The sequence below is a fragment of the Eschrichtius robustus genome, chromosome 6 (genome assembly GCF_028021215.1).
Source record: "Eschrichtius robustus isolate mEscRob2 chromosome 6, mEscRob2.pri, whole genome shotgun sequence".
Classification (NCBI taxonomy): domain Eukaryota; kingdom Metazoa; phylum Chordata; class Mammalia; order Artiodactyla; family Eschrichtiidae; genus Eschrichtius; species Eschrichtius robustus.
The window spans coordinates 132,391,501-132,463,589 of NC_090829.1; the positions used below are offsets into that span (position 1 = coordinate 132,391,501).

Below are 72,089 nucleotides of genomic sequence, written 5' to 3' on the forward strand. Positions count from 1 at the left end.
AAAGACCACACATATTTTGGAAATGTCCAGTTTTATAATTAAGTTTTTTTCTTAAAAAAAAAAAAAAAGCTACCCTTGGAAGCCTACACTGTACAGAATAATCAATACAAGACTGGAGCTGGGTTGACCAGGTTCTGAGTTCCTGGGAAGTCTCCTTCAACTGATAACCCTCATCATTCACTTTAATACAAATGTAGAATTAAAGATGAAGATAAACTAGTAAAGAATGAGGCCGTGAGCCTCTTTGATTGGTGCAGAGGTTATGAACTAAGATTCTATACCCTTGGAAAACAAATGGATTAACTTTCCACTTTGTCTAAGAGTAGTTCTGCTTCCTGCTCATCCTGTAGTTACTCTTAAGTTTGCCAACAGGGTTATTTTGAGGAAGTGTTCAGAAAAGAGGGAGAATGAAGAAGGCTAAGATATTTACCTCACTTACTGGAAAAAATGAAGAAAAAATTAATTCTGCTTTGGAATAAAGAAAAATAAATATTTTTCCAAATAATTATGTAAATTTTGTGAAGCTATTGGTCACTTCTTTTCTTATATGTTGTTTCTTTTAAAAATTAAAAGAATTGATTTTCTCAAAATCTAAATTTTGACCTTGTTTTTTTTCTGTTTTATATTTGACTTCTCTTTCATTGATTTCTGTTCTTACCTTTCTTATTTCTATCTTAAATTTACTTTTGGTTTAAATTGCTATTTTTTTCTAAGTTCCTCATATATAAGTACTAAAAAAATTGATTTCAAGCTTTCTTGAATTGTTATATATACTTTAAAATCTAAAATTTTCCTTCTAAACAGCTGTACGTCTCAAATTTTACTGGGTTATATCATCATTATGCATTTTAAAATATTTCCAAATTTTCATTCATTATTTTTCTTTGATGTTTGAATTTTTATGAATGGTGTTAATTAATTTACAGCCATATGAGGTTTTTTTAATTTAAAATTTGTAGTTTATTTTTATCTTATATCTACTGATTTCTCACCTTTTAAAAATGTATTGCCAGCAGTAAACTGAACAATAAACCAAATTTAAAGTCTAATGTCACCATTTGTGATAGAATTTATTTCAATAGATTTTCTCCTCAAAATGAAATTCACATGAATTAAATGTAATAAACCCCTTAATCCAAAAACAATGTGGTGGTTTGTTATCTGTTTATTTTCTAATTTTGTTCTCTTGTCCATTTGTGGGATTAAAACAAAAGATCAATATTCCCCTGTGAATGGGCTTTGAAATCCTAACCCTGTGCAAGGTCTTAACTAATGTCTTCAGAATTTTAAGTGTCTTAATATGGTAATTTCCTGGAATTTCACTGAAGGCACAACTTTCTCTGACTATAAATCTCCGAAGCAGAGGAGAGCTGAATTCACTCATGAACAATTGACTATGTGTTTGTATCTGCAGAAGAACAGAATTAGGAAAGCAAGGAAATAATTTAGTTCATATGTTCTGGTTCATATGAAAAAAAAGTAAATGAAGGACTAGTATACATTTGTAAACTTGAGAAAAAAATGCCTATGATCTTTCCTTAACTATAATTGAATTAGCCTCATTTTGGTTGGCAAAAGTATCTGAATTTTGTATTTCAACAACCAGTTTCTAGTCTGATTCATTTCTCTTAAGTGTATGTAAAGAGGTTATCTCTAAACCTAGGTGAGATAAAACCAAAACAGATATATGGGCTGCTCTAGAAGCTCTAGAAGGGTCAGGTTCAGAAGACATCTGTTTCATCTCAATGCCTTCCCAAGGCTCAAACTCAAAGCAGCTGAAAATGAGCTTCTAGAACTGCCCATATGTCGGTTTTGGTTGCATCTCACCATGAAATTGGATACTATTTGATTTTTTATGGTTATTTTCTAAGTTTTTATAAATACACATATAATTTCAGGAAATAATAAGTTGCTAAAAATATAACTTGCTGTAAATGAGCCAAACATAAAAATAAAATACTATCTTTGTGTTGAGCCAAGGAATCTATAGAAATTTCCTATGTGTTATTTCACTATACCCTCAAGCAGACCTGTGAGGAATTTGCTCGTTATATTTTAAGGTCCTTTTAGCATTTAAGAAAAGAGAGGCTCAAAGAGAACCAGACTTGCCAAAGATGGCATTTCTTTAAGGAAATGAAAATGTCCCACTCTCTTCTTAAGTACATTAAATATGAGTGACACAAGTAACTGTATAGATCCCCAAGTTGAACTTACTTATTGTATAGATGTAGAACTAGAGAACTAGAAGCATTCGTTTCTCGGTCTCTTGGGAAGTTAATGGTAAGGCTAACAACAGTACTCCCTAATTCCTATTTAATTTTAATGTAATTTCAGTTGTGCCACACGATCTCATCTTCTCTCCCCTTCAGTCATTTCTCTCTCTTCTTCTCCCCATTATCATCACCATCATCATCACTATTAGAATGCTTGGGAAATATTCATGGTTTTTAGACTGTTACTGGGAAATCTAAAAGGATCAAAATAATGAGAGAAAATATAGAAATTTTATTTGGCATCCCTGACAGAAATTGAAATAGTAATGTTGGGTTGCTCCCCTATGAACATAATCTTATTTTGTTTATAACTTCCATAAGTTTTGAAAATGTGATAATCTAAGTTATTGCCATATGCAAATGCCCACTTTGGTTAAGTCGGAGCAGCCTCTGATGATTAAAAATTACCTGCATATTTCAGACCTGAAAGTGGTTCTCTGGCCTCTGGAAGTACTCTAGTTAAAAAGCAAACTTCCTTTTAAAGAAGAATCAGGGATAGTTTCAATAATATTTATACAGCCATAAAGTGAAGTACTCACACACAACTAGTAATTATAATGTTGGAAAGAATAAATTTGTAATATCACAACTGGTGCTGAAGTTAGATATAATAAAGTCTCATTTAAAGATATAAGTATCAAAGTATAAAAACTTTTATCATTATTTCTCAAGAAACTGTCCCAATCCCATACAACAGCTGCTCTAGAAACAGCCCAACCCCTACCTCTGAAACTGAGCAGGACCCTGTGGAGTTCCTGGACACAAAAGCCTTTCTGTGTCCCCTTCCCTGAGTTCCAAAGGGCAGGTTCAAACCGTTGCTAATCAGGGAAGGGAGGGGTTGCAGAGATAAGGGAAGAGCAGTCAAGAAACACCGGGTGCAGCCTTGGGGCAGGGTCCTGGTTCCCCCTCAAGGGAAACACATAATATCTTTGAGCTCTTCTGCAGAACTAAAACCACCACCAAATGAAGATGTTAACTACTTGATGAAGCATTCTTCATTCCAGAGAAGGTCACAGTTCAACCCTCATCACCTGATGCCAGATGATCTCCGGATTGAGGGAATGTGGGCCCTGCATGCACCACGATCCCTATCACTAACCCTGCCCCTTGATTATAAAACTCCTTACAACCACTCCCCTCCCTCCCAGTTCTTGGGACACACAGTTTTGAGAGCACTAGCCTGCTGTGTCCCCCTTTGCCTGGCAAAGCAATAAAGCTATTCTTTTCTACTTCACCCAAAACTCTGTCTCTGAGATTTAATTTGGTGTCGGGATACAGAGGCCGGATTCAAATCTTTTTTTTTTTTTTTTTTTAACATTTTTATTGGAGTATAATTGCTTTATCATTGTGTGTTAGTTTCTGCTTTATAACAAAGTGAACCAGCTATACATATACATATATCCCCATATCCCTTCCCTCTTGCATCTCCCTCCCACCCTCCCTATCCCACCCATCTAGGTGGTCACAAAGCACCCAGCTGATCTCCCTGTGTTATGAGGCTGCTTCCCACTAGCTATCGATTTTACGTTTGGTAGTGTATCTATGTCCATGCCACTCTGAATTTATCAGGATCAAGATAAAGTTCTCCCTATATTCCAGCAACAGTGATTCTGGGTCTTCAGTTCTCTACAAAAGCAGCCCTGCTCTCTACCAGATTCCCATTATCTCTTTCACAGATCCTGCCCCGACTAGACTTCTGATTTCCTCCTGCTGCCTTCCTTGTCCATCTGTTACACTCAATGTCTCTATGAAATTCGAACTCAGGCGTTCAGCTCCCAACCTCCTGCTGCCAAAGCAACTTTATTTCCAGGAATTGCCAGTCATGTTTTTACCAGCCAGCATGTGGTTCTTACTTCTGGGGATTAATGTATTTAGTTTCCCAGGAAACTTATCATGAGTCATTTCCATGCAATTGATTTCACCAATTTCTATTTATTTATTCTTGTCACATTAGTGATTATAGGTAACAGCTTTGTTCTCCCCCCGCCTTAACTCCCATATTTTTTATTAGTCATGCCTCAGTAGTACCTTGTCAAACATCTTGTCAGCACCAGTCCTCAAAATAATATTCATTTAGCTCTGTTCTTAGGGAATGCATGATGAACAAATGTTCTATTACATTTTTTTTCAGGGAGAATGCAATCATTCATATACTTCTCTATATTAAGAAAAATTTTAAACTGGTTTTTAAGTGGGATTCCCATTTCTCTGAACTTACCAACTAGCAAGGTTAACCAAATAATGATTTAATTACAACAATAAGTAAAGCTGTAAAAGGGCAGTTCTTCAACATATAAGTACATTTAACAATGAGACCTTAATAACAATCTGAGATGTTAACAAAGCTTCCCAGAGGAACTATTTTATAAGCTAAGTCTGGAGAATGAGTAAAAATGGCTTGATCCAGGTAGAAACTGGAGCAAATATACCCAATTAGATGATTGTACCAATTTGAACAAAAATAATAAAACCTATAATTAATGAAGTCAGCATATCCACATGTACCCATCCTATATTGCTATCTCTGTCTCTCATTTCTACATAAATTTCTCCTTTTAGTATAAACCAACTGAACTTCAATTCTTCCCTGAATACGTGTGTATTTTCCCCCTCTGCTTCAGTCATTTCACTTCATCTTCATATATTTCCCCTTATCTATTCTCATAGCTTTTGTGTTTTTGATATTTAAGAGAGTCTCAACTTTTAGATTCATTTTTAAATGCCATTTCCTTTATAATTCTTACATCATCGAATAAAAGTTTTCTTTCAATCTTCTGAAATTGGAACTGAACTGAGTTACAGTGAGATTTAAAGAGTGAGGTAATAGGGATAATATGGTAGAGTGAGTATGGCAATCTTGAATTAGACATTTAATTAGTCAATTACTATGTGTAAAGACCCCATTTCCTGACCTCAGGAGAGTTTGAAAATGGAATTCCCAGGCTCATGGGGATAACAGAGCAGGGATTTTGTTGCAAATGCCTTCTAAATGTACGAGATTAATAACATCAAGTCATTTTTCACTCACTCCCTTGGTCAGATATACTTAGATACTATAAACAACAGGCTCGTAAAACTAAAAAGATACATATTTATCAATTGTGAATAGAGAAGGTAGCACACTGCCTACTCATATAAACACACACAAAATCAGCCACATTACCATATTCCCACAACATTTCCAGTCATCATTGTACTATAGGTCTTAGCCAGAGCAGTAAACAAGAAAAACAAACAAAAGGCAGAAATATCAGCAAGGGAATAAGAAAGTTGTCTTTATTCACAGGTATAATGATTGTCTACATAAAAAATCCTAAGGAATGTACAAAATTACTACAGAAAACTCTATTTTATTTCTATATACAAACCAAAGATACATGAAAAAATTAAGTCTAAAATATGTTGTAATGACAACAAAGCATATAATCTAAAAATACATTTCAAGAGTCTAGATGCCCATATTAATACTTATAAAATAGTGCAGAAAGAAATTAAATAAGACTCAAATAGAGACATATCACAGATTGAAAGCTGTTCAATATCCCTAATTTACAGATTCAATACCTTCTTTTTTAAAATTAATTAATTATTTTTTTATATCTTTATTGAGGTATAATTGCTTTACAATGTTGTGTTAATTTCTGCTGTATAACAAAGTGAATCAGTTATAAGTGTACATATATCCCCATATCCCCTCCCTCTTGAGCCTCCCTCCCATCCTCCCTATCCCACCCCTCTAGGTGGTCACAAAGCATCGAGCTGATCTCCCTGTGCTAGGGAGCAACTTCCCACTAGCCATCCATTTCACATTTTGATTCAATATATTCTGAACAAAAAAGCCAGCAGGCATTTTAATAGAAATTGAAAAACTGATTCTAAAATTTATATGAGAGCAGGGATAGGCAAAATAATCTTTAAAAAGAGAATTAAATGTGGAAGTCTTTTATTATCTCATTTCAGGACTTAATATAAAGATATATTGAGATATTATGGTACTGCAAAATGTATAGGTGATTATTCGGGGGGACAGAATACAATTCTGAAAGAGATTCACAAGTATACTGTCGATTTCTGTTTACCAAGATGCCAAATCCATTCAAATGCAGAAAAATGTATTTTCCACAAATGGTATTAAAATCACTGGATACATTTAAAGGACTAAAAAAAAAAAAAAAAGGAAAAATGCGTTGTGCAACAATCTTATACCTCTGCTTAAAACCATTCAACAGCTCTTGTTGCTTTTAGAAGAAAGTGCAATGCTGAATTAGTACTAAAGATCTGGGGAAAATGGTCCCAAAATCTTTCTGGTCTAATTTCAAGTCATTCTTTCCTTTCCCCTCAATGACCAGACAAAATGGCTTTCAGTTTTATAATGCACATCTCAAGACTTTGGTCCTAAAAACACTTCTGCAAGCCCCACCTACCTATGCCCTACTTATTCCTTAGACCTGTTTCAAATGCAGTTCCTCTGGGAATCTTTTCTTGACTTCTAAGACTAGATGAGGTTCCCTTGATGTATGTTATTGTAGCATCAAGGACTCATTCACAGCTCATTATTTTATATTTGCTTTCTCTGTTAGACTTTCAGTCCTGTTAGAACAAAGAGCACACACTTTTTTTTACTCTATTTTTCATTATGGAGTAATACACAAAACAATTTTATTTTTTTTTTTTTTTACTTTTTTATTTTTTATTTTTTTTTTTACATTTTAAAGTAACAACTAGGATTATTACTTATAACATTATACCAGAACATATAAGATTTTTAGAAATTTCATGTAATGTCTGAAACATTTATATTAACATATTTCCATACGTATTTCCATACAAATACAAATATAAGATTTTTAGAAATTTCATGTAATGTCTGAAACATTTATATTAACATATTTCCATACAAATAACCCAATGAAAGTTTAGTATTAGTTGTTTCGTTTGTTTTTTTATACTGCAGGTTCTTATTAGGCATCAATTTTATACACATCAGTGTATACGTGTCAATCCCAATTGCCCAATTCAGCACACCACCATCCCCACCCCACCGCAGTTTTCCCCCCTTGGTGTCCATGTGTCCATTCTCTACATCTGTGTCTCAACTTCTGCCCTGCAAACTGGCTCATCTGTACCATTTTTCTAGGTTCCACATACATGCATTAATATACAATATTTGTTTTTCTCTTTCTGACTTACTTCACTCTGTATGACAGTCTCTAGATCCATCCACGTCTCAACAAATGACTCAATTTCGTTCCTTTTTATGGCTGAGTAATATTCCATTGTATATATGTGCCACCACTTCTTTATCCATTCGTCTGCTGATGGGCATTTAGGTTGCTTCCATGACCTGGCTATTGTAAATAGTGCTGCAATGAACATTTGGGTGCATGTGTCTTTTTGAATTACGGTTTTCTCTGGGTATATGCCCAGTAGTGGGATTGCTGGGTCATATGGTAATTCTATTTTTAGGTTTTTAAGGAACCTCCATATTGTTCTCCATAGTGGCTGTATCAATTTACATTCCCACCAACAGTGCAAGAGGTTTCCCTTTTCTCCACACCCTCTCCAGCATTTGTTGTTTGTAGATTTTCTGATGATGCCCATTCTAACAGGAGTGAGGTGATACCTCATTGTAGTTTTGATTTGCATTTCTCTAATAATTAGTGATGTTGAGCATCTTTTCATGTGCTTCGTGGCCGTCTGGATGTCTTCTTTGGAGAAATGTCTATTTAGGTCTTCTGCCCATTTTTGGATTGGGGTGTTTATTTCTTTAATATTGAGCTGAATGAGCTGTTTATATATTTTGGAGATTAATCCTTTGTCCGTTGATTCATTTGCAAATATTTTCTCCCATTCTGAGGGTTGTCTTTTCGTCTTGTTTATGGTTTCCTTTGCTGTGCAAAAGCTTTGAAGTTTCATTAGGTCCCACTTGTTTATTTTTGTTTTTATTTCCATTACTCTAGGAGGTGGACCAAAAAAGATCTTGCTGTGATTTATGTCAAAGAGTGTTCTTCCTATGTTTTCCTCTAAGAGTTTTATAGTGTCCAGTCTTATATTTAGGTCTCTAATCCACTTTGAGTTTATTTTTGTGTATGGTGTTAGGGAATATTCTAATTTCATTCTTTTACATGTAGCTGTCCAGTTTTCCCAGCACCACTTATTGAAGAGACTGTCTTTTCTCCATTGTATATCTTTGCCTCCTTTGTCATAGATTAGTTGACCATAGGGGCGTGGGTTAATCTCTGGGCTTTCTATCTTGCTCCATTGATCTATGTTTCTGTTTTTGTGCCAGTACCATATTGTCTTGATTACTGTAGCTTTGTAGAAAACTATGCAGAAAACTATAAGACACTGATGAAAGAAATTAAAGATGATACCAACAGATGGAGAGATATACCATGTTCTTGGATTGGAAGAATCAGCATTGTGAAAATGAGTATACTACCCAAAGCAATCTACAGTTTCAATGCAATCCCTATCAAATTACCAATGGCATTTTTTACGGAGCTAGAACAAATCATCTTAAAATTTGTATGGAGACACAAAGACCCCGAATAGCCAAAGCAGTCTTGAGGGAAAAAAATGGAGCTGGAGGAATCAGGCTCCCTGACTTCAGACTCTACTACAGAACAATTTTATTTTAAAAGTTATATTCAACAATATATTTCCATAGCAGAGATTTTGGCTCATGGTAGAGGTTTAATGAAAATATTGTGAAAATAGTAATACTGGCAAAATGTTTGACAATGTGTTCTGAGGTGTGACTAATTAAAAAACAAACAAACAAACAAACATGGGTACAGGGAGTTGGGAAGGATAAAGCTGTTCTCTGTAATTACTAATGAGATAAACATTGATAAATAGAAATTGTTATATCAAGTGCCTAGAAATGATTCATGAGAGAATTTCCTGGGAAACTGAGTATATTTATTCTGGGAAATCAGAACTGGAAGCAAGTTGATAGACAGATAATCAGCAGCTTCTGGAAAGTTAGTTGTGTGGGCATCAGCTTGGGACTCAAACCCCTGGGTTCACAGTCTATGATGTTATGCATCTGTGGAAGCATGCAGCAGGAGGAATTCGGAAGCTAGAAGCCAGATAAGTGCCTGCTGGTGTCCTCTTCGTTGTGCAGAGTGGGATTAAGTTAATGAAATCTGGATGACCACTATATTATTCACTATACTATAATTAATTGATGAAATAGAGAAAGAATAAAATCTTTACTCTGGGTAATTTATAATGTGCCAGAGACTTGGGACAGAGGAAGATGCAGTTTTCTGAGTGGTAGAGGCAAGACATCAGTTCAGGAGTTGTGTTTCTTGTTGTAAAAATAATACAGTTTTCTTATTTTGACTATCTACCTGAAATGGGATATTATATTTAATTTCAGACATAATTGTAGTATTATAAATTCATTGTCTCCACCATTGAATTTTAGTGTTTGTTTGTGATCACTTCATTATACTGCTAGTTACACTTAATAAATCTTTGAGTTGTTTTTATAAATTTGCTTGTTTACTAGTTTTGGTAGGGAGGATAATGGCCTCTTAAAGTTATTTATATACCTTTTGAATATGTTACGTTATGTGGCAAAGGTAATGAAAGTAGCAGATGTAATTAAAGTTGCTAACCAGTTGATGTTAAAATAGAGATTGCCCGGTGGACCCAACATGATTATAAGCATCCTTAAAAATGGAAGAGAGAGGCAGAAGAGTAGGTCAGAGTCATACATTGTAAGAAGGATTTGACCCACCATTGATGGCTTTGAAGATGGAGGAAGTGGGACATTGGCTAAGGAATTCGGATGGCCTCTAGAAAACAAAAAAAAAAGTAAGTAAATAGGTTTTCCCCAAAATCCTCTGGAAAGAAATGTAGTCCTTCCAGCACCATGATATTAGTACAGCGAGACTGCCTGAATTTTGTCCTACAGAATTAGAATAAATTGTTGTTTAAGGTATTATGTGTATATGTATATGTATATATATATATATGTATGGCTTATTTGATATAATTTGTTATAGCAATAATTTAAAAACTAAGATATTAGTATATTCCTAAAGTCAGAAAAATTTCCACTCCTGCATCTCAAATTGAGAGACATTAATAGATGAGGCATCAGCTTGGCCAAAAACTTCAGTTGTTCCGCATGAGTGTTCTGCAGTTGCTTATGTTTTGAAGTTTAAAATTTGATTATTTCTTTGGTTGGAGATTATGCACATGAGATGAACTTGAATCATTAAGATTCATAAGCAGGACAGTTTACAGAGGAGTTTACTGTTTATCATTTAAATTTTTATAATGCAGTGGCTGATGAATTTTTTCCCAATTTTTTTCATTATTCCTTTATTTTTTTCCTTCTAACTATACAGTCACCATAACTATGTCCTAAACATGGGGGAGGAGAAGGAAGAGGGATAAGAAGATGAGGAAGAGAAAGAGCATATGAGGGAAGAGAAAAGAGAGGATGGTACAGTTTGATGGAATAAAGCCATTCTACTTCGTCACTCTACTATAACTTGCTGTGTAATCTTGTAAAATTCTATTTAACTCCCTTATGTTTTATATTTTATCACGTTGGTAGTAAAGGAAAAAATAAAGAGAACGTGATGAGAAGACTGAGAAATACTTATAAGACTAGGTTTTTAGAGCTTCCCTGGTGGCGCAGTGGTTGAGAGTCTGCCTGCCAGTGCTGGGGACACGGGTTCGAGCTCCTGGTCTGGGAGAATCCCACATGCCTCGGAGCAAGTGGGCCCGTGAGCCACAACTGCTGAGCCTGAGCGTCTGGAGTCTCTGCTCCGCAACAAGAGAGGCCGCGATAGTGAGAGGCCCGCGCACCGCGATGAAGAGTGGCCCCCGCTCTCCGCAACTGGGGAAAGCCCTCGCACAGAGGCGAAGACCCAACACAGCCAAAAATAATAAATAAATAATAAATAAAAAATTAAAAAAAAAAAAAAAAAAAAAAAAGACTAGGTTTTTGCTAAGCCTCTCATACCCTGCGACCCATTTTCTAATTTCAGGGATGTTTGAGAATCTTATAAAATAAAGATAGGAAAAATATTGGAACATTACTTGTTTTATATGGATATTAAGTTTCCAGTTTTTATTATATTATGTCAGTATGTTACTTTGTGTAACACTTGGCTGTCAGAAGAATGGCGTAAAATAAAGAATATCCAACTTTATTTCAATATACAATTGAAACATTCATTTTTGATAATATTAAAACTTTCTTCTTTGCAGTTAGATTCAGTTTCTATGTTGGCTAGGAACCCAGGTGCAACCTCACACCTGCTGAGCCTAGTTCCTTCCCATCTAAGTTTGTTGCCTGCCTTCTTATACAAATGGTGATAATTAGAGCAGACTGAAAATAGTAATTGGGATACAGGGATTTAGTCAATTAAAAAAATGAGAAAATTTCCACCACTGTGATAATCTAAATCTCAGAGGTGATCCTAGTCTAAAAATGTACACCCACACACTAGTCTTCCATTTTAATACCCTTTATGCACATGCCTCATCATAGAAGTCTAAATTTTATTCCTACACTCTTAAAACCACTCTCATACATAATATCTTTAGAGATGCATGGTCCATGTTTATTGTGTGAATAAAGATATTCAAATCTCTTGGATTTTCTTTTAGAGAAAGTCTGTACCAAGAAACTGTGGGCATCCGGGGAAAACTCTTACTTAAAAAAAGAAAAATATCTAAGCCTAATCAAAATTAGTGCATAGTTCCCCAAATCTGAGCTTACCAAAGCCCACTAACAGAAGCAATGACAATACAAATCCTAGCTGACACATTACTAGTAAATAACAATATTCACTGCATATTTGGATAGCAGAATAAAGAGTTTATTAAAATCAAATTATTTGACTTTCCATCTATCTTTGGGAGAAGTACAAAACCATAAATTCTATCAACAATTCAATTTGAATTTCTCATTAATTTTGTAGGTTGACAGAGTTAATCTATCACCCAGTGTTCGAGGGCTGGAGAGGTAAAGAGTTGCGGGTGATCAGGGAATATCAGAAAACTTTTCAACGGAGGAAATTAAGATAATAGATAATCACAGTACAGAATCTAAATTTCTTAATGGATTTGGCTCTTCTACAAATTAATCAGTAGAAGCCAGATCTACAGATTGGCCAGTAACAAGATGAATGGAAACTCCTGGAAGGAAATTTGATTGGGGGTCAGAATCTGGATCCACAGCCCAGGGAAGGGAAGCCACAGACTCCATAACCCAGGGGTCTGAAGCCATAGGATCCAAAGCCCATTGAGTAGCAGCTTCTGTATCCAGAGCTCAGGGAGAGGCAACTGCTGGACTTAAAGCCCAGACACCCAGCATAAGTTATCCTGCAGGGACTGCAGAGCCTGGAGGTCCTTGGGCCGTAGCAGGATGTCTGGCAGGGAAAGGACACCACACGAGATGTCTGGCACCTGATGGGCTCATAGCAGGTCTCCTGACAGCCACGTAATAGAGAGAAGCCCAGCAGGCAGGTGCTAGGAGAGCAGAGGTCAGTGCTGTAGACCAGGTTGCTGGGCTGGAAGGAGCCTGGGTAGCATAGATAGTCTCCAAGGGAGCAGGAGGAGAAGATTCCAGGGCAGCCGTTGTAGGACATGTTGACAGGAAGTATGAGCTCAGTTGAGTTACAGGGAGAAGATTCTGAGTTTGAATTTAACCTTGTGGACAGGTGTGTATATATATATATATACTCTCAGCAGTAGATGTGGTAACCTACAGGGTCATTTTTTACATATTTGTGCTCCTTCGTTTACATGTGTGTAACTCAGTAATCTTCTCTGTAATTGCAGTTGGAATCGTTTTCCCCATATTGTATTTATGAGTGCTATAATTTTGGTGTTATAGCCAAGGCCAATGAACTACACCTATGTCAGAAATGCTATGACTGTTTCACACTAATGCTTATCCCATCATAGTCAGGAAATGGTGAGATAAGCATCATTTTCCTTTTCCTCTTGTCATAATCCTTGGGTGTTTTGTGTCTGGCAATGATGAGAAAACACTTTTCTCAAATGGTGGTTAAATAAGATAAAATTATTTCTCTTCTTTGTCAATGGATCAGAGGTGCAACTTTGGCTTGAATGAGGAATCTACTAAATACTGACCTTACTTGTCCTTATGTTTTCTCATTCTCCAAAATTATTGCCCATCTATTACATTCTATTACACATGTGTCTCAGATACAATGGAGAGGAAAAAATATCAGCCAGGACAAACTGAATATCACTGATGGCTACAACCCGAGAGAAACCTGGACAATTATTTGGAGACATAGTGACAGTGAGGGACAGAACCAAGACAGAGTCACAAGTGCAGGCCAGTTTGGACCCTTATGAAGAGAATCAAAGAGCTAAGAAATATTGAGATGAGGGAAGGAAAAATTGAGTTTTAGATTCAGTGTATCTGATATGAGACCTGTAGTCTTAACAGATTCTCATCTGTATGTGTAGCAGCCCTGAGAATTTACTTCTCAGATCTTCATCTGCAGGAGGCTTGATTGACCAAAGGCCCCCCCATGCTATGGTCTGAAATCTAACATTTCATTGGCATGGAAGCCTTCCTTTCCATGGGGCTGCTCCCAGGCAATGACTGAGCATAACAGAGACACATGGAATCCTCTGATGGCCAACAACTGAGGATTCTCCAATGGCCTTGAGGAACTATCTTTAATCTGTGGCTACCTGGGTCATGTCCTTCCCTCTCTTCTTCACTCTGGTCAGACTCGCATGGAAGTCTGACGTCTCCTAGCCTTCTTCACTCCCTCCTCCAATTCTTTTCTCCCACAGACATTTCCCAATAAAATCCTTGTACCTTTAATTCCATCTTGGTGTCTGCTTCATGAATGACCTGTACTAACACAGTAAGTTATGGAGTGACTTTTGCCTGCCCAACTATGTCTCTTCTAGGTCTTACGGATTCGTTGCCAAGAATCTATCTGGTGTTACTGATTTTCCATTTCCTTATTTTTTTAACAGTATATTCTGCCCTTTTGTTATTTCACTCTTTTGCTTAATCTGGGATTAATGTACTTTCCAATTTCTACTCCTTAGTGTGGATATGGATTCAGTGATTTTCAGCCATTCTTCTAAAATGTATGCATTTAAGGCTATAACTTTCCTATGAAGCAGAGTTTAATTTTGATATTTTATATTTTATTGTGCTTTCTTCTTTGAGGATGGATTGTTTACAAGCATAATGCTTAACTTCCAAAATATGAGGATTTACTAGTTAATTCTGTTGTTCTAGTTGTTATTGCTTCTTAGCTTATACCACTATGATCAGCATATGATCTATTTTGGTAAGTGCTTTGTGGGAACGTGAACATAACTGATATTCTGAAGTTCTGACCGCAATGTTTTATGCATGTTACTTAGGCCATATTTGCTAATCATGTCGTTAATATTTTCTATGCCCTTATTGTTTGTTTGTCTGTCATCTGTTTCTATCAAAAGTGAAAGAAGAGTGTTAAATTTCTAGTTGTGATTGTGGATTTGTATATTTCTCTTTGTAGATTGTCATTCTTTTTGGTGTGACAGCTTGAGCCATCTTTATCTTTGTATTTATTGTGTTTGAAATTTGTGATGGTTCCTTAATCTGTGCGTCAAAGAATTCCCAGATGCACTTCTCTGTTTTGCATGTTAAACATTCTAAATGCTTACTTTAAATGTAAAGGAGAGAGTCATTAAATTTTGTCTTAAAGAAGCAAAGGCAAGATAAGATTTAAAATACAAAGGGGAGACTCTGGTGAGGGAAAAATGCAGGAAATCAGTATGTTGAATCTTGTTTACACATTTTTGTAATTAAACTAAATGGTTGGTGGGTAGTAAAACATTCAGACTGGACATTCTGTCTTGTACATGCCAACCCGGGTTAACAAACAAAATTATTTCAGTTATTTAATAATTAAAGAAAACAATTTGTAAGTTTAGCTTTGGAGCATTTGTTGCAGGCTGTCTCTGGGTAACGTTTGCTAAAGCCCATCTTTCAGCCATCTCAACCTTAAGGCAGCTCTTCTTATTTTCCTCATTACTATTTCACATGTGAGATGATGCCTTTCACCAATTTTGATAAATTGTCAACTATAGTCTCTTCAAATATTGTTTCTGTCCCATTCTTATTTCCTTTTTACTCTGAGATTCTAATTATAAGCAAAATACACTATTAAACTATGTTATATATGCCTCTTACAGTCTTTTCTCTGTTTTCAATCTTTTTGTCTTTTTATGCTTTAGTTTGGGAATTTCTTTCTATTCCATCTTCTAGTTCACTAATTGTCTATTCAGCAATGTTTAATCCCCTGATAAAACATATAAATTAGGTTTTCCAAATCAGTTATTATTTTGTAAATTTCTAAAAAAAAAATTTCAATTAGTTTCTGTTGTTTAGTTTTCAGTTTTCTGCCAAAATCTTCAATCTTATCTTTAATTCTTTAAACATAACTATTCCTTAATAATAGTATTTTCCTATTTCTTACTGTTAAATTCTTTACATAAGTATTTTAATGTCTGATTTTGACATGTCCATTATATGGATTGTGTATTTCAGATTCTGTTTTCTGCTGTTCTGTTTTGTTCCAGTCTTATTTTCTCATATTCCTGCTGTATTTTTAGAGTAATAGATATTTCATATATATTTTAAAAACCTGGGTGACTTTACCTCTCTCCAGAAAGATTTGCTTATGTTTTTGAAAGGCTGCTAGGATAAAGATGTCAGAATTCTAGATTATTTTAATCCAAAGAGGGATTGAGATAATTCAAACCTGGGCTTCAGTTCTTATAGGAAGCTGTCTATTAGCAACTCAGTTTTACTTCTAGGAACTGGTTCTCCATGGTCTGGGATATTTTCCATGGACCCAACTCTTTGGTAAGCCCAAAATTCTAATTTTATTTCTCTAGCCCTGTTAGTTTATGAAAATTCTCTCAGCCTCTTAGTCACTACTTTCAAAATCAACATATAATTTGAAGGGAATAGCAACTCCAGATATAGGCTCTTTTCTTTTGATTGTGCTTCTGACCCATATAGTGTCTCTGTGACTCTGGGACATTTTGATTGGCTCTGAAGTTTTCAAACAGAGATTTTTTTTTTTTTTTTTTAATTTCTCCAGCTTTTCTATTCTCATTGAGAAGAATTGTTCAATGTTTTAAACAATGTTAACTTGCTAATTTTATGTAATTTTTAAAGGTTTATTTATGTTTAGAATACATAAGAGCGTTTCAAATAAGGGAGTACCTACAGTGAAGATGACCATTTAAAAGTCTGTTACAGCAGTTTAAGTAGCAATAGATGACACCAGAAGTCATGGAATTTAAATGCCACTGTTGTGAGTATCAACCTTTCTTTCTAACCCTGTCTCCCACCCCCATACCACTTCCCGTGCCTTACACTGTTACAATATGGCCTACACCCCCCACGTGCCTTCATACCTTTCTGATTGTCTCATCCCGTTTTAACCTTCCAGACCTTATTTTGTTCTGTTCCATATTTATTGCATCTTTGCTTTTCTAAGTGACACCCCACTCCCAATGGAAGCTGTCCACACCCTGCCTGCGTCTCCTGGGTAATCATCTGTACAATCTGAAGGCTGATTCTTCGGGGCATCTGTAAAGCTCTGCCTAAGGACTTTTTCACTTCCCAGGGCATGCTGAGCCCCTGCACAGGGAATCCTCCACTAGAACTGAGCTCCAGCTGTCTACAGTGGTGCCTGGCTTAGTAATGCACCCTGTACTGCCTTCCTTCCATTCCCTGTCAATCTTCCCACCCCCTGCAGGTGTTTGCTGTGATCACCTCCCAAGTAAAAAACTTGCCCTTGAATCCATGTTCTCAAGCTTTGTTTCTAGATAATTTATAGAAAAATACTTGGATGCCTCATTAATACATTTACTGAAAAATCTTCAATGTTTCTCCACCTTGTAAAATTGTAATTATAGCACAAGGAACTATACTCAATATTTTATAACTTATAAGAGAAAAAATTCTGAAAAAGAATATATATATAATATGTACATTATAAGTGAATCTGTGCTGTACACCTGAAACTAATGCAGTATTGTAAATCAACCATACTTCAATAAAAATAAATAAATTGTAATTTTATGGGCTTCCCTGGTGGCACAGTGGTTGAGAGTCTGCCTGCCAATGCAGGGGACACGAGTTCGAGCCCTGGTCTGGGAAGATCCCACATGCCGCAGAGCAACTAGGCCCGTGAGCCACAACTACTGAGCCTGCGCGTCTGGAGCCTGTGCTCCGCGACAAGAGAGGCCGTGACAGTGAGAGGCCCGCGCACCGCGATGAAGAGTGGCCCCCACTTGCCGCAACTAGAGAAAGCCCTCGCACAGAAACGAAGACCCAACACAGCCAAAAATAAATGGATAAATAAATAAATAATAAAAATAAGGAATTCCTTTAAATAAATAAATAAATAAATAAATAAATAAATAAATTGTAATTTTATATTCCTAGGGAAAAATACCAAGAATATATTACAAAGGGAAATGTGCTTTAGTATTGTATGTGGCACATTTAAGAAAGGCAGCCATGATATCTTTGTCCAATGAATATATTTTTAAGAACACAGAATTCAAAAGTCTTCTAATCTATGTTGGATAATAATAAAGAACATATTTTGTGGCTAATAGGTAATAATAGATAGTGATTAAAGGGGATCTTTATATAAGAAGTATTGGCTTTTGTTTATTGTTTCAAACCTAGATGATTAATAAAAGAAAGATCCCCAGCAGGTTAGTGACCAGTTGACTGGTAATTTGGAGAAGAGCAGTAGGTGGGTGCTGACCATTGTGACCTTCATCTATGGATGAGATTCTGCTGGAAACACACCTCACATATCAAAACTATTTTGTTCATAACATAAGGGTTTAGACTCTGCAATTAAAAAATCAGAAGTCACTGGATGCACAGCTCAAAGTGATAAATTTTACATGAAATATATATCTCAATTTTTGTTATAAATAACTCAGTTTAAAAAAAAAAAGAACAAAAATAATGGTGGAGGTTTATGTTACATAGAACAAACAATATAATCTCTGGGCTTAATTTAGTCCACGTTTAGGGAGTTTACAAATTCTTCTTGAATTTATATTAATTTAAAGTAGATGAAAATTTAGCAATTTAGAGCAAAGGGAAGAGAAGAATATCTCTTGTCAGGGAATAGTCCTTGAACAAGGAAACTGGAGTAACTGAAGACAAATTCACTCAATTTCCCAGTTTTGCCAGATAAATTTATGCTCCCCTTTTAACTCAGGTATTTTATATTTAAACATTTTAAAAATTTTTTCCAGCTTTATTGAAGTATAAATGACAAATAGCAGTTGATATATATAGTGTACAGTGTGGTGTTTTGCTATAGGTATATATTGTGAAGTGATTACTGAAATCAAACTAACATACCATCACTTCACGTGGTTACAATTTGTGTGTGTATGTGTGGTGAGACCGCTTAAGATCATCTCACTTAGGAAATATCAAGTATACAAAATAGTATTAGTGGTATCATTAACTATAGTTATCAGGCTGTACATCAGATCTGCAGAAATTATTCACCCTGCATAATTAAAATCTTGTATCCTTTGGCCAATATCAGAATAATTTTAGAGTTGTGTTTGAAAACAGAAAAAATGGGGAAGGAATAGTGTCCACAGTATTGTATCAATTAGACATTTTACCTACTTGCTGAGGCACAAAGCAAGGAGAAATGAATTCTGGTCTTGAAGAACAGAAAATAAAGGACTCACCAAGTAACTATTTGAATTGGGTGTATTTACTTCTTTCCTCAGTCCTCTTCCTTCTGGAAGGTCTACATTATGTTACTTTTAAAGTTGCCATAGATTTTATTGATAAAATTCAATATTTTTAACATTATTATTTTTTGTAAGTTTATAACAGTTTTATTAGAAAATAAAATAAGAAAATATTGCCATCAACCATAACACTATATTTCCTCGAGTCTGGAATATAATTTAACTGGTTTTTTTCTAACACTGAATATTTTGTGAATGAACTAGAAAGTATCTGTTTATACTCTCAGAATATGAAAAATCTAGCAAACTTTGTTTTTAAACTTAGAATCTATAGTTAAGGAGAGGCTATAAATATATATACACATATATATGTATATGAAAAAACAGAAGAGAAAGTCTAAGTTAAGCACAGAAAAAGGAGGAAAGAAAAATGCTACTGTGGGGACAAAAAGAGAGAAGAGAGAGAGAGATTCATACGTTCTGCAGAGGAAAAGAGAACTGGAAAGAAAAAAACCTTCAAACTGCAGCTCTGCAAGTGCCAGTAAGTCATTCAAAGCCTGTGCAGAGAAAAACTAGAGACATTCCAAGACAATAGAAGTCCTAGGTATTTATAAATGTAGATGATAAAAGGGACATGTCAAAATTCATAAAATATACTAATTTTGAAAATTTTAATTAAGAAGACATTAGGAAACAGACAGTAATTTGAGTGCAATAGAAAAAACAATTTTCTTGAGCCTTCTCTGCTTCACTTTCATTTGTTTCCTCCCCTCATCAGACTCGTGTTTCCCTCCTGGCTGAATAGAGATGGGCCCAGATTGATCTTCCCTGGTACTATTTCAACTGAGCCTTTTTTTTTTTTTGTCATCTTATCTTTACATACACAGCAAAGTGTCTTTCAGTTTCTAGCCATTTCTCTCTCAGTCTCTTTGTTTTAACTATTTTTTGTCTCTCTTCATTGGATTAGAGACACACTGTAACTGTGATACTTGGTGTATTAGTTTTCTATTGTTGCCATAACAGATTGCCACCAAGTGATTTTGGAGAATGGGAATGAATGTTGACAAGGTGGATCATTCCAGGAAGGATTCCATCCAGCTAGAAACTGTGCCTCTGATCCATTGTACCAGAAGAAAATTGATTTTGTCTCATTCCCCACTCTTAGGAGGAAAGCATCTACCAGCAAAACCAGATGTGGATACACAGGAATCAGATTAGCATAAACCAGAGGAAAAGCTTTCCTGGCCTTGTTGCTTTCCTGGCCATCATGGGATGTGCATTAATGTAAAACAGTCAACATTTCTGACACAGCAGTAGTCCATTGGTTTTGGCTATAACAACAAAATTACAGCACCCATAAAAACAAATGCGGAAAACTATTTGAATGCAACTGCAATTACAGAGAAGACTATTGAATTACACATATGCAAAAGAGGAAATCTAATGTGGGGACCATGACCCCACAGGTGTCACACCCATTGCTGAAAGTATATAAATGCCATAGTGCAGGAGTGACATTCAAGCAGAATCTTCTCACAGTAACTCAGCTGAACTCACATCTCCTGTCAACATATCCTATAATTGCCGCTCTGGAAACTTCTCCTCCCGCTCCCTTGGGGGCCACTTGTGCTACCCAGACTCCTTCTACCCCAGCAACCTGGTCTACAGCACTGACCTCTGCTCTCCCAGCACCTGCCAGCTGGGCTCCTCTCTCTACAGTTAGGAGACCTGTTATGAGCCCATCAGGTGCCAGATGTCCCTTGTGGTGTCCAGTCCCTGCCAGACATCCTGCTACCGCCCCAGGACCTCCAGTCTCTGCAGTCCCGCTGGACAACTTATGCTGGGTGTCTGGGCTTTAGGTCCAGCAGCTGCAATTCCCTGAGCTCTGGATCCAGAAGCTGCTACTCACTGGGCTGTGGATTCTGTGGCCTCAAACCCCCGGGGTTATGGAGTCTGTGGCTTCCCTTCCCTGGGCTGTGGATCCAGATTCTGCCGTCCAACCTACTTTGCCTCCAGTAGCTGCTAACCATCGTGTTACAGCCCAACATGTGGATTCGGTTTCTACCGTTCAACTTGTTGAGAGTCTAGATCCTTTCGAGTATTGAGATCAAAGTCTCTGCTCAATACAGCCATCATTTTCATTCTCACCATTTACCACTGTTCTTTTATTCTTAAATCATCAGTTTCTTGTATCATCAACTTTTGAGAGACTCTGAATTTAATGAATAACCCAATATGAAGTCCTAATATCTGTGCTATTGATAGAAAATATGCTATTGGATTTTCATGGAAGAGCAATTGAAAATGAAAATCTTAATCTGATAAATTTATGTCGTCATCTAGCACCAAAATATATTGTTCGTCTTATTATTATTTGCCTATAGTTTATTTAGGATTTGGGAATTTTAAATAAAGATCAATATGACTCTGAAACTGGGTTTGGGAACACATATTTTGATAGATTTGAGCAAATTTCTTTTGTCAGTGCATATGTTCCCTACTGGGAGCATTTATTTCCTGGAGGTCCATATTTTGTATGTCTCAATATCAGTGACACTTGCCTGAGAATGGAGGCATGGATTTCTTCTGATAAAGGAAAACAGAGAGATTGGCACATAACTAGAAATGCAGGCAACAAGAATACAATATAATTTATAAGATAAGGTTACACATAGACCAAAAACATACCTGAAAGTCTAGTATCTGAGTGTGGATCTTCAGCTAAGAGAAAAGATGAGCCTGAAACAACTGCTAAGATAGATGTTTTGCTCCCTGTTGGTTGGCATAAGAAGTGCCATGACCCTTCCCTGAGCCTGGTACCTAAGCATGATCCATTCCTGAGCCATCCCTATGAACATGTGTAAAGAGATTCACAATGACCTTAAGTGGGGAGTAACTGGGTTAAGGAGGTGTGGGAAAACCTCCTGATGCTTCTCCAAGGTTCAAACTGCATCAACTAAGAGCAACACACCTGAGCAATGCTGAACAAACATTTGTATCCATTAGTCTTAGCCTGAACCCCTCTCTCCCCAAAAGCAGAGTTGAAGTCAAAACCTTGGGTGCAGACAGTGTATTTGCCACGAGACCCCAGGGAGCCAGTTTGGGAGACCATGGAAGGTGAAAGAATCAAAGATGAAAATTTCACAAAGTGACATATTTTTTGTCGATTTATGGTGGGCAATGGAGACTCAATTGTTCAGGGCCTTTTTAGGAATGCATACAATGACTTTTGGAATTGTCCACCCCAGGATCTGATCAACAGGGGGAAGCATTTATGCATCAGCTTCTGTCTCCCATTGCTAGAATGTTGTCCCTGATGTTTGTTACTTTCCTGGAACCTCATTACCTGTGCAAAGAGGATTCATAGTGTGTTCCTTTTGTTTTCCTGGCTGTGCCCTCTGAGAAGCCCAGGTAAAGAGTGAAAGAAAAGTTGTCTATACATGAAAGGAGAGACTGTCTGTGCAAAGAGGGTTGAAACCTGCATGAAATTGTTCTCCATAGCTGTGCCTGGGATCATAGGTGAGAAAATGAGGATATAACAGAGAATACAAGGGTACCAGATACACCACTTGCATTTAATGCTCAAACATCCTTGTGAGAAAGACAGACATTGTGTCATATAGATCTTTCTAGACATGAAGGAATGAAAAGTCAAAAAGTATTAGAATCTTGCCCAAGGTTATACATCAAAGATCTAGTAGAATCCGATCTCTTGAATTAATCTTTTCTTGTTCTTTCCTGAAGTTTTATAAAACTCCGTTTTTAACCAAGATCCTTGAGTATTTCTCTACAGAGATTGCTTTATCTGAATAGACTTCAGCTCCTATTGGATTTAGTTTCATTAGCCTCATGAGCAGTATTTATAATAAAGAGAAAAATAAAAATAAATGCAGCATTTAGGAGAAGGAAGCTAAAGAAAGATGAGCTAATTTCTCTTGAAAACATTTGCATTAACCATAATATTTAATAATAGTCCAAGAGAAATACTTGATTACCCCTCAGGAAGATATTGCTAGAAATCCTGAGTGCTATGACAAATCCTATATTAATTATCATTATTAATGTCACATTATAATGTTCCCTTTCTCAATAACTAATGCTATGAACAAGAATAGTAAAACAAAACAAAATGAAACCCTCTCTTTCACAGCCACACATACACAATTTCAATACCAGCAACCAAAAAATTGAAGATAATGGGCTTATTGTTAAAAATTAAAAAGAAATAAGAGATAAAGATGATTCTTATATAACTTGGCAGATTTCTAATCTTCCCTCGAAATTCCCCCAACACAAACACTGTCACTCCTAGAAGATTTTCTCTGAAAAAAAAAAAAAAAAGTAAAATTACCAAACTGTGACATCTCACTAATCTGTAAACTGCATTCCCATTTTGGTGAGTCAGATTGAAGGAGCAAGGAGTCAGTCAGGATAAAATCATGGGAAAGTTCCTGCAGAGAGAAAAGTAGTATAATTGGGTGCAAAAGTAACATAGAATGTGGAAGAAAGATTGAGAATCAGGCATTGAAGAATGTATAGCCCAAGCAAGAGACAAAAATAATTTCCCCACGTGTGTGCTTTGCTATGTAAAATAACATACTAATGACATAAAAATCAACAACACAAAGGCATGAGGAAAACAATAATACAACAGAGGTGGAAGAGGTGATTGATGAGGTAGGGAAAAACATGCCAAAATAACCTACTCTGGGTAAATACAAAAATGTTTTAAAACTACAATTTCTACTCTGAGTAGCAGAATATTACAGCATGTTTGGATTCAATTATGGGTTATATGTTTACAGCAATTACAACTGTATTTTTTCTCCATAGAAATCTTACTTTATTGTTTTTACCATGATGTTGTCCTTCACCAAAATTTGTATTTTTATTGTTACTGAGACAACCAAAAATTTTATCTTTGATGTTGAACTTTTAAAATGATTTTATATTAGCATTGCCAAATAGAGTATTATGAACTTTCAATAGCTTTACATGGATTCTTTGGACTGCATGAAGAAATCAAACCACTATTGGAATTAATTCATTTTTGATTTGAAACATTTAACAATACTGACGTAATACTGGCTTCATTAATCCTTAATGAAGTTTTTCTTTTGCTAATGGAGGAGCATATCATCAGCTACTGCTTCATTTGTTGTTTTGTTTTGTTGTTGTTGTTGTTGGCTGTTTTTGTTTGTTTTTACTTGCACAAGAAAACTTAGGATTTAACATGAGTGAAAATGATTTAGAATAGTTATGTGACCTAAATAAAATGTATGCATCAGAATGATATATTAACACAGCTTTTGCAACTGCAAGTGATTAATCATCTTTGGAAGTAATCATCTTAAAATTTCTATCTTTTGAAATAGATACTGATGCTTCTTCAGCAAAATTGTCTCTTTTATTTTTCATGTGGTAAGTGATATTTCTAACCCCAGTGGTGGAGAGTAAATGTTATTGAATTGCTGTACAAGTCATATATTCACCATCAATTTGCTTTAGTAATAGAAATTAAGCATTCACTTTTTTAAATTAAATATGAACTTTTAGTTTTCGCTCTTTGCTCCTAAAAAGATATTTGTTTGCAAAGTTTAAAGAAGAAAGATGTTCCCAAACAATAAAATGAATAGTTGTAGATTTAAACAATACGACATGTGGCCAAGCCACTGTAGCAAGAGCATTTAGATTAATATTTATATGCTGTGTACCACCCTCAATTTTAGGCCCATATTTTATGTACACCTAATCAGTAATTCTAAATTCCCCACTATCTCCACCTACTGGTAGTTTGGGGTGTATTATTGCATCTTGCAGGCTGTGGAAAGAGCCATAGCAGTACTGGCTAGGTTAGAATGGCAAATGAACCTCCACCAAGATTTGAACATGTGAGCTGTCCTACTGCTTGTATCTGAGTGTAATTTGTTTTCCATGATCCCTCTGCAATAAAAGGAGTAGTTCCATTTTGTTCAGGCAGGATGACCAAAGAAAGGATAGGATATGGCTTGTCTTCTTTCAGATTTAACACTGGTTAAAGTGAAAACTCTGTACACTATACATGTATGTCATACTCCACTAGATGAAACCATAGCAAAAGCAAAGTGGTTTTCTAAACTGATCATCACTTATGTTAACTCAATTATTCATTATAAATAAAAAGTGAAAACTCTAAGACAATTACCAAATGGGACTGGATGCTGAGACAAATGGAAAAAACCAAGACATATGGTTACCCTGTGGGTGAGAATCTAGGTCATCTGTATCTTTCAGTAATGTTGTCCTTGACATAATGGATAAAAGTTTGGAACATAACTGCTGATTCAGGAGTGATCAGCTGCTTAAATATTTAGTTGAATCTTGTAACAAGAGAATATTTGCATTGTTTTTGAGTTTCATTTTCTTTTTGTTTGTTTTTTTCCAAACAAATGTTATCAACAGAACTAAAAACATAGTAGCAATTGGGACTCCATCAAACTTGTATAACGGATTGTATGGAAAATGTTGGGCTTACTTGTTAATAAGTACTGGAATGTGTTAGACGTTTCATTTATAAACCAATTAGAAATTTCATTTGATTTCTTATATGCCTGTAAAGCTGGGACACCTGGAATTCTCACCAAATCTAACTCACTAAAATCTAAGTTCTTACTGAATATCCCCATTTCAATTTCTCAAATATTTTAGAATGTATTTATGATTAATTTTCCTTCCAGAATTACATGATGTAGTCAATTTAATATACCTTACAACTTGTAACTATTTTATATAAAAATATTCAAGTTTCTAACCCACGACAAAACCAAAGGTCACAGTTATTTGTTTGTAGTCTTAAAAATGTATTTTCAGGTTTTATCATATGAAGGTATTAACAGATGGAGTAAACATAAAAGATGAAATAATTTCTTCCAAACCTAAAGGACACTGGACAATTTTACATTTTAAAGTAAAGATTTTTTAAATGATGAATACAAGATACAGAAATATCCAGCCAGATATTTAGAAGTAGTTTTGAAGACACAAAGTAAACAAATAATGTTAAAGCCAATATGTGGATGTCATATACCATATTTTTATTTAAAATTACAACATTTTTTTCTACTAGTAAAATTTGAAATAGACACATTAGGAGAAATAAATAGGAAATAAATGTGCTTCAATATTTTTGGCATGTTTCTTCAATGAATACGTTTCCAGCTACTGGTATTCAAATTATCCCTAATCCATAGTAGGTAACAGTAGAAGTCAAATTTATAAGCTAGATGTAGGACAAAAGGTCAATAAATAGTATAGATATTGATATAGCAGGTATTGCATTAAATTTCTAGATGTAGTAAGTATTGTGTTCAGGCATAATATTAGTAGAAGCCAGGTCCACAGGTTGGTTGGAAAGAAAGAGACTGGCAGCTCCTAGAAGAGAGGTAGGTCAGAAGGTAAAAGCTGGATCTACAACTTACGGATGAGAAAGCATTGGGGCCACAACCCACTGATTGGAAACCACTGGATCCAAAGCCCAGAGAAGGGAAGCCACAATCAAAAGATTGAAAGTTACTTGGAGCCAAAGCCCAGAGACCCAGAGACACAGAGTAAGTCGTCTGGCAGGGAATGAAGAACGTGGAGGTCCTCCGGTGGTAGCAGGACATCTGGCAGGGACCGGACACCACATGGAATGTCTGGCACCGGATGGTATCACAGCAAGTCTCCTGACAGCCAGTGTAGAGAGAGGGTCCCGGATGGCAGGAGCTGGGAGAGCAGCGGTCAGTGTTGTAGACCAGGTTGCTGGGGTAAGAAGAGCCATAGGAAGAGCCTGAGTAGCGCAGGTGGTCCCCAAGGGAGCGGGAGGAGAAGTTTCCAGAGCAGCGGTAGTAGGACATGTTGACAGGACATGTAACTTACAATGGGAATACTCTAAGTTTGAATGTCACTTTTTCGACAGGGGCATTTATATAACCTTATCATTGACTGTGTCATCCACATGGTTTATAAAAACAAGTCACCTTCCTCTTTTTAATTGAATTGGAAAGATCAGCATAGTTATACAGATGTAGTATTTGTGGTTTTACAACTGGAAAGTGCAGTCATGTTTGTGCCTTGGAATTCAGGTAATAGTACTGAATTTTTAAAGCTCTTAGTCATCCTTCTCTACCAAAGGTCACTGAGCAGATCACTCAGAAAACTTTAGATGTAGTGTCTGGGCTGAGGGAAGCTGGCTTAATTAAAAATAATTGATACCCCTTTCACAGTCTGTCTCAAAATCGTTGCCATCTGGATAGCAAAGTTGCTAACTGATCTACTCAACGTCATTTTTTTAAAAACAAAAACATACATTGATTGTTACCAGGAAGTGGAAAGTTTACCTAATGGACAGTGCCATCAGGAAGCAGCAATGGTAACATGCAGATGTATGAAGATTTTTGTTTTTTTAATCAGATCTCGATTTTAATGGCTTTAGTGAAATATTAACTGAGAGACCCCCTTATTTCTGATGTCCCTGCTTAAAATTGCATGCAAACTAATGAGTCAGTCTTAGCTTTTCTGTCTTCTGTGTGTGTCTTTACTGTAGAATTAAATATTAAATATAAATATAAATTTCTTTATATTATTTTGGAATGTTAGAGGTTATTTCTCTAAGATGCTGGAAAAAATAAAGAACATTAAAAATGTGGCAAAAATGCCTAGTATTTCTCTCTCTAATCAGAGGCGATGTTTACCACTAAAAGGATTCCCCAGAATCTGAAAAATGCCCCTGTTCTATAGAAAGTTTATAAGGTAATTGCCTTGAACTTTTGGAGCAAAGAAGTCATCTTAAAGAGATTCTTCCTTTGCCTCAGGAAGCGACATATATCACTTTGACTTAAATTATTTTCAGGTGTTTCTGACAAGTATTATAAAATTTCTAAAATAATGGTCATTTTTTTGTTGTTGTTTTTCTATGACTTGTATTCCACCTCTGTGTAGTAGGCTAATGAAGATTGACAACCTTGAAGAAGAGGAGAGATTAAGAAGGTTTATCTTTCTGTGGTTTCTGTGTTGTTTAATTTGTTCATTTCATAGAAAAACATTTCCCTTCTACTTTTGAACAAAAGTGCTTGGGTACACAAACCTCCATTTTGTTGAGAAAAGGATGCTCAAAATTACTTAATATCTGACCTCATAGAATATTCTTCCAGAGAAATAGCTTATATAAGAGTGGATGACATTGAAGCAAGCAAATTCAATTTAGCTGGGTTAAATATTTATATGGATGTTTTGATGTTCAATAATTTAGTAACAAACAAAACAGGAAGGTTTGGAATCTACTAGAATGTTTTTTTCTATTCATAATTAAGAAGCCTAATAAATAAGAATTGTTTATTACAGAAATGGAGCACGTATTATGTTACCTAGTATATGCAACATGATTGAAGACCAATTTGTCTACTCAAAACGTTCAGACTCATAAAATCTACAGTTTGGAAGGGAGTTTTGCAATTACCTTCAGTACTCTACCATGTTGGAATCCCATTTACAACACCTTTTTAGGTGGATATCTAATAAGTGCCCCCAAGATGGAAATCTCAATTACCTGCAAAAGTACCTTGTTTTAGGTTTTTAGCTGAATCTATCCTCAAAACTTCCACTTAGTAATTTCAAGTCTTCATAGAATGAGTCTCAGGTCATTTCCATTGGACAATACATCAGTTTTTGAAGATAGATGTCTTAAGAGATTTGCCTATACCCACAGGTTATCTTAAGCCATCCCCTGTACCAGGCACTACTCTATTTATAGTTAACGATGATGAACTTTATGGGAGAGTCTAGAAAAATACTTATACTAGTCCTCTAGGCAGAATATATATACATCATTTGATATATTTACCACATCAGAGGTCCCAAAAGGATTCATTCTCTTTTTCACATTATCATACATTTTGATACCCTCCACTCTCAGTTCAATTTATAAAGATCATTTGTAACTATGAATTTTTCTAACTTGATCTTTCTGTGAAGTTTACCTGGGGTAGACACTTTCCTAATTTCTTGATTTTACTTACCTTCTGTAATAAAAATCCTACTCCATGAGTGAAAACTAAAGGAATAAAAGCCCAATTTTTAATGTATACTGCTTATCATTTACTTCTCAGTAACATAAACACCACCAAAAATTACTTAAACTTTATGGGGATAGAGATTTTTTTGAGAATTAAATTTATTGATGAGTTCTTTCAAGAAGCAAGTCAACTTCAGAACAAAAATTTCTTGACTTAAGTATTTTTATAATGTAATCTTCAAAGCACTCCTGCAAATACTGAACCCTTACTTCTAAATCAAAAACTCATGCACACAAGAGTAGCTTGGGTACCTGTGCTATAAGAAAACTAGAATGTAAATGTGTTACACACACATTTAATGTTTGTACCAATTCAGGATTGTAAGTGGGTTATTTCTTCTATAAAGTACACAAGATTTGGGAGATGGAGCAGATATTGAGGGTTTCTTTTTCTCAATTTGGTTGCTAAACTTTGAACTAAATAAATGTCCCTTTGAGACTACAAAGTATTTTTTAGAGCCTTAAACACAACAAAATTCTCACTGTGTTACCCATTCAATACAATATCTTTAAGGATAGGATGAATAAAACACCAATCTTATAGGTACAATTATAGTACAATAACATTTTTGCTTCATGAACAATTACTTTGAAAAACTAATGCAATTCTTTCATTTAAAAGTTCACATTCATAAAAAAAGGTCTTTGAAGGTTAATGCATTTCATTTTGACTAGAACCTAATTCAGCGTTCTTATTAAAATGGGCACATGCTCTTACACCCATTGCTAGAGCACAGTATATAACTGTCCAGTATAGAAGGTAACATTCACACTCACAAACTTCCCTCTGCAACTCAGTTGAACTTAGAACTCCTGACAACATGTCTTTCAACTGCAGCTCTGGAAACTTCTCCTCCCTCTCCCTTGGAGGTTACCTGGGGTACCCAGTTTCCACCTATGATTCTTTCTACCACAGCAATATAAGCTACCCCCACCCCAGCACTTTCCAGCTGGGCTCCTCTCTCCACGGTGGTTGTCAGGAGACCTTCTTTAAGCCCACCAGCTTCCAGACACCCTGGGCTGTGACCAGATCCTACCAGACATCCTACTTCCATCCAAAAAATATCATCTTCCACAGTCCCTGCCAAACAAATTACACTGGATCTCTAGGTTTGCGAAATACTGGCCTTGGATCTTTTGGTTATGGAAATACTGACTTCCAGTCTCTGGGGTGTGGATCCAGCTTCTGCTGCCCAACTTACTTTTCTTCCAGGAATTGCCAGTCATCTTGTTACCAACCAGCCTTCAGCTCTTGCTTTTTTGGATAAATTTACTGAATGTCTCCCATTACCTCATGGTTATATCTGCACTTTATGGAACTTTAGCACTCAGCCTCTCCAACATCTTTGATTACTGACCATCTTCAACACTAGGACTCGCTAACACAGTCCTCCCAGAAGTAACAAAGTAACCTTGGCCTGTAACCTTTTGTAAATCAGACATATGAGATATATCTTGAATTTTCATTCCTATGCCAATGCTCTGAATCATTTCTGTTGCTACCTTAATAAGACTCTTATTTTCCTCCTAAGATTCTTTCACTTAAGTGTATTTCAAATAGATATGGCCTTTAAAATAAACTTATTTATCTAGCATGAATTATGGCATTCCATTTTTTTATCCATATGGTACATTTAGTGAATGCATCCAGTACCTTCAACTGTCTTCATTAGCTAAACATCTTGTTGTTGTTGTTTCCTTTGTTTCATATGTTTCATTAATATTTTGCTGGGTAGAAAAGAGGAAGTTTAGAGGATCTAATTATCTGGCATATCTTATGTCTTAACAGATTTATATCCCTCAGTGGGTGCATTTGTTCATCTAATTGCTTTAGAAAATTGTGTTTTTAGGTAGGCATTCATTGAAAAATATTTATTGTGTTCTGGTTCTAGACCAGGCATTTATGCTGAATGAAGACATAAATTCCCTGCCTTCACGTAATTCACACACACACTATTTTAACCCACTGCCATGTAGCAAGTGCAAAATGGTGATAAAAACATGTTTCAAAGGGAAAACAAAGAACAGGAACTTCAAAGAAGGGTGAGAATATCACACGAAACTCATTATTGACAATAGTATGTGTAAATTACCAGTTCATATAAAAATATAAATCTTGCTGTTCTAATGTGTTAGTTGTGGCCCTTTGAGAAATAGCTGCTATCTAGGATTTGACATGACAGATATTTATTGGAGAAAATACCTGTCAGTGAAAATGGGGAGGTAGCTGGAGAATTCTGGGAGATCCAGCAGACAACAATACAGGACTGAACTCAGTGAAGGAAAGAGGGAAGGAAGGAAGGAAGTTTGCGTTAGAATAATCTTCTTCAGGCAGTTCCAAGAAAGTTTTGGTAAGTCACCCGCAAGTCACAGAGATGGGCCTGCCTGAGTATCCCTGCCAAGCTCAGTCACTGGCCAAGAACAGGGCACAGCGTGACCTTGGCATAAACGCGGGGGTAGATTCAGAGACTGACAGCTGGGACTGTAAGTCAGTTATGCTCCCTGCAGTGGGAGATATGAGAGCTACATTTTGTTTTTTAATTTTATTTTTGGCTGCGTTGGGTCTTTGCTGCTGCCCACGGGCTTTCTCTAGTTGCAGCGAGCGGGGGCTGCTCTTCGTCGTGGTGCACAGGCTTCTCATTGCAGTGGCTTCTCTTACTGCAGAGCACAGGCTCTAGGTGCACAGGCTTCAGTAGTTGTGGCAGGTGGGCTTCAGTAGTTGTGGTACGTGGGCTCAGTAGTTGTGGTGCATGGTCTTAGTTGCTCCGCGGCATGTGGGATCTTCCTGGACCAGGGCACGAACCCATGTCCCCTGCATTGGCAGGCAGATTCTTAACCATTGTGCCACCAGGTAAGTTCTGAGAGCTACATTTTCATAGCTTCCATGTTCATGAAATTTATTCTGATTTCAAATAAGCCGAAATAATGACAAATAGTAAAATCATAACTGAAAACAGACTTTTCCATGAATTAAGTTCAATATACTTTATTTTACTTTCATCAATCAAAAGAATTAATTACTATATTAGACCCTATATAGGACTCACTGAGTGAAAGTCAAACCTCACAACTGAATGTGAGAAACAATTGAGAATTATTGGATGGCCATCTTTGATTTTAAATGCAAGTGATGTATTAAACAGATTGGACCCAGTAGGGCATAATTAGGAAAGTGCTTCATTTTTCTCCTGCTATGGAACTTCACTCTTGACCTGCAGACTCTTAACTTCCCTGAATTTCCGAATAATACCTTGTGCAGATCTATGATCACATTAAGATATTAAGAAACATTGTATTAGTAGTTAAGTTTACTCCAGTATAAATTAAAAACCAGTCTTACAGCCATATTAAAGCCCCTCCCTTTTCCCTGGGTTCAAGCCTGTCATGTGATTACGTAGGCCACCTGTGACTTGGAGGGGCCCAATCATTTTATTTACCGGCTTTGCTCTCCCTTGTCTTCCATTAATGTGCTCCTCCTGGCTTCTCCTCTTCAAGCCAAAGAGAAAGGATAGGAGGAAAGGAAATGACAGCTGAGGCCATCTGTCTCAACCTGCTTTAGACCACCTGTGTCAGCATGAGCTAGTTGATTCAGGAAACTTTTCCTGGGAAAAGATGAGATTAAACCAATAAATCATTTCACTGTATGCTTCAGGAAACTCCTGTAGTATTGAGTACAACAGTCTGCAGACCTGAAAAACAGCTCTCTAATTAAGCAACAGTTAACTTATCAAGAGACTTGTGTTGGTACCCTCTCTTTGCCATGCCCATCAATTCTAAACTATCAGCTAATAATTTGCCCAGTGCCAATCAATTCTGTGCCTTGAAACCATCTGAGCCCAAGATCTCACTTCTAATGTCTGTCTATAGAGACACAGCTAAACGCCTCAATGCAACGGTGTTCCCTTTTCTGCAGGAAGTTTGAATACACTTCATTTTGCTTAGTTAGCAGATTGTCTGGTGATATTCTGAGACGTTCAAAAGGGACATCAAAAGTCTTTTCACTTAGCCAGTGGTAAGTGTACCCTATGGTTCTGTCTTTGCTGTTGAATATCCTCACTTATCACTCATGTCTGAATACTAGCTCTTTTCTGGTGGTATGTTTTCCAGAAACCACCGTCTTACCATTATCCTGACAGCACACACTTCCATAACTTCTCCTTAGCTCCTCACCCTCAGTTCCTGCCCACCACCAGTGCTGCACCCACCCAGGTTTCCTCTGCTAGGATCCATTTGCTGTGGAGCCAACCCTCTTAGCCTAAAGGAAACACACGCACACTTGCTACACTACTCATGAAAGCAGAGTCTGGCAGCATGCTTCCGATGGGCAGAATTTCTTTTTCTCTGAAGGTCTTAATTGGTTGAATGAGTCTGCCCACATTAATGAGAGCAATCTCCTTAAAGTCAACTGATGATAAACGACAAATTCATCTGCAAAATGCCTTTACAACAAGAGCAAGATGAGTATTTGACCAAACAACTGGGCACCATAGCCTAGCCAAACTGACACATAAAATTAACCATCAGAGTCTCCGTTTTCAAGAAAATCTGGGCTCACAGTTTCTGTTTCATAAAAAAATATAGTTTAAATTACTGCACAAGACTGAAAGCGAGAGTAAGTTAAAATTTTACTTATAAGTAATCTTCCTCTCAGTTTATAAAATTATTTTCATACTTTTTAATAATCACTTTCTCAGATTCTTATGTCTAATTTGTAAGAGAGATTTCTAGCACAATTTCATGATCACTCACTAGAATAACTAAATCTCAATAAAATGTCTATATTTGTTCACAAAAATAATTTCTTTTCTGCTAATGAGCCCTCTGGCTTCTTTAGTGTGGTTCTGCTAAGAACACAACTCTGACCCAGCTGTGCACAAGAGACTTATTAGGGCAGAGGGCAATGTTCAGAGAATTTATTTCCAAGATCATTTTTAATCTATTTGCTCAACTTATGCTATTTCTGTCATCATATTTCTCATATTTGCTTCATTCATTTGCTTCTTTCATGCCCCTGTTTTTTGTCATGCCCTTCTTTTATCATTTTCTACTTTTCTGCTTTGTTTCCTGCACTTTATACATGTATTCATTCTCTTCACAGTTTCCATAACTTTTGGCACTATTAACATTTAGGATGGATACTATTTTGTTAGGACAGGGCTGTTTTGTGCATTGTATGATGTTTAATAGCATCCCTGGTCTCTTCCCACTACCATCCCCTCTTCACCCCAGTTGTGACAAACAAGTATGTCTTCAGATATTACCAAACGTCCCCTGGAAGTGAAATTATCCCTTGTATAGAACCACTGATTTAGATGTGTATTCTGAGAATGAGCTGTTTGGGATAGTTCTTAACTGCGAACACTGGACCTATCCCACATTTGGGATTGGGCTAGAACAGTAAAAATGCAGTAGTACTTTATTCCATGGATTAATGAGGTGTTATGAATGATGACTACCCAATAAATATATTTATACTTCATAAATCTAAAATAATGTTGAATACTTACTTGACAAATATTATTCCACTATTGCACATAAATATAGTAGTTGTGATTATGTTTACCACTATCACAATTATAATGATCTGTTCAAATGCAATTAGAGAAAAGAAAATGGTATTTTTGTGACAAGCTTCTCAGCTCTAGAATGTTTAAGTTGGGATCACACCTATTCTGATCCTCCTAGACCAAAAAGTAGTAGTAAGACTTAGTTATCTTCTCACTCTGTTTCAAATAGTCAAGACCAATTGAGGCCAATTGCTGGTTTATAGACTCTGCTGCAATACTTCTTGGACATTCTGAGAGCTTTCTTCAATTTGTCTGACTCATTCTGTGTACTCCACACAAAAGACTTCAACTTTTTAGTATCTGTCAGCAGTGATGAAGTTGATCATAAACTACATTTCTTCAATTTGAGGCTTTGAAGCTGACATCATAGGTTAGTGATGTATTATAAACTGTTTTACTTTTAAAACTTTATCTTTTTAACATATCACTCAATGCAAGGAGTAATAATTAATTAATTAATTTAAAAAGAATACATCCTGATGATGGTGAACCATCACAGTCTTCTAGGTAATAAAGGATCTATTTTCCTTATTAATATTTTCTAAGCTTTTGACATCAAGGAAATACTGAGCATTACTTTTCCAAAGGCCTTGAAAAATGTAGCATTTTGTTATTAAGAATCTATGCCATTAACAAATTACATTTCTTCAAATTTATTTTGTAAAGCCCAGTAAAAGGTAAAATGCATGCTGAAAAACACTCTGAATAATTATAGCCATATGCATGATGAGTATCTAAGAATATTTTTTGAGCAAGTGAAGTATAAATTGAGAAATGATGACATGAAAGAAATAGTGTGGAGAATTGGACAAAATTGCCTGCAACTGAAGAGAGGCTCTATTTTACTTAAATTGTGACACCTCTACACAAAGACAAGAGTGTTCATGCAGAAGACCCAAGCAAAGAGCAGGCTTTCTTACATGTGACACAATGCAGTCTCATTAAACCCATGTGGCTACCACGTTCTCATAACAACTAAATTAGAGATTTCCAACTATTATGAGATTGACTTAAGTAATCGGATTTCACGTAATTATAGAAGGAACACAAAAAGTACCAACAAAAAAATTAAAATTATGAAACATTTTAATTTGCTCTTTTGTATGTCATGCACAGAATATTTTTTGCTGCCTATTGAAACAGAGGAATGCAAGTCTGTAATGATAAATTCTAAATTGCTTAAGCTCATAGTACCAGGCTCCTGTGAAGCAGTGGTCAAGTGAATGAAAATTCATTCTAGCCCCTTAAAAATTATGAAATAGGCCAATTTTGTACAAATTCTATTATGAGGAATTAGGATTTATTTAGTTTGTTGATTCTTCACCTCAACCCCCAAAGATGCCTTATATTTCAATGAGTACACATAACTATTCATTATTTGTCTATAGTTCTTATTCTGTTGCATATACAACCATTTAATATATACAACCATTTTATATTTATATATAAAATGAGCTCTATTAAGAATAAAAGTGTTTTCCTTTTTTAAAAGTGTTTTCTGAAACTAATAACACTAAGTAATGGAGAGAGAGAGAGAGAGGCTGTTTTTATTGAGAAACTGAGATCCTGAATATCCTCTGAGCTCAGTTATGGTGGAAGTATATGACCCATCTCTCAGTTTCCACATCTTCTTCTTGAGAAATCTACTTAATTTTTATTTTCCTTTTAAACTTAGTTATCAGGGGTGATTTTTTCCTGACATACAAACTGGTGACTCTTGGTGACTTACCTCCTAGCCTCAATTTCTTCTTTTTTATAATTGAATAAAATCTTGTATTTGGCAGGTTTAGACCAGGAATTAAAGGAGACATTATATAAAAAACACTTGTTATCTAATGGAAGGTGGCCACAAATGTTAGGTCCTTCCTTGTATTATTTTTACTAGTTTTAATTTATATGTCCTAAAGCCTGGAGATTTCTTCAGTGGATACTTAACCCTGAATGTCAACAGTGTAGCAGTCACTGTTCTGGCCTTGGGTTTACAAAATGAAGAGACATAGTTCTTACCCTCAAACAACTTACGTGGCAGTTAGAAAAATTGTAGCAGAAAGAAAGAAAATCCCCGTGTGTATTTAAGTACATTAGAAAAAATAGACTCCATCTAGCACAAGAAGAAAATTGTTTTCAAGTGCTGGAAGAGTAAAATGGACACTTTGCATAGGAATTTCACTATTTCTCTTTCTATATATGAGTCTTTAAAACTGTATCCAGAACAGTATCCAGAATTGTATCTGCTCTTCTACTAGCAGATTTTCCACACCATCCCCGACACAGTGGCCTTCACTATGCAGGCAGGGCAATGGGAGACAGGGAAAGTTCTTGTAATATCAGAGCCTTTCAAATATGTGTGACCCTGATTGACACTGAGAAACACATTTTACTTCAGAACCTATTTCTCCTACTTTCTTTCTCTCTCTCTCTGTATGTGTCTCTGTGTATGTGTGTGTGTGTGTGTCTTACTTTCTCTTAAAAACCAAACTTTCAGAAAAAAATATGTGAGATAACTCTGAAATTTTTTCCCATCTCATCCCATCCCATCCTATCCTATTCTATCATTCCTCACTAGAAGAAGTACTGGTCACCATCAAGAAATAGATTTTGTGACCCATTAATGATACAAAACTCACATATAGAAACTTTTGCTGAGGATATTACCCACATGGGAGTTACTGAAGCAGCTAATTCTATGTCCTTCTACTTAAGCTTATCTCAAACATTTTCCATTATTTTATATAACATCCCACTATCTCTCTCCTAGTAAGTGGAATAAAATTCCTATTAAACAATGGTTCTACCACGGGTCACTAGATAGTCATAGAAGAAATCTTAGATTTCTGGACACGTTTTTTCAGATGAAATTACAAAACCTTAGATGGAAAGATAATTTAGGACAAAATCAGAGTTGCTATTCTAAAAGGAATAAATAACAATTAGGAAAGTATATTGATGCAAATTTAAATCAATTAAAAAATAACTCACATATATCTCTGCTTATATTTGTAATCAAGACATATTAATCAAGTACATATTCAAGTTTGAATTATTTCAAGTAAAACTCTTAACAAAGATTAATGTTCCTTAATTTTCATATAGTGTTTTACAGTTTATATGGCACTTTAATACACATACATTACATTGTGAACACCATCTATTGTACTATAGAAGATACAGGTATTTACTACTTTCTCAAAGATATTGCATTACAATGTCCTCATAATGGAGAATTTGCAGATTGCTAATATTCAAAACCAGAAGAATCCCAACAAAATGGCCAGCACATTGATTGGTAAGTCCCACACATTCAGCCATAGGTCCTGGACGCTCATGTATCAGTTGCAAGGTGACCAGTTTCTCCACCTGGTGAGATATCACAAGGGATCATAACTTAAAGATGGAAACCCAGGGGATTCTCTGCTCAGATCGTAAAATCCATTTCTGTAATCCCACTATCTGGCATAAATTCTTTGTCAAGAATGAGACATGGAGAAAGTTTTGGCTGGATACACAGGGGCTGAGCACGGATAGCGAACGGCATTGCAGAAAGAATCATGGCAGCCTTCGTGGATTTGGGAGCCATCTTGAAAAGCATGAAGAAGAGAAGAAAGTTGCTTGGATAGGAAGAATGAAGGAGAGAAGCTAAAGGTATGAGGAAGAGAATAAAGTGACTTGGATAGGAAGAATGAAGGAGAGATGCTAAAGGGAACCCTAAGGACCTGACTGAAGTTTCCAGAATGTCAGTTGATAATGGTTCTGATGCATTCGTTTTTAGGGAGTGGTCTGAGAAAGTATTTCACCCCGTATTCTAACCTTTGTGCCTTACTAATTGATGTGATGTCCAACCATGATATTTGGATGAATCTGTCACCTTAATGAAACTGCATTCAGAAATGTCACGAGCATTAATATTTAGTTGAATTTCCTAGGAGTTGGTGGTGAGGGAGACTTACTTATATGTTATAAATCTAATAAGATACTTCATTTTCAGAAATCTTTTATCTTTTTAAAGTAATTATTTCACATAATTTTAGCCATTAATTCTCAAAACACTGAATTAGAGTATGTGCCGTGACTAAGCATCTAGGGCAACCTGAGCTAACCAGATGCCTAAAAAGTCGGCCTTTAAAAATAGTCTGATAATACAGTTTTATCAGATATTTTTCATCTTATAATTTAATCTAATTGCCACCCACCCTTCTGGAAACCTTGTAAGAATATCACATATCTTCAGAGTAACTGTGGGAAACCAAAAGAATTAAAAACTGACACCTCTCGTCATTAAGTTACTTAGAATCCAATTAAGGAAGTAGATATGCTAGTAAAACGTTAGAGCAAGTGAGTCAGAAGGGGTTTCTACATCAATCAGTCAATCAGTCAACATCCTTTGACCCGTTATGTGTCAGACATGCTGGGTATAGAGTGTTGAACAAGATAGAGAAGATTCCTGACTTCGGAGAGCTTACATTCCACTGACATTACCAGGTCTGGTCACTAGAACAATAATAATTCAAGGCGCTCATGCCAATGCTGACTTTAGTATCTACACTGACTCAAAACAATCACAATACAACCCATCAACTTGTAACAAATAAAAAGTGTAACGTTAAATACACATATCATGAGAACAGAGAAAAAATGAACAGGTTGGTGAAATCTGATTACCTGACGCAGCCCCTTCCCCTGCCTCCATACTAGTTACATGTCCCATCCCCATTTTTCACCTCCATGATGCTTACCGACATCTACAAACTTTCTTTTTATTTTATTTTTTAATATTTGCTTATTTATTTGGCTGCGCCAGGTCTTAGTTGTGGCACGCGGGATCTTCGTTGCCGTGTGCAGGAATCTTTAGTTGTGGCATGTGTGCTCTTAGTTGCGGCATGCACGCGAGATCTAGTTCCCCGACCAGGGATCGAACCTGGGCCCCCTGCATTGGGAGCGCAGAGTCTTAACCACTGGACCACCAAGGAAGTCCCTACAAATAAACTTCATATTTGATGTCTCTTCTTTTTTTTTACCTGCTCACTCTATGTTGGCCACCGCCACTTCCTCTCTGCTGAAATGATAAGTTAGTGGTCACCAATGCCTTGCTAGTGATAAAACTCAGTATTTTCCTTCTCATTCTTAAACTTACCTGCCCTTCCTAAACTGTGTCATAGGACCATTTTTCTACATTCTCTTGAAATTCTCTCTTCCTTTGAACTTCTAGTGAAACTATTTATTTTATTCTGTGTCATTCAGATCTCTCACCATGCACCTCACCATAAGTTCTCCATTCCCATGTCCTTCTATCCAGTTCTCAAATGTAGGCATCTTGCAAGATGGAGTACAATGCTCTCTCTTTTTTTTAAGCTCCATATTCCCTCCCAGGACAATTGCATCTTCTTTCATGTTTTCCACTATCAATTTTTCAGATAGTTAAAAAATTTGCATTCAAAATCTTAACTACGTTCCTAAGAAAAGTCTTGAATGTCAACTAATTCCTAGATATCTCTTATACCTCTTGCCATGTAGGTTTTTTTTTTTTTAGATCTTTTGATGTGGACCATTTTTTTAAAAGTCTTTATTGAATTTGTTACAATATTGCTTCTGTTTTATGTTTTGGTTTTTATGGCCCCAAGGCATGTGGGATCTTAGCTCCCTGACCAGGGATGGAACCCGCACCCCCTGCACTGGAAGGTGAAGTCTTAACCACTGGACTGCCAGGGAAGTTCTGTCTTGCCATGTGTGTTAACCATCAATATCTAAAATGCAGCTTGTTAAATTTGAACTCGTTGTTATATCTTATTTCTATTAAGATAAACCATTACTTCTGTAACCGAGACTCAAAAATCTTGATATTGGTTTGATTTTTATCTTTCTCTTAACCTTCATTCACAACCAGTCGGATTAGTCTGTACTTTAAAATGTTCTGAATAGCTACCATTTCTTCTTAGTTCTGTTCTACTCTCTTATGTAGGCCTGTGTGACCTCTTGTCGGGCAATATTACAAGAACTTCCCTGCGTCTGGTTACTTTCCACACAAATCTAGTCTCTGCATTGAATAAAACAGAATTTAATTGATAAAACAGAGTTGAATAATAAAACAGAGTTGTCTTCTTAAATCAGTTCAGATAATATCATTCCTTCCCGTAAAGATGTTCAGTGGTTTGCCAATGATAATAACAAGAATAAAGATTTATTGGGAACTATTTGTTGGCATATATGATACATACTTTACTTCAGAATTCAAAAACCGTGGGCCACATTGGTCCTGCATTCATTTATTCAATCAATCATTCATTCATTCATTCATTCAATAAGTAGTTATGGAGAATCTCTTATGCCAATGATTCTTCTAAGTTTTGTTCAACTGACATATGTTGATTGCCCTAGTGTTTTTTGTTTTTTTTAAATTTGAATAGGTTTTCAAGATTTTAAAAGGGAGAAATTAAAAGGTATCTTGCTACTCAGATTTTTTTCTTTTTTAATCTGGTAAGTCTCTGACTGACTCCTACAGGACAGTCGATTAAAACTGTAGATATATTTCCTTTTATCCTGGGATATGATCCTCACTTTGCGGCAGTTCACCTCTTTCTTTTAAACTGAGAGCTAATGTGATTAGAATTTTTTAATGTACTTGCACTGTTTTCTATCATAAAGTAAAATTTAAAAAGTGGTGAAATATTTCTTGAACCCTAGCTCTATCAAAAGTGAAAAAAATACTGAGAGGTTTCTATGTTTTTAAAAATATTAAAGCACATACTTCTTTGTGAAAGATTATTTCTACATACTGAATACACTAACCACACTAACCAAGTGGGTTTGTGAGAAAAAAAATTGGAACCTAGGATACCATTTGAAAAATGATATACTGAATCCTTATGTGTGGCTCTCTTGTACTCATTTATATAAAGTGCCTGGCTCTCATTGTTGTTTAAATATGAAGTCTCGTCTTTCCATGAGGTATCTTAATTCTCACAACTCTGTGTGGTTAGTACTAGAAGTTAGGAAAAACAAATAACATGCCCAAGGACACACAGGGTTAATAATTTTTGGAGCCAGGATTCTTAGCTCAGTCAGAATCCAAACTCATCTTTTCAGTACCGTTCTTTCACATAGTAATCTATGATTTGCTTCCAAGCTACTGTTTCCAGTTTATTTCTTGCCACACTCCAAATTATTCATCAATTCCTCTTATACTATGCTTTTATATACATTTACTTTTGTTTTTGACCTTGCTCTGTTTTTTTATATATTGAAATGCTCGACTCTTTCTAAGCCTGTTCTTACATTCACCCTCTCAGAAGTGTTCCTCTGTTCTATGATATTGCTACTTATATTATGACAACCATTTTTCTCTTTGTATCAGGACATTTATGTATGTTTGTTTCTTACCATTTGAGTACATACTTCATTAAAAATCTAATACAGCATCCAACCCAGGTTTCTTTTTTTTATTGTTATATACTAGACATTTCATTTTTATTTATTTCATTGGACTTAATGTAATTAGAGAAGGCTACCTAGACAAACAATGTTTTAAACAATGACCCCTACAATATTGCTCTTCTTTCCAATTTTATGGCCATTAAAAAATATGGAAGTACTATGAAATGGTAATCATTTTATTTTTAATCTGCTACTTCTTTAAGAGATAGTGGATGTTGTTCTGATGAGGTGAGATATTGACATCACATTTGGAGTGCACACTTAGCTTGTAGCCGATGTTCCCAAAAATGTGAATTCTTGCATGAGTAAATAAATATTGGAACTTACACATAAGCATCACTAGTTTAGCATCAACAGTGGGGTCAAAAGTGTTTGTACCTTTTTCCAATTTTCTCACCTTTTCACTAAAGGCACTGGAATACGGTATACTCACAGTGATGACTTTCTGAAAGGTTCAATTGGTTTTTCCTTATGAAAACCATGTTGCTAAGCAACACTTGTGCATTGGTATATTTCTTTCCACAACCTTCTATCATGAGAACAGTCCAGGGTTTTTTCACTTGTAATTACCAGAGTCCCTTGAGAAATAAACCACAACACAGCCACTAAGCTTTGCTTCGCATTTTGCATTGATTTAATAGGAGATGAGTGTTCCACTTGATCCCCGAATGCAAAGGTTGTTGCCAGCAGAGACATTTCCAAAGTGAAATAGAATATGATTTATGGCATGCCTCAGAAACCACGTCAGCTGCTGTTCTCCATTATGTTGCTTAACTCTGATCTGTATGAGGGATTCACCTTACAAAGACTGCGCCTTGCAAGGCAAATTGAAAATCATGTTTTCTATTATTGATACACAGCCTCTGTTTCCTTCAGGTTCAAGTGTTAAAAATCAATTGGCTGAGAATGCTCGGTTTTTATATTCTATTTTACATTTGCATTTCAATTTGTCCTGAAATTGTAGTAAAGATGTGTGTGTGTGTGTGTGTGTGTGTGTGTACAGAGAAAGAGCAAGTGAGAGAGAGAGAGAGAGAGAGAGAGAAATCTCCTTTTCTTTTTGTTGACAAAGGCAAAAAGTTTGCAGTAGTACCTTCTGTACACCAAGGGTTATGGTTCAGTAGTTTCAAAAATCTATACTCTTTAATAACTAAAAATAAAGGATTTTTGCTAATGAATAATTTTTCTTTAAGAAGCATTAGACAGTATTCTAGGACTTTGTCTGTGTGTCCTTAAATATCACTGATTTGGCATTGATTTTCATGGGAATTGCTCTAGGACTTTTTCTATGTGTCCTTAAGTGTCACTGATTTGGCATTGATTTTAATGGGAATTGTTCTAAATAAGGTCAGAAAGATCCTCAGCAAACTAGCAATGGAGTACAACCATCCAAAGCATGTAAAACTAGGTCGTGCTCATCCTAATTTGCAGCAGTTTCTACCTCAACAGAAGTGTCAGGCTTAATAGAACAAAGAATTTAGGCTTTGAAATAAGGAAAGTTTGAAGAGATTTATTCCAATCTTTGGCTCTCAGTCGGCTTATAAACGACACTTGCAGTAGAAACTCCCAGCCAACTTCAAGGTCTTCGGACTCCAGGATAAAATTAGAAGAGACCAAAGGCAGTCTTGAAAGATAACCAAATGATCAATGAGCTGATGAGCAAGAGAGGGAGTGAATGAGAGTTTTGAAAATTACTTCAGAAATTTCCTAAGTGGAAAGTGGAGAGTAAACAATGGTGACATGCCCCCTGGTGGACAGAGGTACCTCTGCAGCCGTTTGCCTTGCTTAACGAAAAAGATGTCTGCCTGTATCAGGGATTTTTAGAGGCTCTTGAATCGTGAGAAAATCAAATACAGTCTTTCCACAACCATGATTTTTTGTTTACTTTCAAATATTACTTTATTTACAACTACATTTAATTAATGCTTCATTTATATGACCTCTGCTGTTCAAACCATCTGCCCTCTAATAATAATCCAACCACTCTTAGCACAGAGAAGCTAGACTTTATGTGTTAGGCAACATTGCACATTAGGAAAATGTTCCATGAAGAGAAGACTCCATCTTCCCTTTTCTTGAGAATCTGTGCTCCATTTGGATGATACCTTCAAATTTTCTCCTTCCAAATACCTAGGCTATCTCCCACGAAATGTTTTATTCCACCTGGGAGAATTTTTGCAAAGTTTCCCTTCCTTAAAAGTTAGGGTTTGAGACATTATATATCTCATGGTGAAAGAGAGAGGGTAACAGGAGGATGAAGAAAGATTAGAATCTGCTGCTTACATGACTATTCTTCTTTCACCCATATCCCACTAGACCGAGTCCCACTGTTGCAATCCTGTGCCTTATGAATTTTCCTCTATTAAAGTGACTTTTCTGTCCATCCTCTACTTAAAATTATAGGTCTTGTTCAACAGCTATACACAAAGTATTTATTGATATATATTTCAATTTATGTAAAATTTGATATGCTAAAACAAAATGTTATAGAAAACTACTCACAGGAGGCTTATACTAAAGTTTCCTAAATTTTTCCCAGCTTTATGCCAATGAAAAACTTATGATCTTAAGCAAAATTCATTTTCTCTATTTTTTTCTGGTTTCTAAAACTCTATTGAGTTTTACCAATTAATGCTCAATATAAATTAACCAGTGAAGACTACAAAGTCAATCTACCATCTCTCGCAGTCCACAATTTATCCCAAATATCACCACTGATGCCTGCTCTCTGGCAACAGCAGGGTGTAGCATAAAGAACAAACATGAGTTTTGAATCCAGATTTAAATCCTGACTTTACCACCTACCAGCTGCTTGGTCTTGGACAAGTCACTTCCACTGTCTGATCCAATTCCCTTATCTTTACAGTGGGGATAGTAATATTTTCAGAGTTTATGTAAAGTATTCAAAATGCCTGACTTAAATTAGGTAATTAATAAGCGATGTCTATAATATTTTTGTTTATTATATTTCTCCTATTGTACTTGTCTTTTCTAAAGTTCTTAGTATCTTTAATGCTAGCTAATCTTGTATCTTTTCTTCTCTGCAACTACATTTTTCTCCATATTAATTTTTTTGTAAGGTCAATGTTTTATAAAGGCACCCATGGAAACTTCAGTACCTTTCACTCAAAATAGAAATAGCAGTATCTGCACTCCCATGTTTATTGAGCATTATTCAAGACAGAAGCAAACTAAATGTCCATCTCCAGATGAATGGGTTAAGAAAATGTGGTATATTTATACAATGATACTACTATAATACTGTTTCTCTATCTTTGTATGATAAGAACTAAAGCAATTTAACAAAACATTTCTTCTCTTTTCTCTGAACTTCTCATTTTGATTTCTGAAGACTCAATTCTCTTCCTTAAGAGACTCAGAGAAAAGATATGGAAGAGGATGTGTTTAAAATTATGTCTTGGGGCCTCCCTAGTGGCTCAGTGGTGAAGAATCTGCCTGCCAATGCAGGGGACACGGGTTCGAGCCCTGGTCCCAGAAGATCCCACAGGCTGTGGAGCAACTAAGCCTGTGCGCCACAACTACTGAGCCTGTTCTCTAGAGCCCGTGAGCCACAGCTATGGAGCCTGTGGGCCACAACTACTGAAGCCCACACACCTAGAGCCCATGCTCCACAGCAAGAGAAGCCACCACAATGAGAAGCCCATGTACCACAGTGAAGAGTAGCCTTTGCTCACTGCAACTAAAGAAAGCCCATGCACAGCAGCAAAGACCCAATGCAGCCAAAAATAAATAAATTAATAAAAAAAAGCTAAAAAAAAAAAATTATGTCTTCACAATTCAGTAACACTAGCTGATGATCACTCAGACTGAAACAACCAACTTTAATATTTTATCAACTCATATTAAAAGTACTTTCTCTTTTTTTTCTGCTTAGAGGTTAGATGGTCAAAAACCTTTCAGTCATATTCAAAATTGAATGTATTCCTCTTAATATTGATGCAGATAAAGATTAATACAAATTTCATTTTAAATAGTCTTCAAGACGGTCTTCACATATGCATTTGTTCAAATGCAAACACATACTTGATATTTACCCCAAAAAGTGAGTTGTTTTTGATATTTGTAGTTTCTGTCTAATCTGTCAAGGGATGTTTTAGTTGATTCTGTATGTTTTTCTATTATTTCCTTTTAACTTAGAGATATAATGTAGGAAGAATTTAAGGAGGTAAACATGTTGGAAAGGAATTATTTTTTGTCTTTTTCAGTAAAGGAAATATTTAGAGAAAAGAATGGGAAATTTGGACAAAGGTGATTAAAATAAAGTGACCTAAAGAAGATATAATGAAGGAAGAAATTGAACAAATAAAAAAAAGTTGATGAGTCCAAAGGTACTTTTGACAACTATTGCCTTGTAAGGAAGGGAATAAAACCTTAATGAATTTTATGAAAGAGAGGGGTTTTCTTTCTTCCTCTTCCGCATCTATAGATACATGAGGAGGATAGAATGCTTAGTGTGAAATGGCACATTTAAATGGCAACTTTTTTCTAGCTTTATAGAGGTATTATTAACAAATAAAGACTGTATACATTTAAGGTGTACAACGTGCTGTTGTAATATATATATACATTGTGAAATGATTATCATAATCAGGTGAACTAACATATCCATCATTTCACATAGTTAACTTCTTTTTTGCACTTGAAATTTACTCCTTTGGAAAATTTCAGGTATACAATACGTTATTATTAGCCATAGTCCTCATGCTATATATTAGGTCTCCAGAACTTATTCACCTTATAACTGAATGCTTATACCATTTGACGAACATCTGCTCATTTCCCCCAGCCCGAAGACCCTGGAACCACCGTTCTATTCTCTGTTACTATGAGTTTGACGTTTTTAGATTCCACATGTAAGTAATATCACACAGTATTTGTCTTTCTGTGTCTGGCTTACTTCACTTAGCAAAATGTCCTCCAGGTTCATCCACGTTGTTGCAAATTATTCAGCTTTTAATGGTTGATTTTTTATTAAATTCAATTTAATTGATCCCATGTGATTAAATTTGAGGCCAGCCAGACTAACTGCTAAGCACTGTAGCTCAAACTCATGAAAAAGCATATGCTCGGGCTTCCCTGGTGGCGCAGTGGTTGAGAATCTGCCTGCCAATGCAGGGGACATGGGTTCGAGCCCTGGTCTGGGAAGATCCCACATGTCGCAGAGCAACTGGGCCCATGTGCCACAACTACTGAGCCTGTGAGTCTGGAGCCTGTGCTCCGCAACAAGAGAGGCCGCGACAGTGAGAGGCCCGTGCACCACGATGAAGAGTGGCCCCCGCTCGCCGCAACTAGAGAAAGCCCTCGCACAGAAACGAAGACCCAACACAGCTAAAAATAAATAAAATAATTAAAAAAAAAAAGCATATGCTCACTTGTTTTATTTTTAGCAATAAAAATCATTTCGTGAAGGGTAAGAAAATATCTTGAAAATAAAAATCAGTTAACCCAAGTTATTTCAAGTCATGAATTTAAATACCCAGTAGATTCTTCAGTAAACACTAAAGAGCAGTTATCTTTTATGCCTTTGTACATTAGGTAAAGCTGGAAACATATTTGGCTTGAAAGTTGTAGCACTTTCCTTGCAGATTTTATAGGCTACCTATTAGATAATCAGACAACTAATAGAGACAAGGAATCTCAACTTGGTAATAATAAGAGTAAAAATAGTAAGTGTCTATTCACACTTATTATGTTCCAGAAACTTTAGATGTATTAATTCATTTAAGACAATCATCCTGTGAGGTAGATACTATTATTACCCCCATTGCACAGATGGCACAGAGCACTTAAGTAATAACATGCCCCAAGGCATCACAGCTATTAACTGCATAAGTTGGGTTTGAATTTAGCTAAGAGGCCTGAGAGCTATTCTGGTTTTCACTTGCCTGAACTGCTGATTTAGAGAGCTCCCAGAAGAGGAATAAGATAGACACTTCTTGATGGTGTTTCTACAACACACTTAGAACAGGTAAAAGCTTGGTGCATAATTTTTGTAGAGGTGATTGATCTTTGGTGACTTCTCATCCATTTCCTTTTGGTCACTGTCTCTCACCCCTGTCACATCTGTTCTTAGGATCTCCCTCACCAAATGCTGTCCCCTGGGTTTGTCAACTGAAAAAAAAAAGCACAACCTAAAAGTTGAGAACTATGTTTTATTTGGAGGACTTTCTGAAGACTTCAAGCCAGGGAGACAGCCGCTCAGAAGAACTCTGAGGGACAGATCCGAAGAGGTGAGGGAAGATCCAGGATGTATAGGGGGTTTTGCAACAAAGACCACGTAGTCAGAACAGCAGAAGATTACTATTAATTAAAGAAAACCAGATACTTCAAGTTAATGAATTTAGCACTTTTCTATGTATGGGAAGATGCAAGAGTCTGGGTTCATTGAAATTATCCCTTTAATATACACCTTAGCTGTCCAGGGTCAGTATCCTGTGCTTTCTCATCCTGAGTCCCCTCAGGGTGCACCGTTGGGGAGCTGCAGTGGCTGAGGGCTTGGCCGTGGGCAGCCCATTTGTCTCCATCCTGCGTTCCCTCAGGGCTCACTGCTGGGGATGGCTGTAGTGGTTTGATGGCTGCAACCTCCTTTGTTTACTGATATGGAGGGCAACATTTTTCATTCACAGGTCCCAAGGCTCTCACTGTGTCTCTCCACATGAGTCTGCCCTCTTGACACCATATCTCTTGCTCCAGATTTACCTCTTTGTTTTCTTCTTTCCTTTTCCTCCCAATATTTTTGTATCTAGTGTTCTAGGGACAGGTGGGGAGTAATGTACCACCTGTGCACTCAAACCCCGGGAAATAAATTGACAGTTCTAACCATGATCACATGTCATAACCTTAAGTGCTAAGTGGTGATTTGATTTGATTTAGGGAAATTTTCATCATCTATAGAAAACTGGAGGAATTGCTTGGAAAGTGCATCTTCGGGGTCTCCAGATAAACTGAAGCAATAGTATATATATATATATATATTTATACACACACACACAAACACTCAGGCTGGAAATTCAGGCAGGACTTGGTACTGCAGTCTTAAAAGCATTCCAAGTCCTTCTTTGGGAAACCTTAGTTTTTGCTTTTAAGGTTTCCAATTGATTGGTTTAGATCCACCCACATTGCACAGGTAATCTCTTTTACTTAAAGCGGACTAATTGTAGATGTTAACCACATCTCGAAAAAACTCGTGGACTTGAGGACATGAGGAGGGGGAGGGGTGGGCTGGGACGAGGTGGGAGAGTGGCATGGACTTATATATACTACCAAATGTAAAATAGATAGCTAGTGGGAAGCAGCTGCATAGCACAGGGAGATCAGCTCGGTGCTTTGTGACCACCTAGAGGGGTGGGATAGGGAAGGTGGGAGGGAGACGCAAGAGGGAGGGGATATGGGGATATGTGTATATGTATGGCTGATTCACTTTGTCATACAGCAGAAGCTAAGGCACCATTGTAGAGCAATTATACTCCAATAAAGATGTTGGAAATAAAAAAAGAAGAAAATACTCTCACAATGTAGTTTAAACCCTTGACAGTTGTTTTGTTTTGCATTTTTCTTTTTGTAAAGCAAGTGCCTGACTTAAGCTTTGATTACCCAGGCATGCACTTCAAAGAGACATCCACTTCAAAGAAGGTATCTCAAATAAACACATTGCCAGCCATATGATTAAATAAAGAGAGTCAAGCCATCTTTGTTTTAGAGCTCTTGGTTGATTTCAATAACCGGCCATTTGGGCCATTATTTTTTTTTTTTTCTCTTCCTGCACTTTAAATTCTCACTTTTATGTATTAATTCACCAATAAAGAGTAAGACCATGAAACCCTAGGTCCTCACCCTCAATCCCAATAAAAGCAGAACCTCAGACCATGCATTCCATCTCTCTCCCCTTGACCTTGCTGTGTGACCCCAGGTGTGTTGTGTAATTTCCAGGTCCTATAAGTAATAAACCTTCCCCCCCCCCAAAGTTTCCTGATGGTTATTGCTAACAGTGTCTAACAATTATAAAAACCACAAGTCTGGTCCCACCACATCAGTCCAACTGTGACAGTAATGGATAAAGTGATATTGTAACAAGACTCTTGCTGTAGCATTGGTTTGGTTGTTATTCCAGCCATCTTTACATCCCTCGATCCTGTATGGTTTGCTAAATTAATCTCCCAGCTTACCAACAGGTTCTTCGAGTTACCTGTATTCTCAATAAATTTATTTTTTAAGTGGTTTCCATCTCTTCCAATCAAGAACTATGTTAGATATATCCAATTTCTCCTTACATTCTTTACTTCTGGAAGAAAAGTACACAATGAAGACAATGATAATGACTTGGTAATCTTTCTTTTAACTACTTCCTTGCTTAGTAAATAGTGCTTTCCTAAGATCTCTGAACAGAACCTTAGAGTAGACAGGTGGATAGAAGAAGTAGACTGGTGGAGAGAACGTGGGTTTGAGCCTCTTCATATGGTACAAATGACCATTGGAATATGGGTTCTGATAATTTAATTGTGTATTTACTGTCTACCTAGGAAGCAATGCAGTGTTTTATATGGGCTGTTTAAATCTTTTTAGCAAATTATTTCAGTTCTCATTTTAACATAAAAACATAGCATAAAAGAAATTCAACTTATAATAAGATCATATCAAGTTTAAGAACCATCTAGTATTACAGTCTTAATAGGAATCTAGTATTACAGCAACTAATGAAAAAAGAAAGACATTTCACTGTATGAGTCTGCAAGGAATATCAATGTAGCTGCATTAAACTTGAGTAAATCTAGACTTCAGTGAAGGAGCTCACTATTGAGCAGGGGAGAAAGATAAGCAAACATCACATTATAAAATAAAGGTTGTTGTGAAAAAATAAAACATGTGAAAAGAATATAGTTGAGGACAGATTTTTTTTTTCAGGACCATGATGTAAGAATAGTTTTTATATGCTAGGCCTTACAGGATGAGGAGGTGCTTCTATGGAATGAAATAGAGGAAAAAGGTATTATACAGCAATGAAAGTATTAGAGTAATAATTATACTTATAGCTCAAGTCTATTGTTTACTCTGGCCATTCTTTGGGCTTTACAAACATTAGCTCATTTAATCCTCACAACATTACAGGGAAAACAATGAAATCATCTTCAACTTTCAGATAACAAAAATGAGACTTAATGAGGTAAAATAAATTGCCCAAGGTAATAGAGTTATTCGACATTGACATTGTAACCCAAGCAGTCTGACTTCAATGGTTGTAAAAGAGAATGGCATCTTAAGATGTGAATGGAGTAAAAGTTGATTTAAGAAGACTCTTAATGGAGAATATTGTGATGAAGAGATGCAAAGATGTCAAGTAAAGGAGAAGAATTGGTGATGAAGAAGATGAGATATCTTTTAGGAAGATTTAAATGGCAGAATTAAAGATAAATCAATGAATGAGGAGAGGAGACAAATTGAGAATTATTTTCATGACTGATATTTCAGTCTTGTAGTATTAGGTGGATGGAAACACCAGAACAAAGGGTCTGGAGGCAGGAAGGGTACATGTGTAAGAATAAACTATTAGTTAGACCATGTTGAGGTTCAGTTGTCTACATAGACACACATTTGGAAACATTCTTCAAGCAGAAAAATATCAGAAGAAAGGCTAGATTAAGACAGATACAATATAGTGCAAATAAAAATATATAGTGCCAGTTAAATTTGAATTTCAGGCAATTGACATTTTTTTAGTACAAGTACGTTCCGTGTGATATTTTGCACATTCCTGTTTTAAAAATGTAGTTTTTGTTTATCTGAAATTTAAATTTCACAGGTTGTCCTGTTTTTAATTTGGCATCCCTACAAACTGGAGATATAGATTTGAGAGTCATCAGCTTGCAGAGAAGAGATCACTGATTGCCTTGAGTAATGGCATTACCTAAGAAAAATAATTCTCAAAGGTGAGGGTAGACAATGGGGTCCTTGATAAAATACAAAGTTTTGCCCCTTCTCTCATCGATTCTCTTTGCCTTATGACTTTTTAGTGTTCTCCCAGTCTGACCCCTAGTTCAGCCATATAAGATGCTTTGACCAAGAAAATGGGATAGAATTAATGGTGTGTCAGTTCTGGGTTTGGGTATCCAATATCCTTGCCGGTATTTATTTTGCTCTCATACCCCTGACATTTGCATGAAAACACATCTGGTCTAGCCTATTAGAGAATGAAAGATGTGTGGTGCAGAGCCAAGTACCCACTTACCCATACCAACCCCCAGTCATGTTAGTGAACCCAGCAAATCTATCTCACTTCCCCCAGCTCTCAGATGAGCGTTAGACTTATTTTTGTATACAATTGAGGTTTGTAGTCATTACCCAGCAATGTGATGGTAGCATGAAGGTACATTCTTATAACCAACCATCTTTACTACATGTATACAAACTTGTGCTGAGGTTGAAAATCTTTTACTTTTTAATTTATCATTGACTATTATTATCTCACAACTCACTATTGTGTGATTTGGAATAAGTAATTTAGCCTCTCAAACTATAATTCCCTCACTTATTACACTAGAATAGCAACAATCTCTAAAAATTCTGAAGTTTAGGTGTGACAATGACAGGCAAAGTAAGAACACAATAAATATGTTATTATTACTAGTAGTTATATTGACGTTGGCTTATGATTATGCCTTTGTACCAAGCAGAGTGCTTAGCATATTGTAAACGGTTAATAAATATCTGTGAAAAAGATGATGAAGCATGATGTTTAAAACAAAAATAAAAGTTTATTTTTCATTTTCATCAATAGAATCATATTATTATAATAAATGACTTATAATTTAATGAAGAATGTGACATAAAAAATAATTAATAGATTAGTGCTAGCAGAGATTTATTCAGTACATACTTTATGAAATACTTTAAATGGATCAAACATTGCTCTAGACACTGAAGATTCAGCAGTAAGTAAAACATATTAAGTCTCTGCTCATATGGAGTTTACATTTCCTGGGGAAGACACATGATATACATGAATAAATAAGCAAATATATAATATCCATTGGTGATAAGTGTTATGAGGAAAAAGCTACATAGGGGACTAGAGGCCAATAAGGTAGTCAGGAACGGGCATTTGTACATGATGCTGTTGGGTGCCTTGTGGAATACAAGAAGGCATCCCAACAGAGATAATAATTAGGTTGATATTTGAAGATGAGTAGGAGCTCATCATGAAAAGTGAAGACCATACCATCTGAGGTGAGGAAGGAGCTAGGACAAAGACAATTATTTGAGAAAGATTATGGATTATTTAGGTAATTACACATATTCATTCAGTCAGTGTTTACTGAGCTTCATATCTGGTGGACCAAATTTATGATCCATGCTCTTCTGCAAATTGATTTTTAATTGAATTCTTTCCATATCAGCACATTGCGAGCTGAATTATTCTCTTCATAATAGCAGCATAATGTGTCATCCCAAGACAGATAAGAAACCATTTTAAACAAAGGGCTTTCAACAAAGGGACCAAAGGATGAAAGGAGGCTTTGAGGGCTTTCCTGGTGACGCAGTGATTAAGAATCCGCCTGCCAATGCAGGGGACACTGGTTCGAGCCCTGGTCCGGGAAGATCCCACCTGCCGCAGAGCAAATAAGCCCGTGTACCACAACTACTGAGCCTGCGCTCTAGAGCCCGCGAGCCACAACTACTGAAGCCCACGCGCCTAGACCCCATGCTCCACAACAAGAGAAGCCACCACAATGAGAAGCCCGCGCACTGCAACGAAGAGTAGCCCCTGCTCGCCACAACTAGAGAAAAGCCTGCGCGCAACAACGAAGACCCAACGCAGCCAAAATAAATAAATAAAATTAAATTTAAAAAAGAAAGAAAGAAAGGAGGCTTTGAGTCCTGGAAACCAGAGCTAGACACTGGTCATACAGTCATACAGAGTGAAGTAAGTCAGAGAAAAACAAATATCATATAATATCGCTTATATGTGGAATCTAGAAAAATGGTACAGATGAACTTATTTGCAAAGCAGAAATAGAGACACAGATGTAGAGAACAAACTTATGGATACCAAGGGGGGAAGGAGGTGGGATGAACTGGGAGATTGGGATTGACATATATACACTACTATGTATAAAATAGATAACTATTATCTGTAGAGAACCTACTATATAGCACAGGGAACTCTGCTCAATGCTCTGTGATGACCTAAATGGGAAGGAAATCTAAAACAGAGGGGATATATGTACGTATAACTGATTCACTTTGCTGTACAGCAGAAACCAACACAACATTGTAAAACAACTATACTCCAATAAAAATTAAATTTATAAAAAGAAAAAGAAAAAAAGAATAGATGAGAATGTATAGCCATAGCCCAAGAGACAAACAATGACTATAGACTTTAAAAAATGAGTAAAATGAAATACATACATTAAGTAGGTAGCACAAAATGGTTACCAATTGGATATGGATGAGAGAAAAGACATGTGAAACCTCTCCAAATTCTGACCAGAGTGTCTCTATGGATCACTGTGCCATTATCAACAAGTTGGACAATAGAATCCACGTGGTTTCTACAACCCATAGCAAGGTGCTTGGCAAGAACATAACTAAATATATGCCAATATTAAGCCTCAGAATCTCCAAGTTCATAGCTATAGTTATAGGCGGATTCATAGATTTAGCCTAGGCCCCCTCATTTGGAGACCAGCAATTATATTTGTTAAATATATTTAAAAAAAATAAACTTTGATTCAGACTTGGAAAATGGACTATGTATACTGAATTTTTATTCTGTACACACATATGATAAAATATTTACTAAACTGCCCTTTCATATTAATAGAGTATTTTTCATTGATTAAAGAGTTTTTATATTTATTTTTATCATTAGATTGCCTGTGACCAATTTAAGCTGTAATGAGTTGTGATTAAGAATGTTATGTCTCTAAAACCCTTTTTAGTGAGGGTAAAAAATTTTACTTTTTGTATCCACATTTCAAGAAATTATTCCCCCTCCACTCTATCCTTTAACATTAATCTTGGATCCTAAATTATGCAATCTTTATTTATCAGCATATCAGGGATAAAACTAACACTATTATGCCTTCTTCAAAATTAGGACCTTATTTTTAATCAAGAGATTTCTCCCCTACTTATCTTCTAATGTATTACTGGCATAATAGATATAAACAAAATTCTCTCAACAGAACTATTTAGTGACCGCAATTTTAAAATGTTTCAAGTTCCTGGCTTCCAGTTCTTTTACAATCTAACCAAGGACATAAGCGTCACTTTTGCAATATGCTTCTAAAAGATATGACTTTCAGGAGAAGCACTAATTATGTGTGGACACAAATCCAATTTAATAGCATCTAGACAGTTCAAAAAATCAGAAACACCTTCAAATAAGGCCAATATTTAAACATAATATACATGGTATACAAGGTCATACTTAGTAAGAGGTACTATCTGTCTGGAGAAAATTAAGTTGAGCAATCACATACTATATATTCCAAGTAATAGTCCTCTAGAAGGCTCATATGTTTTGTATGTTTATCAGAGTACATGCAAATCAATTCACATATTGTTAAACTTTAGACAATAGAAAATGAAAATCAAAGATATAAATCATATAGAAAAAGAACTACAATTATCATTATTAATCTACAAGAATCATTCCATTGCCCTTTTTAGTTAAAGGACAAAATAATTATCTGAAGAACTCTTCTATTTTATCCCAGGGATTTAGAACATACTAAGCTTTATGCATGAAAATACAAAGTTTATATATCGCTAGCAAGGTTAAATGCATACAAAGCGATCTTCTGGAGATTCTTTGAGTTGATGCCTTCCAGCTAATAGCACTTGGGTGGGTGTTCACTCTGAGCTTCATGTCATCCTCATGATGTAAGCCATCTTCTATGTAAGTCACTGAGCCCTTGATCTATGAATTCTTCTTTTTCATTTATTTTTTTTTTCTTTTGCTTCCCATGTTTGTTTTTTTAATTTGAAATCTAAACTGCAGTGTAGGTTAAAAAGTAACACTTTTTCAGTGGGAAATTGTTCATACAGTAAGGCTCTTCCTTTAGATTTACAAAAAGATAAAAAGAATTTCTCAAGAGATAAGCAATAGTGGTCCAAGTATGAATTTATGTGGATTGAGACATGTCTGGTCATGTCGGACAAACTGGTGAAACAGGCTGCTCTGGCCTGTTGGCTAAGAAGCCTTCTAGAGGAGGATTCAATCTGTGTTCACTGTTTTTGTTCCAAAAGGCTTGTTCCAAGTAGTGAATGATGAAATAAGCCAAAAAGAAAGTCCCTCTAGAGAAACTGAGGAATTTTCTGGGAGAGAATAAATCTTGAAAGAAGAAAGAGCCAACCAATTTTCTTGACCTTGACTGAGTAATGGAGCCAGAGTTGACAGCCGTGAGAAACTCTTATCAGCAAAGCATCTTTTGTGTTACTCAGGTTTGACTTGTACCATCATCCATTCATGAGAAAATGTATAGAATATTAAGAACACTCTAATAGAATGCAAAAAGAAATGAGAAAAGATCTCCCACCCCTAGTTTCCACAGAACACTGTACCTCTATGTTCCAGTGCAACCTGGCAGGGCTAGGTGGATCAGCCTTGTAAGGGAAAATGGCCTTCAGTAGATGCCAACCATAGAAATGTAGTTCCTTCCCAGGAAATGAGTGATACTTCCCCATCACCTCCCCTTGTCCAGGAAAAAGTTTGGAAATAAAGCAAAGGCATGTCTGGCCAGTGGTACCAAGAAGATATTCAGTGGGAGAAAGGATGAATAAGAGTAGCATAGAAGAGATTTAGGACAGTGAAAATATTTTGTATGGTATTATAATGATGGATACATGTCATTGTATATTTGTCCAAACCCATAGAATGTACAACACCAAGAATGAACCCTAAGGTAAACTGTGGACTTTGAGTGATTATGATATGTCAATGCAGGTTCTTTAGCTGTAATCAGTATACCACTCTGGGGAGATATTGGTAGTGTGTGGGAGCAGAGAGTATGTGGGAAATCATAATACCTACTTTTCAATTTTGCTGTGAGCCTAAAATTGCTCTAAAAAAAAAAAGTCTTAAAAAAAGAAGATATTTAGCTAACAGCAATGTCACACAGAAGAATGCACTTGAATGCAAATATGAGAACCACAGAATCCTCAGTAATTCTAGGAACATTTGAGGGACATTTGAGGGGGCTGATATCCTGAGTAAACAGGGACATGTTAATTTCATTTAGTGTTAACTGACACGCTAGGTGTTCTCAAGCTTATATAATGTGGTGAACTAGAAACATTTGCATCATACTATAACATGTAACCACAGCTCTCACTGCTTCATAAGTAAATTTTTTAGATTAGTTGCAAAAGAAGGAGTTAAAATAATAAAAATAAAAGCATCAGAAAGAAACATTTATATTTTATTAAAATATCAGTTTATTAGACAAAAGCAAAATTCAAGTTTTCTCTGTGGTCTTGCTAGAAAGAGAACATCATGGTAATGGTGGCAAGAAGAGTAAACCAAAATGAGGATATCAAGCCAGAATGGTGATGCATATTGATTATGCATTTAGATGGCAGCTTTAGAGGTAAAAAGTTACCAAATATCCATAGGGGCAGTGTAACCATTGATAAATGTTATTAATTGATCCTGGATAAAATAGGGTGGACGTTTTGGGGATGAAAGCACAAAATAGGACCAAACAAATTTGAAGGTTTTCCCTCTGCATCCAATTTCCATTTTCTTTAGTAAAAACTAAGGAATCCATATCCTCCATAGCACGATGGATGATGACAGCAGCTGTAACTGTAGCTTCCATAACCAGAGCCATATCCATAGCCTCTGAAGCCACAGCCATGGCCGAGTCTTCAGAAGCTGCCATGTCCACAGCCATGGCCATAGCCCAGGCCACCAAAGCCTCTACAGCTGAAGCCCAAGCCTCCGTATAGTTGTTGTAATGACTCATGGTATCAGAGGTGGTGAGTTAGTTTGCTGTTCCATGCAAGATACAGAGTGTGAATATCAACATCTTTACAGGGAGGCTTATATACCCTGGGCAGAGAATGTGATAAAACAGGTGCCCATCCTTTGGTTTCATTCACGAATTATACTTGCCTAAGACAACTCCTTAATCTATGATGCCCTGACCATACTCGTTAAGAACGTGTTAACCAGCTTGGCTCCCTAGTTAGATTGTTCCTGAGATAGGTGCATTAATTTTCTTAAAATGAATTGCTATTTCTTTAAAGTATAGGCATACCAAACCTTAAATTGAATTCTTTATCACCAGTCACTTAACATCAGTTATATTAAATGTTGTTGAATTTCTAATTATCTACTCATCACGGGCATTTGAGGGTTGTCATAACTGATTCTAAAAAATATCAAGACTCTTAAATTGATCAATTTTGTCAAAAGGCACACATATTTTGCAGCATGAGACACAAAGGATGCACCTCTCTTCAGAAGATAAAAGAACATTCTAAGTCCAGAAAGATTTGGCTCACTTGCTGTGTATACCAGAAAACGACAACAAAAGCTCACTTGATTTCTAGAGTTTTAGAACTTTGGCCAGGTACTATGATAGATTTATTTTTGGTTTTACACACCAGCATACTTGTTTTGGTTTAAAAACACAGCAGAATTGGACTCAGAAATGGAGAGACTATCACAGTGATCAAAAATCCATCTTGTGAAAAACCTTCACGCACAGTTATTTTTTTTTAAATCCTGAACCGTTTCTCCAGAATAAGTTCTAGTCTCACTGCTGCTCCAAATGCAGATTATATTCACCTCCACACATCATTTTCTCTCTTTCCCTACTCTTCATCATTTATCCATGTACTCTACATCTTTTTCGAATTCCACTTTGAATATCATCCAACTTCCTCCCTGCATGATTCATTATGCATCCAGGTAAAAGTGTGAATAGAGAAAAATTGTTTGGGCTCCAACCTACATACTCAAATCAACACTGCATTCCTTCCATCTAGATCTCATAGGCAATATATTACATTTGCCTTTGTCTTCTCTTTACCTAGTCTGTGCCAATTTTTTGTTACTAGCCTTTCCTAAGATATCAACTAGACCTTTCTATAAGATATTGATACTTGTTTAAAACATATTTCAACTCCTAAAATCACCTGAATTTTAAAAGGACTTGTACAATCTGGAATACTTAAATTATCTAAATATGCAGCATAATTGTAAAAATGGACAGAGAATAAGGAGACACTCTTTGGAAACATTTGGCCTGATATTCACAGAGTTCCTGACCTCAGCCCAGAGAGGTAGTTACTAATACCCAAAGTTGATCCCATACCTGAATAAGCCCTAGGTAAATGTGCCCATATCTTGAAACTTGGGACTCACAAAACATGTCTTATATGACTATAACCATATTGCTAAGCTTTTTCTGAGATTTATACGTAATATTTGGATGACATATATTTTGACAGGTTTGTTCACTAAGCTGACCCTAATATCTAAATAAAGCATAGCAACAGTTATTTTTTAAAGAATTATAAGACTTTAACTAACATTAAAACAAGGAACATGCATATCATAACCTGAGCAATTCAGTGGCTATTCTAGAAATATTTTAAGGTTGACATGAGTTCCAACAGGCTTTCTGGTTACAGACTAGCATTTAACCCAGTATAAGGCTTTAAACTCCATACTACTCTAACCCTACTTTATTCCATTTTTATTCCTCATTTCAGAAAATCAACCAATTGAAAATAAGAATATTTTTATTTTTAATGAATAATTTAGAAATATGAGTAAATTACATAACATTAAGGAGTTCATATTCTTCTTGAGTAACTCTGTCAGAACATGCGATCATGATTAAGAGCTATTTTTTTTAATGTATAAGACTGTCTCTACTTTATATATGGAAAGAATATGGGATACAAATGAAAATCTTCAATAACAAGAATGCTAAATGTGTTTTCAAAAAAGAAAACATGTGACAAATGTATGCATATTTCATAAATGTCCATTAGTTGCAAAAGCAAGAAAAAACAGTTTGAAAAATATGGAACAAATTTGTTTTTTTTTTCCTACACATGCACAAGAGAAAAAGTCATGTTGGAAATTTCTTTGGGGAGTTATTATTTTTCTGTCCAATCAGTGGATCAAAAGCAGATTTGGCTTGTCATTATATTTTTTAAAGTTTTAATTCATGACTTCATGGAGTGAAAAATATTCTCACATTTTCCCTGGAAGTAAAGAAGTCTTTTGTTATAAATTCAAAATATTTTCCCTCACCTAAGACATAGATCAATGCAATCTTAGCACAGAATTATGATAATATTGATTATACTAAGAATATCAACAACAATAATAATATTGTTTGATTGTATTGATTATTTACTCCTTGTCAGCCCCATGGATACTGTCCCTAGAGTTATTAACCAAATGAAAGGAAAATAGAAATTTTGTCCTCCTGGGTCAAAGTACATAGTCTGATCCTTCAATAGAGTAACTTGCCTTTATTTCTCCTGCTCAGCCCACTGTGAAGCTACATACAACTCTTAGGTAGCAATGACTAAAAGAAGAAGTCATGGGTTTTTTGTTTTGTTATGTCTTGTTTTCACTTAGACTTGAGTTTTAACATTGCTCATTGTTTAGTTACATTCAACAGCAAATAGACTAGAAAATTATAAGTACAATCTCTATCTCAGAACAGTAAAAATGTTAAAGAAGCACAGGTGTTAATCAAGGTAAAGGGACCAATCTTCAAAAATCAGTTGTCATAATTTAGCTCTTCTTGTAACCATGAACAGAACATTTTAAATGGTCTATTTGACAACCTTCAAAGAGAAAATACATAAAGAGAGAGTCAACATAGTATAGTTGTCCTGGGACTCAGGACAACAGGGTTCTGACCCTAGTCTTACCACTAATTTTCAAGGGAAAATCATTTATTCTGAGGTACCCTGCCTGCAAGATTATGAGGCAGCATTATAGAGTTCTAACATCCCTTTCGGTTTTTTAACTCTACGATTTAATTTTAGTCCTTTTTAAAAATTATATTTGCCCAGTTTATACCAAATATTATTTGTTAATATCTTTATCTGAAGATATCATTCAGTTTTAGGAAAACAACTTAGGATATCTTGTATTTTACCTATTCTATTCCTTATTTCTTATGTTGCAATAAAATGATTGTTTTTGAAGAGATAATGTTTGACTGAAATTCCTCTTTATATAAATTTTTAAAAAATTATTGAATGGTAATTTTGGTCAGTTGAAGATAAACAATGTTTTGCTCCTTGATGATATTTCCGTTCATTTATTGTTTTTACTGGATTACAAATACTTCAGTGTAGTACTGATGATGAAGATGAAGGACAGTGTTCCCATAAAAGGATAAATGAGATGAGTTGAATGTCCAAAGTTCACATTTTTATTATCCAATTTGTCAATGACTTTTAAGTAATTTAAGCCAGTCTTATCTTACATGCATAACAAACTAGATGAAAGCAGAAGATTATGAATAAAGGAAGATAACATATAATTCAAAGATTCACAGAAAAGCAGAGCTTACTTTCTCTAAAAATTTAGAAATATGGATTATAATATTTGTGAAATGCAAGTATGCTCTGACTACTGTTTTAATAATACGGATGGCTAACAACTATAAATAGGTGTGTCTAACATGACTTGTTTTTATAAAAAAAATTAAAGGAGATAATCCTCGTATTTATAATTGACAAATAGCAAAAATACATATAGGTATGTACACATAACTGAGTTAAATGAACCCCAAAGAGCCATATTTTCTATTTCAAATTAGGTCATTTATTGGTAGTCAATATACATCATCTGTTAGTGCCCAAGCTAACAGATGCCAGAAGACATAAGGCAGACATGTTTATAAATAATAAATTCTCTGAAATTCTTAAGTTTCTCTTGCTAAATAGGTCTAGGGTAATCTCAATTCATTGACTGAATAATGTTGTGTCAAATCCACTCATGGTAGCAGATATTGGGTTACTAGGGCCGTAGTTTAGTAGAAGCTAGAGAATCCATAACCTCCATAGCGCAATGGGTGGTAATGGCAGCCATGTCTGAAGCTTCCATAACCAGAGCCATGTCCGTAGTCTCCGAAGCCACAGCCATAGCCCAACCTGCAGAAGCCACAACATCCACAGCCATAGCCACAGCCCAGGCCTCCACAGTAGTTGCTGTCAGGGGTGGTGAGTTTGGTTTCCTTTCAAAGCAAGAACCTAAGTGTGGATATCAGGATGTGTAGAGGGATGCTTATATACCCTGGTCAGAACATGTGGTAAAACGTGTGGCCATTCTTTTGTATCATTCCAGATTATTCATTTACTTGAGGGAAATTGTTAATCTGTTTGCTGACACAAGGAGAGGCACACACTTATTACAAATTTTGGGCTTGCTTAGCTGCCTGGTCAAAAGGCCCTTGAACTCATTACATTCTTTTTTAATGAGAAAAAAAAAAAATCTGTCTTCAAAGTTACAAAATAAAAATTCCCTGAATAGAATTCTTCATTACTAAGCATATTGCATCATTCATATTTGATGGAGTTTTCTCATTAAATATTTTCTCATTTCTCATTTTCATAGCATTCTTTGGATTGTTGTGTATTAATTCCACCTAGATTTAAATACACTGATCAAGATTAAAGTTGTTAAATCTATAAAATTCTCCAAATAAATACCAAATTTATTTCCCATTTGTATATATTTATAAAATATATATATATATATACATATATATAATATATATATACACACAAGACAAACTCACTTTCATAACCAGTCTGAAAACCATTAAAATATATTCCCTTTACACAATTACCCACTTTTCCAGAATGGACAATACCCAAAATATGATCTAAAAATGCAGATGATCTTGGCTCTATGCTACACAGTTACCATTTTTCTTCTCTTCTCTACACTTCTTCATAATCCATATATCATTCTCTTATTAAACATCTCTTTAAATCTCATTCTACGTTCATTCCCAATACATGCTTGTACCAGCTAGGTCTTTTGTTCTTATCCACTTTTTCCAATCAATGTTTTATACCTCTACTCATGTTTCTAATTTTATCATAATATTTTTGCTCTTAAATTTTTCTTTTCCAATTCTGTGTGTACCAGACCCTTACTTTTTCTCAGGTAATCAGCAAATATTTTTTCATAATTACTTATTCATTAAGGTTTTAAATGTAAGATATATATATATATATATATATATATATATATATATATATATATATATATATATATATATATATGTTTGTATGCTCTTAAAATCATACAATATTTTTTAACAGGGCTTCTTAAAATCCTGTTGCCTTGAAAATCTCCAAAAATGAATGTGCAGTGATGAAATGACTGAGACAGGAATCAGGTATATGAAGTAGTGGGCCAGTCTTCTGCTGTTTCTCAGTTCACTCTGTGAAGATAGTAAACCCATTCCAAGTTTAAGCCCCACTGGATGTGACCATATCTTGGACACATATATATATGTAACACATTTTCTTTATCCATTTATCCATCACTTGCCTCTTAGGTTGATTCCATACCTGGGCTATTGTAAATAATGCTGCAGTGAACATGGGAGCGCAAATGTCTTTTTTTTTTTTTTGTCCCGCTGCAAAGCTTGCGGGATCTCAGTTCCCCGACTAAAGGTTGAACCCGGGCCCCAGCAGTGAAAGCACAGAATCCTAACCACTAGCCCACCAGGGAACTCCCCACAAATACCTTTTAGAGTTAGTGTTTTTATAACATTTTTGATAATACATTTCTCTAACTGGATTTGTTTACTGTTTTTCCAAACAAAAAGTATTTGTTGAATTGATGAAAAAATAAATTCTGCATGACACACAACTTGTAATAATTCTCTAAGTTGAATTATGGACTCAAATGACTTTCAGGTTTTAAAGGAATATTTAACTCAAAGGAATAATTAATCCTACTGTTAAATCCTGTTTTTTCCTTTAGCAAGCGTTATTCCATCTTTATTTTTTATTCTGAAAAAGAAAATAGTTGGCAAAAACTATCTTTTTTCCTCAATGAGTCATTTTGAAGTCAAATGATCACAAATAAATCTAACAAGCTTAAGAATCCCATGAATGATTAAGTAAATTTGCTAGATTGTCTGTGATGAGGGCTAATTTATGTTCTTATTTCCAATGAAAATAGCTATGCTCACATGAGATAAAATCCAATAGATTTTACAAATTTTTAAAAAAGCTCAATATTGAAATATGCCATGATTTATTTGTGTATTTTCAAAGAAAATAATATTATGTAAATATATAATTAAGAACAAAAAATTGTGAAACAATGCTGTGAAATATATGAACCAAAATTTTTTTATTGATTTTGTTCTGGGTTAAAAAATAAAACAATTGTAATATCTTTTGGATACTACTTTTCTTTGAAAACTGAGAAATGTTTATTTCTTTTGAGAGTTTTTTGTGTTTTTGTTGTTGTTGTTAATTCAGTGGACTCAAAGACTTGCACAATTCTTCGTTAATCTTTTTGGGAGCTTTCTACAAGAAGATAATCAGTTGATTGTGAAGCTCAGGTCCTGTGTTGATGTGCTAAATGATGAAAATATATTCTTCCACTGGCCAAATTGTAGCTTTTATTAGGAAGCTAAGGGCACTTCTACCATGAATTCAAAATGTGTTTCTTAGACATAATTAATCATAAAATAGGATGTAATAAAATATGATAATGTATTTCACTAGGAGTATCATGAACACTAGATTGTTTCTCAGTCTAATGACATTGATGGCTATTTTTATTTTTAGACCTATAGGGCATGTCCATAGACTATGGAACTATTACCTCATTAAGTGTGCAAAATGGATCCACACAACTCTGTCTCACCTGCTCTGTACACTGAGACTCTACAACACCCAGACTGAATTGACTGAAAGGATAGGTGATAACTGATGCCTGAGCAAATTTCTCTTTATGTAGGTTAAGTCTGTACCTTTCAAATGAAGACTTTGATCTTGTATAAATATAGATATACATGTATGAATATAATAGATATACATATAGATATAGGTGAAATCTAGATAAAGCTAACATTGAAATTGAGTTTTATTTTTTATATGTTCTATAAGAAAAAATGTTATAAAAATGGTAATTCTATCTAAGAAGACGAATCCTCTTTCACATCCCCCATAAATTCAGCTAAGTTCATGGAAGCTGAGCAAAGCTTTCAAGATACTCCATTTGCTTGTATGAATGGGGAAAATACACTGAAGAAGGCGGCTGCATTCTGGCACCTAGATTCAGAAGATTTTGGCCTTGGTCCTGATGCTATCACTAGAGCTAATATAATTCTATAGAAGCCAATTACTTTTCTGAGATTTTTTTAAGCTGAGAATGAGGTACAAAACACTGCTGGCATTTAATGTTTGTTTATGATACTGCTATCTGACTGAATCAAATATATTTGACCAATTTTGACCAGTTTAAACAAAATATCCCCTCATAGATACAGAGAATAGATTGGTGGCTGCCAGAAGTGAGGGGGTTGGGAGTGGGCAAAATGAGTGAAGGAGGTCAAAAGCTGCAAATTTTTAGTTACAAACTAAGTAAATCATGGTGATGTAATAGACAGCGTGGTCACTATAGTTAATAATACTATATCGTATATTTGAAAGTTGCTAAGAGAGTAATGTTAAAAGTTCTTATCACAGGAAAAAAATGAAACTGTGTGTGGTGATGGATGCTAACTAGACTTATTGTGGTGAATATTTTGCAATGTATACAAATATTGAATCATTATGTTGTATACCTGAAACCGATAGAATGTTATATGTCAAGTATACCTCAATAAAAAAAATCTTAATTTTATATTATTACCTGAATATATCATTTGATTTTAGGAAAAAATTGGTATTTGCTTACATATTTTTCTTATTTCACCAATGAAATGTCCCCTCCTGTCCATTTTTATAAGGGGAAATTCAGATTTAACTGAAATTCAGATTTATAGGAAAGCTCTTTGGATGTAGCTGTGCTTGTTATCAGCTTAAGCTAAAAAATAACTTAGTTCACGATTATGTCTTGTTGTTTCTTTCCCTTCTTAGGTTGAAAAAATGGCCAATATAATGATGGTAGTAAAGAAGAATACCATGTCAAGTCATGAAGATTCAGTAAGAATATAGGAAAGCTAACAGAAAAGTCTTAGTTAAAACGTTTTGAATTAAATGACCTCATATGAAAAACGTTACCCTAATTCATTATTTACTTATAGATCAGCTGCTTGATGAAAATATCAAAGAAAATAATGTGTAGAAGACTATGATACACAGGGTGGATTATACTAAATATAAAAAATTTGGAAAGGTGGTTTACTTTCATAATTAGCCTAGTGATCGTTTGATCTATTACCATTTATTTGCATTTACAATAAAAAGTCAAATAGATTTTGAATAAATGGAAGGATTCATTATGCATTTGGACTTAATTGAGAAATGTGAATTAAGTTAAATAAAACACATGTATTTGATAAATAAATATATAGATATGTTAAATCGGCATTGCTTTTTGTTGTTGACTTAAATCTGAACATTATCTAAACAAAAGCAAGAGATGTAAAAATATTAAATCACTAACAGTTTTGAAAAAATCTTTTCATTTTAGTCTAGAATTAGTCTTCTTATCAGTCTTTCTATCTGTATGGATATTTGTGAGGTATATGAAAAGAAAAAAAAAAACGATTCTAAGCCAAGGAGATACCATCCTTTACTAACGATTGAGTAGAATGGAACCATCATCACTTCCATGTAATTGAGTTTCATGAACAAGACAAAAAACATATTTTGTTTTCAAATTTAATGTTTTACTGAAAGGTAAACGGATAATCCAGTTAGTTTTAAAAGAAAAATTAGAGGATTCTAGGATTATGATGGAGGTATAGGAGTGTATTGAAAACTTGTCTAAAATTCTGAGAAGCTAGATACTTCTGTGCAAATAACTCCAGTATGATCTTTGTGGTCCAATTTTTGAGATCAGATTTGGAAAGTCCCCTGTAATTTCAGATATTGGGCTCCTAGGGAAAGATTTCAGTGGAAGCTAGAAAATCCATATCTATCTTCCACAGAACGATGGGTAGTGATGGCAGCCGTATCCAAAGCTTCCATAACCAGAGTCATATCCATAGCCTCTGAAGCCACAGCCATAGCCCAGTCTGTGGAAGCTGTCACATCCACAACCGTAGCCATAGCCCAGACCACCAAAGCCTCCATAGCCATAGCCCAAGCCTCCGTAATAGTTGCTGTAATGGCTCTTGGTGTCAGGGGTGGTGAGTTTGGTTTGTCATTCAAAGCAACAACCTGACTGTGGATGTCAGCATGTGTAAAAGGATGCTTATATACCCTGGTCAGAGCATGTGATAAATCACGTGTATACCCTCCTTTTATGTCATGTTTACATTATACATACTTGGAACAACTCATTAATTCTTTGTCCCCTGACACAGGGAGAAGGTCTCACACTCATTAAAATATTTGGGATCACTTTGTTACCTAGTTAGGGTGTCTCTTAAAAGTTATTGCATCGGGGCTTCCCTGCTGGCGCAGTGGTTGAGAATCTGCCTGCCAATGCAGGGGACACGGATTCGAGCCCTGGTCTGGGAAGATCCCACATGCCGCGGAGCAACTAGGCCCGTGAACCACAACTACTGAGCCTGCGCGTCTGGAGCCTGTGCCCCGCAACAAGAGAGGCCGCGATAGTGAGAGGCCCGCGACCGCGATGAAGAGTGGCCCCCGCTTGCTGCAACTAGAGAAAGCCCTCGCACAGAAACGAAGACCCAACGCAGCCAAAAATAAATAAATAAATTAATTAATTTAAAAAAAGTTATTGCATCACTTTATTAAATCATCACTTGGCACACTTTAAATTTACACAATTATATTTTTCAATTATACTTCAAGAAAGCAGGTGAAAAAAGTTATTGCATCACTTTATAAGAAGGAATGCTGTATCTTCAAAGCCTAGACATATCAGACCCCAAATACTATTCTTCATAGCCAGGCATACCAATCAGGTTTGATCGTGTTGTGGTTTTCAGTTAAATATTTCATCATCTCTGGTTTTCTTTAGATGCTTCACTTAAGAAAATTAAACCAAAGAAATTGGTCCAAGTTCTGTAATCGATAATATCCTTTTAAAGCATATTTTCCTCTGTCCCCAAACTGAATTATTTATTTCTTTCAGAAATAAGAAAACAGAAACATTTGAGAGCCGGAAAGAACCAGCTTGACTGTTGTGAACACTAGTAAGGAATTTTAGAAAAATAAATCTACTTTTTATTTATTTTTGGAACATTGACCATCATAACTGACATACTTTTTACTTTTCATGCTACTTTAAAAAATAAAAAAAAAAACATTTTTGCTTTTTACATTGCTGAGCCAATAATGACATATAATTATTAATTAAAATCCATAGTTTACTCTTCATTCTTCGTGTTGTACCCTTCTATGGGCTTTGACAACCATGGGATAAAATTCTTCAGAAACTGATGGCAAATCACAGTAATCAAAAATTTATTTCATAAGTAGCTTTAAAAACATATTAAAAGTTATATTCTCAAATCCTGACCCTATTCTCTGGCATGTCATCTATCCAAGTTGCCTCCAAAGTATACATCTTCCTCCTTGTCTTTACATTCGCCATTTCCTCCTGTTTATTCATCCATATATCTGTCTTATACAATATCCTTTTTTTAATTAATAAACTTTATTTGAAGAATAGTTTTAAGTTTTCAGATTAATTGAGCAGGAAATACAGAATTCCTATATGCCACCCCCCATACACACACGTACACACCAATATTAATGCATTAATCATTAAAATCTGTAGTTTAGTGTTCACTCTGTGTTGTACTGTTCTGTGGGTTTTGACAAATGCATAATGTCATTAACCTCTATTACAGTACCATACAGAATAGTTTCACTGCCCTAAAAATCCCTTTTGCCCCCTCTATTCTTCTCTCCCTCCTTCCAAACTCCTGCAAACACTAATCTTCTGACTGTCTCCATAGTTTTTTCTTTTCCAGAATGTCATAGTGGAATCATACAGTATTTTGCTTTTTCACATTGACTTCTTTCACTTAGCAATAAGCTTTTATGATTCCTCCTTATCCTTCTATGGCTTGATAGATCATTTCTTTTTATCCCTGAATAATATTCCATTGTCTGGATGTACCACAGTTTATTTATCCATTCATCTTTTGAAGGACATCTTGATTGCTTCCAAGTTTTGGCAAATAGGAATAAAACTTCTATAAACATCTCTGTTCAGGTTTTTGTGTGGACATAAATTTTCAAGCCATTTGGGTAAATACCAGGGAAAATGATTACTGAATCTTTTCCATAAGACCATATCTAGCTTTGTGAAAAACTGCCAGACTCTTCCAAAGTTGCTATACCATTTTTCATTCCCATCAGCAATGAATGATAGTTTCTGTTGTTCCACAATCAAGCCAGCATTAATTATTTTTAGTGCTTTAAATTTTAGCCATTCTAACATATATGTTACAATCTCTTTTTACGTATCATCTAGGCTCTGTCCTCCAATTAGCCATTAGGCTATGGTGGCTAGGTAAAATTGTGATGTACATAAAATTTCTCTTTGGCACCCATCAATTTTCACTCAGTCTATAGTTATTAGTTAATCTCTTCCTTTTCCTTCTTCTTGTATCTTTACTTTTATGAAAACAGTTTTCCCTTTTATTCCCTTTGCTTTTTCTGTGCTTTATTTATTTATTTGGGTTCCCTTATTCTCCAGAAACACCATACTAGTCTCACTAAGATATTAAATGTTTGTTAAGGTTTCTGATGTTAAAAAGATAATACAAATCCAAGGGCTCTATCAAATTCAATAAGATACCATTAACATTGGAAATGTCTTCAGTATCTCCAAATTGTAGATGTTATGTTAAAAGATAAGGGGTGGAAAAAGACAATTGAGAGCAAAAGTCCCTCAGCTGACTCTACAGCTGAAGCTGATCCCAAACCTGGTTAAATTTATCTAGTTTTGCGTTTAACATTTGGCTCTAGTCCTTAAGTTCGTGTGAACTTTATATAACCTCAAATGTACTGTTCAGATTCTTTTAGTCTTTTAAGTAATTTTCAAATGATGCATTCCCCCAACTGGATTTATTTGCCTCTCTTAATAGCTACCATGTAATAAGAACACAACAAATATGTGTTGAAAGGATGAATGAATTCTAAGGTCTTTAAAATTAAGCATCACGCTTCTGACCGGCATGGGTAACTCTGTGATGGCATCTAAACAATAAAGATTTAAAGGAGGAATAAGATCAAATGGCTTTCTGAATTTAGAGGAACATATAACCATCATTTCATTTGCACTGGGTTTTTTTTAAGCATAATAATGAATTATATATTATATATAATTTCAGTGTAAAATTTGATGAATTCTTATAAATAGGCATACACTACCCATACTAAGCATGCCCTAACACCTAAAGTGTCTCTACTGCTTTTTTTTTTTTTTGTCCTCACTATCTAGAAATAACCATCCTTCTAGATTTTGACAGCAGTTTTTGTAGATCTTGTCAATAGTTTTCCAAAATGACTTTCAGGTTTACAGTCCCACCAGCAATGTAAGAGAGTTCCACTTGCTCTAAATCTTTGACAACACTTGCTATTTTCAGACTATTTAATTTTGATCATTCTTGTGGGAAAGTAGTAGTAGCTGAGAATTGTTTTAATTTGGCTTTTACTTGATGAGTAATAATACTAGGGACCATTATATACATTTATTGAACAGCTAGATAACCTTTTGAAGTGGCTGTTCAACTATTTTGTTCATTTTTAATTGAGTTTGTTATTATTTTAGTATTGATTTGTAGAGTATTGGGTACAAGTATTTTGTCAAATCTGTTTTAAAAGTATTTTCTCTCTGTATGTGGTTTGTTTTTGCACTTAAAGTGATGTCTATATATGAACAGAATTTCTTAATAGAATGAGTCCAGTTTATTAATTTTTTAATTTTATGTTTAATGCTTTTTTGTCTTACTTAAGAAGCTCTTGGCTACGTCACCTCTTATTTTTTAATTCCTTTGTCTTCTCTCTTCAGAACTTGTTCCATTTTTTATTGTTCATCCTAGATTAAAAGACAGTTGTTAATTTCAATATTTCATTCTCATTAAGTCAACAGGAAGCCATAAAATCAGAAATAAATCAAACAGGTTTAATGATGTCACACACTGACATTTAATTCTGCCATATCTTCCCTCAGGTGTGGTGCTGATGATCCTGTGACGCATTTTCTCTGGACCAGTAACAGATTTTCCCTAAAAGAAGATTTTGGAGCTCTTCTGTTAATTCCAACGCATATCAATATAATTTACCAATAAGAGGAATAATAATAAATCTGCATTATACTAAGAATGCTAAGTAGCTTCTCCAAATAGTTATACTGATTATAGTTTTTCTTTAGCTACATAAAGTCTTCCTTTAGACTATGATTCTATTGTCCAGTTAGGGGGTAAAATATTTTCATATGAAATTATGTTTTATTTAGTCTAACTGAAGATTATCATCCTCCAATGGTGACACTGAAATATATCTACCTTGACCTATTTACTATGAAGCTATGATTCCTCACCTGAGTTGACTAAAAGGATATGATCTGGCTGAGTAAATCCATCCATATGTTCAGTAAACAAGTCTAAGCTTTTCAAGTGCATTAAAATAACTTTTTAGAGCCTCCCATCAAGCCTCTTAGATAGCCTCAACCACCAGAGGGCAGACAGCAGAAGCAAGAAAAACTACAATCCTGCAGCCTGTGGACCAAAAACCACAGTTACAGAAAGATAGACAAGATGAAAAGGCAGAGGGCTATGTACCAGATGAAGGAACAAGAAAAAACCCCAGAAAAACAAC

At 35.5% G+C, this 72,089-nt stretch overlaps 5 protein-coding genes across 5 annotated transcripts; 2 read left to right on the forward strand and 3 right to left on the reverse strand.

Annotated features, from left to right (window-relative positions):
* Positions 1-12,466: 12,466 nt before the first annotated feature.
* LOC137766040 (keratin-associated protein 13-2-like) lies at positions 12,467-12,895 on the reverse strand. Its single transcript, XM_068545741.1, has one exon. The coding sequence runs from the start codon at positions 12,893-12,895 to the stop codon at positions 12,467-12,469; it is 429 nt and encodes a 142-aa protein (XP_068401842.1).
* Positions 12,894-20,789, forward strand: KRTAP23-1 (keratin associated protein 23-1). Its single transcript, XM_068545693.1, is given in 3 exon segments — positions 12,894-12,967; positions 20,562-20,722; positions 20,725-20,789. Coding segments are annotated over 3 exon segments (300 nt in total).
* A 5,621-nt stretch (positions 20,790-26,410) lies between these two features.
* On the reverse strand, positions 26,411-26,926 carry LOC137766041 (keratin-associated protein 14-like). The gene has a single exon (XM_068545742.1). It carries the CDS (start codon positions 26,924-26,926, stop codon positions 26,411-26,413), a length of 516 nt encoding a protein of 171 aa, XP_068401843.1.
* Positions 26,927-29,963: 3,037 nt separating this feature from the next.
* Positions 29,964-30,410, forward strand: KRTAP15-1 (keratin associated protein 15-1). Its single transcript, XM_068545694.1, has one exon. It carries the CDS (start codon positions 29,964-29,966, stop codon positions 30,408-30,410), a length of 447 nt encoding a protein of 148 aa, XP_068401795.1.
* A 31,763-nt stretch (positions 30,411-62,173) lies between these two features.
* LOC137765976 (keratin-associated protein 19-8-like) lies at positions 62,174-68,850 on the reverse strand. Its single transcript, XM_068545695.1, has 3 exons — positions 68,776-68,850; positions 67,320-67,458; positions 62,174-62,229 (listed from the first exon to the last, which is right to left on the reverse strand). Exons 1-3 carry the CDS (start codon positions 68,848-68,850, stop codon positions 62,174-62,176), a joined length of 270 nt encoding a protein of 89 aa, XP_068401796.1.
* Between the last annotated feature and the right edge of the window lie 3,239 nt (positions 68,851-72,089).

Coding starts and splice junctions, on each gene's coding strand:
- KRTAP15-1 (XM_068545694.1), top strand. CDS start 29,964: ATGTCTTTCAACTGCAGCTCTGGAAACTTCTCCTCCCTCTCCCTTGGA.
- LOC137766040 (XM_068545741.1), bottom strand. CDS start 12,895: ATGTCCTACAACGGCTGCCCTGGAATCTTCTCCTCCTGCTCCCTTGGA.
- LOC137765976 (XM_068545695.1), bottom strand. CDS start 68,850: ATGGCGAATGTAAAGACAAGGAGGAAGATGTATACTTTGGAGGCAACT. Junction 67,459..68,775: donor ATGACATGCCAGAGAATAGG/GTCAGGATTTGA, acceptor CCTGACACCAAG/AGCCATTACAGCAACTATTA. Junction 62,230..67,319: donor CAGAGGCTATGGATATGACT/CTGGTTATGGAA, acceptor GCTTCAGACATG/GCTGCCATTACCACCCATTG.
- LOC137766041 (XM_068545742.1), bottom strand. CDS start 26,926: ATGTCCTACTACCGCTGCTCTGGAAACTTCTCCTCCCGCTCCCTTGGG.